Source organism: Gadus morhua, chromosome 8 (assembly GCF_902167405.1).
Source record: "Gadus morhua chromosome 8, gadMor3.0, whole genome shotgun sequence".
Classification (NCBI taxonomy): domain Eukaryota; kingdom Metazoa; phylum Chordata; class Actinopteri; order Gadiformes; family Gadidae; genus Gadus; species Gadus morhua.
This window is the reverse complement of record NC_044055.1, coordinates 28241944-28314032: the sequence shown is the minus strand read 5'-3', so window position 1 is coordinate 28314032 and position 72089 is coordinate 28241944. Positions and strand designations below refer to the sequence as shown.

At 46.9% G+C, this 72089-nt stretch overlaps 1 pseudogene; it reads left to right on the top strand.

Annotated features, from left to right (window-relative positions):
- The first annotated feature begins 32 nt into the window (after positions 1 to 32).
- On the top strand, positions 33 to 141 carry LOC115549698 (uncharacterized; annotated as a pseudogene).
- Positions 142 to 72089: the final 71948 nt, after the last annotated feature.

Sequence of the window (72089 nt, the reverse complement as noted above, 5' to 3'; positions counted from 1 at the left end):
GTATAAAAGTTAGTATGGACCAGTCAATAATTGCTTACGGCTATATCACCGTGAGCTCGCCTGATCTCGGAAGCTAAGCAGGGTCCGGCCTGGTTAGTACTTGGATGGGTGACCGCCTGGGAATACCAGGTGCTGGAAGCTTTATTCTTTTCAACTCGAGCTCATTGGCTGCAATGGCCTGCCGTGCCCTGATCTTTAGCGCCCACTGTTTGAGAATTTAAGCAACATACAGACACCGACAACATCTCTCCAAACTCTTTTTGTGAAACATTTTTGCGTTCAAATATGGAACTGTTACGTATTTTAAGAACATAAGCTGCCTCCACATAGCCTCTAGGAAGCAGACTCAAACACACAAGCTGTATTACCCTCACATAACCACTAGCAAGGGCGTCAGTGTGTTTTTAGAAGTGGTGGGGACAATAACCATAAGCTTGAGTGTGGTTTGAAAAGTGCTGGGTACCCGTATGTAAGCTATTCATCCATTCAACGCTGCATTACAATATGCTCTACAGTGTATTGTCAGGTGTTGAAAATCCTATTCGAACAATAAAAGTTGAAAACCACAGTTTGTGTTTTGGCTTGTTTTGCAAAACGGCGTTGGAAACTCCAGGGTATTGGCTCGGGATATGTAATACTAATACAAACAGGACAAAGAACATTGTTGGCAATTTAACACTTATCTTGACATCAACAAAGTTTACCAGACAAACAATGACAGACTGTAAAGGGGGTACGAAATGAAACGCGGTACTGAGCATCAGCCTTTTGAAGACGAGCAAGGGCTGCTGGTAGCATATGTTATGCTGCATTAAAAAAAGAAGAAAAAAATTAGCGCCCAGAGGAGAATTGCATCTGCCAAATCCTGACCACCAGTAAATTCTTGCGAAGGACCAATGTAGACTTCACTCGTTACAACATCATAAGCAAATTGCCCGCAAATAAAATCCCTTACAGTTTAGGATAATCACACAGGTTATGCGAGAACATGTCAGGATAGGCCTACCAAGCTCCAAGTCGTCACATATCTCAATCAGACAAAACAACTATAACCGCATTGGCATAGCAATCGCACCGTGTGTAGCTGCTACTAGCTGCAATCTATATATACAATGCATACTAGCTGGAGCACCAACCAGAATCAGATCACAATCGCTTAGGACCGTGGGTAACCTTTGGCCAGGTCATCACGAGCAAACAGAACTTAAGGTTAAGAAAGTAACCAAGGTTTTCTGATATGAGTGAGGTATCTCACTATGGGACACGCCCCTCGCGCTGTCCCCAAGAAGCAATTTTACACTACGCCAGTCGTGACGTCTGCCTGCAGAGGAGGGGCTCCCTCCTACTACATAAGTCCCGTCGTCACGTCATCTCTTCAGTCTATAGGCAAAACGCCTCTTCCTCGCTCCGGGCAAGGAGGGTGGTCTGGTGAGATACCTCACTCATATATCAGAAAACCTTGGTTAATTTCTTAACCTTAAGTTTTCTTTCAATATTCGCTCGGTATCTCACTATGGGATATAGTAACTCCCGTATTGCCAAAGAAGTACCAGGGCAAACCCATCAAACAGGCATGTTCACCGATCCAACGCTCAAGACTGTGAGACAGATTAGGCGCAGTAACATCCAACCTGCAGAATCTTGCGAAAGTGCGAGGCGTCGCCCAGCTGGCAGCCGCACATATCTCTTCCACTGAGACCCCCTATCGGCGCAGGCCGACATCATAGACTCGTAAAGCCTGCACCGGGCAGAGCGCATTCGGCCGCTCCTGCTCCTGGGAGGAGAAAGGAGGAGAATGGAAAGCCAACAGCTCAATAGGGCGGTATGACAACGCAGAGTCGAATACCTTGGGAAAAAACGCAGGATTTAGCTTTATAGAACCTTTGAGTTCCCCCGCAAAAACTGCATACATGTCGGGCTAACCGACAGCGCATGAATGTCACTAGTGCATTTAGCCGAGGCCAACGCGAGCAACAAAGCCGTCTTAAACGAGAGCGTCTTAAGCTCTACCTGTTGTAAGGGCTCAAACGGTGGGCGTGACAGTGCATCAAGCACCGTAGATAAATCCCACGGAGCAGCCAAGCTCCGCGACACCGGCCGAAGACGGCGTGCACCTTTCATAAACCGGCAAATGATAGGGTGCTGACCTGCCGATTTGTCCCCAAAACCTATGTGACAAGCCGATATAGCGGCCAAGTACACATTGACAGTGGAGAAAGCCCGGCTTTTATCCAGCAAGTCCTGTAGAAATGTCAGAATAACAGGCACGGGACTCTGGAAAGCTATTTCCAGAACGCACGCCATTTCCCGTCATATGCGTAACGTGTAGAGGAAGCCCTGGCGCCCTGGATAGTCGTAATGACATTCCATGGGGGTCCAGCCGTCGTTAGGTTCATCCTTTCACGGGCCAGGCCCATAGAGCCATGCGCTCCGGATGAGGATGGAAGATTTCCCCATGCGCTTGCGTCAGGAGGTCCCTGCGTAAAGGCAGAGGCCAAGACTGGCTCTACAGTAACTGGACTATTTCCGCCAACCAATATTTCCCCGGCCAACGGGGGGCTATAAGGATCAGCGCATGAACCTTCTCTCGCACCCTGGCGAGAGTAGGAATGATCAGTTCTAATGGGGGAAAAGCGTACAGGAGGACGCGCGGCCACTCGTATGCCAAAGCATACAGCCCCATCGGGGCGCTCCGACCGGTTAGGGAATAGAACAGAAGGCACTGAGTGCTCTCCTCTGATGCAAAGAGATCGACCTCTGCTCGACCGTATCTCTCCCATATCTGGTTCACGACCGCGATTAGGAGTTTCCAGTCCTTGTAACGAGGGTCGCCCCTGGACATTAAATCTGCTCCCCTGTTCCGCGCGCCCGGCACATGTGTTGCTCTCAGCGACAACAGGTGGGCGTTGCCCCACATGGTCAGTCTGTGTGCCAACGTGTGCATTTGAGGGGAGCGCAGCCCCCCCTGACGGTTTATATACGCCACCACCGTGGTGTTGTCCGTCCTGACTAGAACATGTTGCCCTTTCAGAAAGGGAAGACAATGTTTCAGCACCAGTGACACCGCCGGAAGTTCCAGGCAGTTTATGTGAACAAACTGCATATGTGAGCTCCACGGGCCATTTACTGATCTGCCCTCGTATACGGCTCCCCAGCCCGCCCGAGAGGCATCCGTCGAAAGGACCTTCCTCGCCAGGACAGTTCCCATGGTAACGCCTGTAGTCAGAAAGTACGCGCGTCCCCAAGGGCGCAGCGCCGAGATGCACGCCATGGCACGTCGGGTGATGCAACCCATCGCTGAACCGGCCTCATATGGAGGCGGCCAAGTGGGACTACTACCAGCGCCGACGCCATCAGACCCAATAGTCTGAGGCACGTTCTGAACTTCAACATCGTCCCCCTGCGAAAAAGTGCCAGACAAGCCTGAAAGGCTTCCACTCTCTCCGCGGATAGACGTGCTTTGAACGTTACTGAATCGAGGCACAAGCCTATAAACGTTATGCTTTGAGTAGGGACCAAAACACTCTTTTGCACGTTTATTGTGAAACCCAGGGACACTAGGTGCGATATGAGCACGCTGGTCTGCGCCTGAGCCTCCTGGGGCGACTGTGTGGCTAGAAGCCAGTCGTCTATGTATGTTGCGAAACGCATTCCCTTCAACCTGAGGGGCGCGATAACAGCCTCCGTGCATTTCACAAACACCCGTGGGCTTAACGAAAGGCCGAAAGGGAGAACCAAACACTCATACGTTACGCCCTGGAAGGCAAACCTGAGATATTTCCTGTGAGGGGGATATGGAAATAAGCGTCCTTCAGATCTATGCTTGTGAACCAGCCTCCCGGGGGCACGAAGCGTATGAGAGCGGCGTGCGTCAGCATCCTGAAACTGTACTGTCTCATGTATCTGTTCAGAGCACGTGAATCTAATATCGGCCGGAGGCCCCCTCCCTTCTTCACGACCAGAAAGTACCTCGAGTATTTCTCCGGTGGCACTATCTGAATTGCCCTTTTGTTTTTTTAGAGAGGTGATTTCCTCCTGTAAAACATGAGCTTTCTCTCCACGGGCCTGCGACTGCAGTATCCCGTTGAAACGGGGAGGAGTGGACGCAAATTGGAGCCTGTAGCCGGCGGTTACAGTTTTTATAACCCAATCCGACGCACCACATGCACGCCACTGTTGAGCCCGGCCAAACAGCGGCCCCAGTGTCACTGGTTCCGCTGTCGTGCCGGGCCGATCGGGCATGGTGGGCAGCGCACCGGTGCTCACACCCACCAGGCACCGTTTTATTACATTCTGTTCCTTTTTTATGTTATCATTTTTTTCATTTTCACAAGCAGCTGCGCCCTCGGCTCGGAGCCTGGATGCGCGCTGGCAAACATTTTTAATGAACAATGATTTGGGGAAGGGGGACACATGTGTATGGGCACTGGCGTGTGCTTATACACATGCATGTGTCTGCGAGACACAGCTGCAGCTCCACCGAGCTCTCTGCAGGTCCGATCCTTCTCTCCTTCGCGCCGTGAACTGTGAAGGCTGAACTGCCTTCTGCACGCCTTTTGCACGGCTTGGAACACGCCCTCTGTAACCCCTTCTTCGAACCGGGTTTGGAACAGAACATCTAGGGGGGACGGCGACAGCGTCTGGCCGGGCCTGCCGCACCCCCCTGGTCGCAGCACCTCAGGTAGCACGCTGTTTCTTCACGGCACCCTGAAAAGCCGAAGGGGCCGCACGGCCACCTGGCACCACCCCAGGCGCGGGTGGCTTCCTCGCCCACGCGCCACGGTGCTCCGACGGCTTGTTCTGGCCCCGGCCAGCCCCGTGGGTTGGGTGGGGCTGATGCTTCTGGATGCGGTAAGCCGGCGGAGGAGCCCGGGGCTGGGTGAACACCTGGCCGGGTGCGTTGGCGGAGAAAGGCGCTCTTCTGGGAAGACACAGTCGCAGCGCCTCACCCTCCCTCTTTATCTCCTCCCAGCGTTTCAACATGAACGCTGGGCTAAACAGGCCTTTCGTATCCACAGGCACGTCGAGGAGTTGGGTTTTTTCCCTCAGAGAGAGACTGGACAGGTTCAGCCACCTCGCTCTCTCCTGCGTAACCATCAGCGCCATGGCCCTCCCGGACGCTTGGACAGCGCTCCTGTGAAGGCAAAGGCACAGGTCCGTCACCACGCACAGTTCATCCCACAGGGCCGGGGTGGGTGACGATGACACGTCGACCTCCAGCTCAGCCTGGTAGGCCAGCAGCAGCGACGACGCGTTGAGCGCCCTCACCGTCGTGGCCATCGCCTTGTAGCCCTTCTTGGTCATCGACGACTGGAAGGAGTCGGCTCTAGACGGCAGTGTAGGGCTCGCCGAAGTCATGGCGGACTTCTGCGTGGGGTGGAGGTGCGACGCCAGCAGTGGTTCAACCGGAGGCAGGTGGGAGAACCCCTTTTCCTCCATACCGGCCCAATCCAACCCCGATCCACCCTGGACAGGGATCTTGGCCGAGAGAGGCTTGCTCCAAGACCGGGTCGCTTCATCCAGGCACTCGGGAAAAGCCGGAAGTAGCAGGCTGGTTGAGGCCTTCGCTTTTGGGAGCCGCTTGCCCTCGTAGCGAGATGTGGCGGTCTCCACCGGGGGCTCAGGCCACTCGATGATAAGCCTCGCAGCCGCCCTCTTGCAGGCCTCGTGGAGGTCCATGCTGACGGCCGGGTTCAGGGAGGCGGTGCCCGTACCGCCGATCACCATAGGCGACGCGGTGCAGGGGGAAAAATAATCATCATCCTCGTCTTCGTCAGAGCCGAGGCTAATAGATTCCCCCCCCAACTCGGAGTTACTGCCCTCAGCTTCGTCAGGCCCCACCAGCAGGCTAGCCTCGATAGCATCGGGTCGAGTCAACTCCAGCGGCTGGGAAGCGTCGGTGAGGTCCACCTCCGATCCCCAGCTGGTTCCCAGGGGAGCGGAGAGCCCCCGGGAACCTCCCGCCGATAGTGGGGGGTCGGTTACCCCCATTACCGGATCATCTGCGAAGAGCTTCGCCTGCTTATTCAGCCGGCGTTTGCGGGTTTTATTGGAAAACCGTGCGCAATGCTCGCAGGTGGCCGGGAATGCAAGGGCAGCCTTGGCATGTTCCAGCCCAAGGCAGCGAATGCAGGCGGTGTGGCTATCCGCTCCCGACATCTTGTTCCCGCACACGCAGAACTTTGTCGGAGGCTTCAACCTCTGACTGCATGGTCTCGCTTTCCGTTTATGCCGGCTGCTGTTTGGCGACAGGTCAGCTTGGGCACGGGGATTGTAGCTAGTGTGGGTGCTAGCATCTAGTATGGATACTAGCAGCTACTGTTTGGTGACAGTCTAGCTTCTTTTTAACCTCACAGAGGTAGCGATGTAGGCTAGCGTTCGGTGACCGAGGGGTTAGCTCGCTCTGTGAACAGTGTGCTAGTCCGTCTACGACTTCTGTCCGAGAGGTGCTTCTAGGAGCGAGAAGAGGTTAAAGACTGAAGAGATGACGTGACAACGGGACATATGTAGTAGGAGGGAGCCCCTCCTCTGCAGGCGGACGTCATGTCTGTTGGCCAGTCACGACTGGCGTAGTGTAAAATTGCTTCTGGGGGACAGCGCGAGGGGCATGTCCCATAGTGAGATACCGAGCGAATATTGAAAGAAAACCAGCAGCAAAGTTTACCTAAACCAATTTCTTACCTTATGTGGCCCTCCACATGCAGGCTAGATGATGTATCCATATCGTTATCCAGTGTCACAAACATGCTTTTTATAGGAAGCAAAAGGACTGGCTATTCTCTGAATAGAAATGTCAATTTTGGTTGTCTGTCTTGAAACTTCTCCAGTGCGTTCACACCAAACGCAACGGGGCGACAAGATCCCATACAAATTGAACGTGGAGACGCGTATCGGGCGAATTGTTTAGATTGGTCGTGCCACACTTCCGCCGTGCACAGGCGAGCGCGTTCACGAGGATTTGTGGTGCGACAAATTCGCTTGAGTTGAAATATTTCAACTTTGACACGAATTTCGCGTTCAACAGCGTGGCCACTGAGTGACATGTGTAACGTAACAGCCAATCAGCGTTCAACCGTCAAACTCAGTGCAGTGCCGTCCGGGGTGAACTGCAGCATGGAGGAGAAAGTGATTGTTGCCGTTTGGGACTCTCAGAGCTCTATATATATATAATAGTATATAATATAATATAATTGTATATATCAGGGGTTTTCAAAGTGTGAGAGAGTGAGCCCCCCCTCAGAGAAAAAAATTCAGCTGAGCCCCCCCCCCCCCCCAGCTGAGCCCCCCCCCCCCCCCAATTTTTTTTTTCTAAAGACCTGTGTTTTGAAAGCTATCTTAATTATTTTACACATTTGAAACATCTCTGATCATAATTTTAAAACATTTGACACATTTTTTAAACATTTGAAACATATTTTTTAAACATTTTAAACATATTTCTGAAACATTGCAACATCTTTGTGCGTATTTAAACACATTTCTTAACACAATTTAACAACTTTATCTAAGCATGTTTTAGCTTAACCTTTTTTAAATACATTTGAACATCTTAATCTGTGTAAACTGCCTGTTTACACAGATTCATTCAGGGTCCCCGACTCTGAATTTTCAGTCGAATCAGATCTGCTTTTTCAGTCCAGAGATTCGACTATTCGGCGGGGTTTGTTTACCGGCGTTGCTATGGTGACCTAAATTATTATAAGCAACTGAAAACGATGCCGGTTTGAAACTAAAACTGTGATTCTGAAAAAAGTATAAATGCTATCAAAATTCCGTTTGGACAGTATTAAAGATACAAGTGTGTAGATTTGTTCAATGGTTTGAACGATGGTAAACGGTTGAAAAATGAATGAGTTACGATGTCTAGAAGTACGTGTATCAAAATGGGCAGACGTCTTCAATGAAAACATCTGAAAACGAAGCGGTATGAAACTAAAACGGTGGTTCTGAAGAAATTTTAAATGATATCGAAATTCTGTTTCGATATTATTGATTATACAAGTGTGTAGATTTGTTAAATGGTTTGCACGAAGATAAACGGTCGAAAATTGATTTAGTTAGGTTACTTCTACAGTTGAAGTACGATTGATGATTTGAATCATCGACTTTCAGGTTTTTCTTCAGGTTTATTTTTTTCACACATCGCGCCCCCCCTGAAGAACTCTGGCGCCCCCCAGGGGGGGCGCGCCCCACAGTTTGAAAACCACTGGTATATATAATATCACGGCCAAAAGCTCTGTGCGCCTCCGGAAAAGCGTCTGCTAAATGCCCTTATTCGGATGGCCGTAGCGCGGGGAGCTCATAGGGATTGGGCTTCTCGGGAGTCGGGGTTTGTTTACCGGCGTTGCTATGGGTTCCGGTCTTGTGTGTTCCAACGGTTTATTAGGTAGGCCTATCTAATAAATGATGTCTTCGTGCGCGCCTATCGCATGATTTTAGACTCGACGATTTCGGTTGAGTATGTGGGGATTATTTCAGTCGCAATTGGTTTGCACATTTTTAAAAGTGGTGGGGACAAAATTCGTATTTCAAATCGTCCCCCGCGTAATCGACGCCTATGACCACTAGGAAGCAGGACCAAACATATAAGCCGTATATACTATACATAGCCACAAGGGGAGCAGGACCTTACTGAAGGCTGCAATAGCTGCTCCATCCACAGAAGGCAGCACCTCAGACAAGTGAGGAAGCCGAGGCGAATACGTCACACTGGCTCTGCCCACTTCACACAGGCCGCGTGGATTTGAACATAACAGTCTACAGGGAAGTAGAGAAGCGAGAAACTTCAGGCAGCTCGGACTCGTGGGTTAGGGTTTTGATCAGCTTGGAGTCGCTCAGCACGTGTTAGACACGCTTCCCCTCCTTTTGCTCCGTAGTTACCATACAGAAATACTTTAACAAATAAAGTAAGTTAAAAGCGATCCGGATTGGACTACTTTCTTTGAAGAATGCTGCAATTTGGTGACCCTGAACGTTCTTGGGAAGTGCCGGGACCGAGACTCTGGGACGCGCGGCCACCGAGACGCAAAACAAGCTCTTTGCAGGCCACACAAGTATTAGGTAAGCAGAACCCATTGTCTTAAAGATTGAATCTGCAATAGAATTAGTTATGAGAACATTTAGATGAAGAGCTTGTAGTGCCTCCGTCTGGTCTCCGTGGTTTCGGGCCTCGGGTTGAAAATCATAACAGCCGTGTACTTGGACGGCCGCGGACAACGCTAACAGATTTAATTGAATAATTATATTCAAGGCGCAAGGGGCCAGAAGTGTGTTTTTTATGGGACTGTAGATAGAAGGTATCCCTCCCATCTAGATCTAATGTTTGTACCGTTTGGAGACATATTACAGCGGTTTTTATTGTTAAATAGTGAGGGGACGAAGTGCTCACTATCGTGTTACAGCGGTTTTAATTGTTAAATAGTGGGGGGACGAAGTGTCCACTATTGAATTATTGCGGTTTAATTTTTAAATAGTGAGGGGACGAAGTGCTCACTAATGTATTGTTTATAACCGACTACTTGGGTTGATCGCCGTTACGGAGCGGTGCAAACTAGTCGGATAGTCTACTTACTCTATGAATTGGTTGCATATTCTCCCGGTGGCTTGGGCTTTGTTTGCCCTGGGGTTCGAATGGGATCGGTTCCCCTCGGCACGGTTGATGTGAACACCATTGTGCAATTTTTTCTAGAGTAATAACCCATCCGTAGAGGCGGCCTTAGGCAGTTTTAACCCAACTGCTTTGCATGCTTCACTAACCCGCCGTGGAAACAAACTTACCGGCGTCTCATACTTCCTACAGGGATCCAATACAGTGCGTTTGGCCGAATAATATCTAGGTCAATTTGCCGAATGCACGGCTTCAAGATCTCCCCGACTTTTCCTTGCTCGGTTGAGGACTGCGGTTTGGCAGTGGGAGAGTTCATCGGGCATAGTAGCATTAAGTCCGCTGCCCGGATGAACGGGGCAGTCGTGATTTTTGTTGACAGCGTGGCGAAAGCCAACAAAGTAGTGGAGACCGGCATTGTGGTTAATGATTCATTTGTATCAGTGTCTCCGCTAACTACACCTGTGGTAAGGGTCACTATTTCCAACATCTCCCCGTTTATCGGGGATGAGTTGTTGATCAGGGAGTTGTCGAGGCACGGGAAAGTCGTGTCCGATATAAGGAAGTTGCCGTCGGGTTTCAAGTCTCCCCTGATGAGGCATGTCGTGGGGTACAGACGGCAGGTGCATATGATTTTGAACAAAAAGGACGCAGAGCTGAATTTGGTTTTCAGCATTAAAGTTAATGATTTTGATTACGCAGTGTTTGTCAACTCTGGCACTCTGAAATGTTTTGGATGCAGCAGGGAGGGGCATCTCGTGAGAGCTTGCCCGGAGAAAACCCCTGCAACGCGAGCTGAGCCTGCGGAGGCGACAGCAGGGACCTCGGCCGGTGTTGAGACGGTGAAACAGAGGGTGGCAGATGTGGAGAACCTCATTCAGTGTGTTGCCGATTTTGAGGGGAAAAGGCTAGATGTTGAGGATGCAAAGCAGTGTGGTGAAAGTCCCATGAAAGCATCTAAAAGTGTTGAAAATAAAAAGCAGTGTGGAAAAAATCCAAAAGATGCAATTCTGGGTGTTGAAAATGGAAGGCAGGGACCTGCCTATTCAACACCAACACATCGCTGATTGTCACGTTTTCCCCCGTAAACAAACCAACGCGCAGCAGCCCCCGGCGATCATAATACGATTTGTGAGTAGAAAACACAAATCTGACTTACTGAAGCAAGGACGCAAGCTGAAGGGGACCGGCGTTTACCTTAACGAGCACCTTACGAAAAAAAAAAGTGGATATTGCCAGAGAAGCCCGCAGACTCAGGAAAGAAAATAAGATCAAGTCTAAGTGGACAAGGAATTGTAAAGTTTTCGTTAGACTTAATGGAGCCTCACCGGAGGAAGAAAAGTTGATTGTCATAAGGGAGATCAATGATCTGGAGCTGTATGATGAAACTTAAAGGACGGCTTGTCTGTCACTGCAGCTGGCCTATTACTGCGATCACCGTAAGGATCCATTATACGTTATTTAAATATGAACCGTGTCTTCACCGGTGTCTGGCAAAAAGTTATCCTTGTCTCTCAAGATACCCGCCCCACAGGTATGAATCTCTTCCTACTCTATGTCCTCTTCTGTCTCATTCCCTTTAGACGCCGCAACAGTCTCTCATACATTCAATCCATTTGAGCTCAATACGGACAATGATGGAATTTATGAGACTTTCTTTAATCCTGATATGATTTATAATGACACAAACTCTGCTAAACAGTCGTATGATTATTTCACTGAATCACAGCTCAATATTATGTTTCATGAGGGGGTCAAAAATGTATTTTCTACTTTTCATTTGAATATCCGCAGTCTGCCTAAAAACTATGATTGTTTGAAACTATATCTATCAACACTGTCACACTCATTTTCGGTTTTAGCTTTTTCTGAATCATGGTTAAATTATGATTTTGTGAGTCTTTATCCTTTGTCGAACTATAATTCGACTCACTCCTGCAGAAACAACAGAACAGGAGGAGGAGTTTCTTTGTTTGTCTCAAATGTTTATAATTTCATCACAAGAAAGGAAAAGAAAAGGAAAGAAAAAAATATTATGCAGTAAAATTCACCCAAGCTTCAAACGATATTAAGTCAACCTGGAACCTCATTAATCTTTTGTTGAATCGCAAGAAATCGGCAGCACCTGCAGAGATGCGTGGGAAAGAGTATCCTCTCTAAAATAGAGAGGATACGAAATAGCTGATGGCTTTAATACTTTTTTGTTAATGTTGGCTCGGATCTGGCATCAAGTATCTTGAATACAAATGACAACCCTTGTAACTTGATTAAGGGGCAATATTCTCCTCTCAATACCTTTGTACCTCCAACTTCACAGGAAGTTCATGATATCATAATGGAATTAAAGAATTCAGCCCCAGGTCATGATGGCATAAAGAGCATCTTGATCAAAGAAACCATTGATCATTTAATTCAACCGCTAATTCATATTCTTTCTTTATCACTCCAATCTGGAATTATTCCCCTCGATCTTAAAATTGCTAAAGCTATCCCTGTTTTCAAAACAGGTGATACTGATGATTTTGGAAACTATAGACCTATATCAATCCTGCCTTGCATCTCTAAATTATTGGAGAATTTAGTTTATGCAAGAATATCCAAGCACTTAACTGTAAACAAGATCCTATATGCTCACCAGTATGGATTCCGTAAAAACATTCAACAGAGCATGCATTACTCGAGCTAACTAACTTAATTTCATCCGCCATGGATACTAGTAAGTTTGCCATTGGGATCTTTTTAGACTTAAGCAAAGCATTCGATACCGTTAACCACAGTATTCTGATTTCCAAATTAAATAGATATGGAGTGGAGAATATTGCCCTGAACTGGTTTAAAAATTTAAAAACAGACAACAATATGTGTCGCTTAATGGCTATTCTTCTACCAAGTCAAGAATCATACATGGGGTGCCACAGGGTTCAATACTGGGCCCTTTATTATTTTTGATTCATATAAACGATTTAGCCATGCCTTGTAAACATCTTTTTCCTGTATTATTTGCTGATGACACTAATCTTATAGCAACTCATAATGACTTTAATTATTTGATTAACTGTGTATTGTGTAACTGAATTATTCTCAACTACCAAATGGTTTCAAATTAACAAATTAACACTTAACGTGAAGAAATGTAACTTTGTGATCTTTTGCAACATAAACAAGTCTTATCCCAAAGAACAAGCAAAAGTATTCATTAATGGATCAGAAATTATGCAAGTAAAAGCTTCCAAATTTTTGGGAATTTTAGTTGATGAAAGACTTGTCAAATCGTAAAGACTTGGTTTGCAAAAGGTCCACAAAGATGATGGGCATATTAAGAAAAGTGTGTCCTCTAATTCATCCTTCTGCTCATTTAACGTTATATTATAGCTTTTTGTTTCCTTATTTGAACTACTGTAATCTGGTCTGGGCGGCTTCATATCCCAACCATCTCAAAAAATGATGTATCATTCAGAAGCGATTCTTAAGATTCATCTCACATTCAAACAGATATGCTCCATCAGCACCACTTTTTATAAATTATTCTATTTTGGCAATTCACAAATTAAATATCTATCAGACATGTTTATTCATTCACACGTTTATTTACAGAAACCAAGATCTCCCTGAAAGATTTCAGTCTTTGTTTACTCACTCATTTAACGTACATTCACATCGCACTAGACACAGCAATAATAACAACCTATCTTTAACCTTTTCCTCCACATCACATCATCAATTTAGTATGTCGTATAGAGGCCCTGCATTATGGAATGTATTACCTCCCTTATTAAAGGTTGTATAGGTGATTTGCTTTTTTGGCCATTTTTGCAAAATTACTTGAAATCCTTATCATAACCCGCTTACAGCCACTGAGTTAGAAGTACTGACATGAAAATTAAACAAGTCAATCATCTGTGGAACGGGCAGGGCTCGAAAGACTCCAGCCAATCATTTCCATTGCCACCGAGTTGCATTGGACAGTAAGTACGTCAATTAAACGGTCGTACTGCACTCCCCCTCCCCCGCGCCCCGCGCGCGACCCCTTCGTGCAGTACTCGTGACCCAGAGCTCGTGACCCAGAGCAAGCTCCTGTTTGTTGTTATCCTGCGGTAGCTACTGGAACTAGTTAATCCACATTTGGACCTAGCAGTAGAAGACAATTTCCATGGCAGACAAGACGCCACCATCCCCACCACCACCACCACCACCAGCAAAGAGAAGGAAAACTCTTTTTCAGAGAGTAATTGATAATAAAAACGCTGAAAGAGAAAAACTGAAATCAAGAATAATCCTAGGCGCTGCTTTCGAACGTTGGCGGCAACTGAAGGACGAGAAGGGTCTAAAAATCGATGCTTGTGTGGCGGTTGACCTAGTTTCAAAGTTTATACCGTTTATACTCGGTAATACCGGTGTGGAGACGAGTGTATTACTCGGTGTGAAAATGTCCACACCGCGGCAACCCTAGTGAAAACCAGGACTTCCAATACAATTATATGAAACAAACATACATTTTCTAAAAATAGTAATGATTTATGTGACCGTTTAATGTTTATAACATCTGGTCCAACCATTGCAGCGAGAACGTATTCTCAGCAGGGGGTGCTGGGGAAAAAAAAACTCAGCCTGCACTAGACTCGCAACTCGTTACATTGATAAAAAAAAGATGTATAGCAGCGCAGCTCAATTACACCAGTGCATGCGCGGACAGTTGAAAATCGATCGTTCACATCCAGCTGCTCACAGAACAAGTTTAGCGCACCACCGCTACCCTCACACTTTTTCATATAACCTTTTTTCAGCACTAGGTCATATGAGCATTAAATAAATGCTGCGTCTCAAAATGCCTTGGACAGCAGCGAGGATGACTCGCTTTGCCACGGGCCGAAACAGTTCGGAGCGACCACAGCCAGAGCGAACACAGCGGGGCAGAGGAGTGTCAGGAATAGTCTTTGGTGTACACATCAGTACGGCCTATTTGCACTACTGTTTAGTGGCAATGCAGTGTTTTACTCGATGCCTTTTTATTTTCGTATATTATTTCAATGAATACAATTTATTTATTCATAAAAAACGGATCTGGTCTTCAAATCTTTTTTCCAAATATAGGTCGTCTTACAATGGGGTTTGTGTTTATATTCGGACCAATAGGTACAGCGGGCGCTCACATGACGTTAAGCATTTCCTGGTGCATAATGTGACGCTTCAGAACCTAAAATCCCGTTTCTCCCCGTTGACACGACAACACATAACCGGCGTTTTCAGAAATCTCCACTTTGGCCGGAGTTTTTAGAAATGATCGTTTTCTGTGATAAGACAGGGCCTCGGACAGGGGGTGTTGCAGCACCCCCAGCACTCCTACTTCCCGCGGTACTGGGTGCAACTTACAGCTGAATGTAGTGCCATGTTGTTAAACGAAAACCTACGCTAGCCTGGCTCGCTCTCGCGCATCTCTGTTCGCGCTCGTGCATGATTGCGCGTCCAGGTACTTGGAATGGGTGGAGTCAGAGTCAGCGTTGAAGGAGAGGGGGTAGGACCATTTGAGTTGTGTATTTTCAAAATCTGCTGGCGTTTCGCAAATCACCTACCCAACCTTTAAGATCCATATCATCCCACTCACTCTTCAAAAAGGGGCTTAAAAAACATCTTATCTTTTCATGAATCATCTATTACTGAATTTAGATTATTTTTGATTTATTTATGTACTTTGTCTCCTTATTTTCTAAAGTTTATTTGTTAGCCTTATAAATATTATTTGTTTGTGATTATTGACAGGGGTGGAACTCTTGTACAAGCCCACTGGGCTTCGTTCCCTCCTTGCACCATTATTGTGAATGTGTGCTAAATAAATAAACTAAACTAAACTAAAGGCAGAGCGAATGTATTGTTCAGAGGGAGGGGAATTATGCAGTCAAAGAGTCAGCAGAGACTGTTGAGGCTGGGCCCATCCCTGCTGCAGCAGAGGGATGCAGTGGCAGTGAGGAAGTGTTGATGGAGGAGGAAGATACTGTGTGTATACCTCCTCTCCTCAAGAGAAAACAGGGCAGTGAAACCTGTGGCCCCAAAGCCAAGAAAGCAGCGGCTAGTGGAGAGCAGGAGGAGCAGATAAAGTCAGTGTCTAGTGATGAGCAGGCAGAGGTACAGTCTAGTGAGGAGGAGATGGAGGACGGTACCACAGACAGTCAGCCCCTCACAGACTCAACGCTGCTTTCTGCTTCTCAGTTGGAAGAGTTGTACACCGTACATAGCATACAAATGTTCCTTCAAAAAACAAAAAATATGAAGAATGTCCCGAGTATTTTGCAGATAAGAGTATGCTGTTGCTTTCAGTCAAGGCTCAGATGAGCATCAGAGGGGAGGGAGGTTTCTCTGAGCAAGAAGTCTACAGATTAAAGAAGATTGCTCTGAGACTCAAACAAGAGCTACATGCTGAAGACTATGTGTAGAGCAGTTGGCCTCCTGTTTCTTCTCATCTGTGTGTCTCTCCTCACATCAAAAGCAATGACTTCTTTTAAGGTTTCCACTCTTAATTTAAATGGAGCTAGAGATGTGAGGAAGAGGGCTTGCCTGTTTGAAACTCTTAAACTTAAAAAAATTAATACAATGATGCTCCAGGAGACTCACAGTGATGTTTTTAATGAAACAGACTGGAGGAGGGAGTTTGAGGGCAAAGTCATTTTATGCTATTTTAGCAGCACGAGTGCAGGGGGTATACCACGAACCTCGCTGAACATACCCAGGCTTTCTTGGGAAAACCTGGCTCGACAGAGCCGCAACTCGCAATTAGAGTTAAACGGTACCACGATGCTCACTTTAGATTCAATTAGTCGAACCAGGTTTTCCGCTTTAGGTTCAGTGCGCGTTCACTTGAAAGGGGCGTTTTTTGCGTCATTTTTCTCACCTTTACGATAGCTCATGCAGTCAGTGGCGGGCCGTACTATTAGGCAAACCAGGCATTTGCCTGGAGCCCCGGGCCCCATAGAAAGTTTTTGGGGCCCCCAAATATTTTATTATTATTATTCATTTTTTTTACCTTTATTTTTCCCGATAAAACATTAAGAACAGTTTCTTATTTACAATATTGATCTGGTCAAGAGGGCCCCAATGCATATATTTTGTCCCCATATTTATTATTTTTATAAAAATCTCTTCACAATAGTAGCATTGGGATGTCTAATTATTACTCATGTTTTGACGATCTTTCCGTATGCACCCCCCTTCAGTCTGCACTACATGGACTATTCCATGTTACGCGCATCACGCTCATCATGCGTATGCGGAAATTATGTCAAATTCAAAACAGTAAGCGGTAAGAGAGAGAGAGAGAGAAATCGAGTGAGACATAAATCGAGTGAAACATGAAGCGATCGTACGAAAGCGGGTCACATGAAAAGAAAGAGCAAAGGCAGGACTTTCTTTCAAAGCTGCCAAAGCTATCCAGCTGTTTTACAGCCACCGCAGTGGCAGCGGGACCGTCGGCGGATCAAGAGCAGCCGTCAACGTCATTTGCTGTCACGTTACTGCTCCTTTCATTCCAAGTGGCTCTGGCTCAGCCAGCAGCGATGCTAATGACGTGTGTCAACAAACTGACGGAGATGATGCACAACTGGTAGTGAATATTTCTCACTCTCCTTCTTCCACTTTGGTTATTGAAATTTATGACAATAACGATAACAATGACTGCGAGACACATATTCCTGTGGATGACCCAGGACTCTGGCCCAAGCTGCTGTGTCTTGGGCAGGTGCACACATATTCTTGTGGAGGACCCAGCACTCTGGCCCAAGGGCCACAGATTCACAAAAGCATACTATTACATAGTAATGAAAAATGGTGAGAGGGTGAACAGGTCTTGGTTAGTCTACAGTGAAAGTGCAGACCGTGTTTTTTGCTTTTGTTGTTGCCTTTCTGGAAAACAAAAACAACTGAGTGAGGAAGGATTTAAAGACTAGAATAACCTTGCAATGCATCTAATCAACCATGAAAGGTCTGAAGAGCACAGGAAATATAGTGATAGCTGGACGCAGCTATCAGTGGGTTTCCAGTAGTGGTTTCCAGTAGCTCACAGCAGATAGCTGCTGTGAGCTACTGGAAACCCTCAGGTAAATGAGGGCTTATGGTTAACAGTCAGTGTAATGTGTCAACATAACTAATCTTATTGTTTTGTATGTTATTCTCAATTTGTAAATAGATAATTAACATTTGCATGAAAGAAGGATAGTGACTTTTGTTCATCCCTTGTATGGAGTATCTCATTATGCGATATAAGGTACTGAGACCGGTAGATGCAGGGGCCCCCAAATGACTGTTCGCCTGGAGCCCCCAAAGGGCTAAGTTCACCACTGCATGCAGTCTATATGCGTATAAGTGAAAAGATTCTGCATATTGTCTATAAAATAACTATGCCAAATGCAGAATTGTTCGCCATCAATCCAAATAGAATGATGATGATTTAAAAATGCATAAGCAACGTCCATCCTGCCTTATTCTATCATTTAGGGAATTCACTTTAAATACACCCTATTTAAGAAATGTACGGCATGTTTTCGACCGCTGAGAGGTAGCTGCTCTAGCGTAATGGATTGGTATAAGACCCGAACGCCAGCGACCGGGGTTCAATTTCGCCAGACTTTCATCATGCATTTTACCCCCATAGATGTGGTGCCAGCACGGCCTTGAAAATATGGGTTCAAGTTCGAAATAAGCACAAAAATATAATTCCATAAGCTTTAGTGAATAAGTATTCCATATGCATGAGAATTGGGACTTTTTAAAGGTTGGGTATGGAATTCGCTTTTTTGGCAATTTTTGCAAAATTACTTGAAATCCTTATCATAACCCACTTACAGCCACTGAGTTAGAAGTACTGACATGAAAATTAAACAAGTCAATCATCTGTGGAACGGGCAGGGCTCGAAAAACTCCAGCCAATTATTTCCAGAGCCACGAGTTGCATTGGACAGTAAGTACGTCAATCAAACGGTCGTACTGCAGTCCCCCTCCCCCGCGCGCGACCCCTTCGTGCACGTACTCAAACCTCGTGACCCAGAGCAAGCTTCTGTTTGTTGTTATCCTGCGGTAGCTACTGGAGCTAGCTATCTAGCAAATGACTCGCTCTCGCGCATCTGTGTTCGCTCGTGCATGATTGCGCGTCCATGTACTTGGAATGGGTGGAGTCAGAGTCAGCGTTGAAGGAGAGGGGGTAGGACCATTTGAGTTGTGTATTTTCAAAATCTGCTGGCATTTCACAAATCCCATACCCAACCTTTAAGCTGCGCAACAGTAAGCATTGTCTACATAAGGTCCAACAAGGACGATCAAATAACGAACACCCTCTGATGAGAATCTGTATCTCTCATGAAGAACCCCAATTTCGTTGTTTGCACAATGACAATAAAGTCTGAAATCTGAATATCGTCAGACAATGCCAGGGGATCGGTTCTGTCCCGTAAAACCCTCTGTCTCCGGAGAGACGCCTGTACGAGAAGTGCGCCGAGGTCCACGGGAAAACCCACAAATGGTGACGCCATTGTCAGAGGAGGGGCTAGGAAGCTGCGCACGCCGATTTAAGCAGCCGATCTCCGGCTAGACTAAGCCGAAAAACTGCTCCCGACCAGGTTTGGTTGCAAGCATAAGTCACCATGGTGATACAGCGACGCTAAAAGAGATCGACTTTCGTGGAACAACTAACCCAGGCTTTGAGCTCAACATTCCTCGCTAACCCTCTAAGCGAGCTTCGTGGTACAGGGCCCTGGAGTAGCTCTCCTGTTCTCCAGAGATTTTGTGCCCTTATCCCATGTGGTGGAAGAGCGGGTTAAGGGGAGACTGCAGGTAGTTAAGGCAAAATCTGAGCGTTTTAATATTGTATTTATTAATGTATATGCTCCAAATTCTGGCCCTGACAGAGTTCAGTTTTTAAATGAACTTAGTCTGGTTTTAAGTCAGTGTGTGCCAGAAGATTATTTGTTTTTGGGAGGGGACTTTAACTGCACAGCGGAGGATGAAGATAGGAATCATACGGAACCTCATGCACCTTCTCGGAAGGCAATGTTAACACTGATGGAAAACCACAGTATGAGTGACGTATGGAGGAAATTCCACCACAATGTAAAACAATATACTTGGGTCCACAGCAGGGAACTTGTTTTATCTCTAGCTAGGTTAGACAGGTTTTACTCTTTTACGCATCATTTTAGCATTTTTAAAGCGTGTAATATATGTCCAGTAGGCTTCTCTGACCATTCCATGGTCATATGTGAGGTTTTTATTGCAAATATGAGGAATAAGTCTGCATACTGGCATTTTAACACTGCTTTGCTTTTAGATGCGCATTTTAGAGAGGTTTTTATTTATTTTTGGAAAGGTTTTAGAGAGAGGAAGGGGGATTTTATGTGTTTAAAACAATGGTGGGATCAAGGCAAAATACAGACTAAGCAGTTTTGTCAGCAGTACACTCTCAATGTTTCTCGTGACATCACCAAGTCTATGAAAGATCTGGAGTTAGACATAGTAAGTAAAATGTATTTATAAGGCACATTTAAAAACAGTTTTCACTGGCCAAAGTGCCGTACATGGTGCAAAGAGGCATATAAAGGAACACATACCACATACATAGAAAAAAATAACATATAAAATAAACGACAAATCACAAAAGGGGAGGAAAGGAAAAAAAATAGGTTTATTACTTGAAGCTTCAGTAACAGTGACCTCTCCTGGTGAAGTGCCATGGCTGCAACTAAATTAGCCCGGCTAGATAGTGGTCATGAGGCTTTAAGACGGTGACATAAATCTAGTGTGCACCCCAAATCTCTCAAACAAACACACACACACACACACACACACACACACACACACACACACACACACACACACACACACACACACACACACACACGGATGTCATTCTTTTTACAAATAAAGATGAATGAATTTGTTTATTGTGTTATTGGGGAGAGAGTGCTTGGGGAAAATTAGGATATGCTTGGAAAATATGGCCCAAGTTGGGTGTAACCAGGGGATATGGCATAGGGAAACTCAAAGATTTTGATTTAGGAACATTATTTTTTCAACACTTTTTGGACTAAGCCTGTTTCTTTTCTTGCTCACAACTTCTCCACATGTGGAGAACACTCGTTCAGAAGGAACAGATGAGGCCGGCGTACATAAAAATTGTTGCGCCAGTTTGAAGAGATGAGGGTACACATTTTTGTGATTGATCCAGTACTCCAGTGGCTCCTCGGATCTTTCCAGCGGTGGATCGGTCATGTACCGTTGCACCTCCACTGTAGCATCCACTGTGGCATTTCTGGACATTCTTGCTTCAGAAGCATCTCTGTCAAGTGTTTCCCAAAGGTTAATATCTGAAAGAAAAACATTACAGTAATCAGTACTAGACGGTTTCATTTTTTATATCCCTTTTTACTTTTCACAACATTACCTGGAGTTGATGGAATTTCAACATTTGCTGGAGCTGGTTGAGATGATGTGGAGGTGGAGGGCTCTTCCTCATGAGTGACAGGTGGTGTGTTTCTTATTAATAATTGTGAACATTGAAAAGTGAGTCGTTTTACTGCTGCTTGCGCATTTGATTGATTGTAAAAAACCAATTGCTTTGAATCTAGGATCGAGCAGAGTGGAATGGGTCAGTGCGGTATGATTTTTCTCTATACTGTCAAATTTGTTTTGCATCATAATGATCATGTTCTCCCCCAGTTGTTTGGCTGTGGTGTGACTTGCTTTCCCCATTGAATCAAACAAGTAAAGCATGAGCATTTTGATCATTGGGATGATCTTTGACCCAGAGACTCTCTTCTCCTCAGAGAGTTATACCGTTGCCTGGTAGAAGGGGGCAAGCAATTTCAGGCATGCAGAGATGGTGTCATAGTCCTCAGAGGTCAGAGGTCTCACGTCAGTTCTAAGGGTTGCAAGAGCTGTCCCCACTGCCTGTCTCTCCTCAAAAAGGCGCTGAAGCATGTGAAAAGTGCTATTCCAACGGGTTTCCACCTCCTGAATAAGCTTATGTACTGGACTCTGCATCTGCTCCTGCACTCTGAGCTTCTCTTTTGCTGTGGTGCTGGTCTTAAAATATGTCACCACCTTCAGTGACCTTGATCTGATGTCTTCCAGGCCAGGAGTTGCATCTAGGTTCTTTTTTACAACTAAATTTAGAGCATGTGCAAAGCAAACCACATGGCGAATATTTACATTTCTCACAGAGGCAATCATATTGGCTCCAGCATCAGTTACAATGGAGGTGACTTTACCTTCAATGCCCCATTTCTCTATGAGCGACCTCTTTGCAGCTGAGATGTTATCAGCAGTATGAGACACAGGGAAAGGCAGCACTCCCAAAAGAACTGTGGCCAGCTTTGCAGAGTCATCCACATAATGGCAGGTGACTGCTAGATATGCGTCCATATTAATGGAGGTCCACATATCAGCAGTCAGGCTAACAGCTTCAACACTCTGCATGACAGCCCTGGCCTTGGTCTTCTCCTCATACTTCTGGACCACCATGTTCTTAAGAGCCTGTCTGGATGGCAGAGTGTAGGTAGGATCCAGCAAAGCCACAAAGTTCTTAAAACCGTTGTCGTCCACGATGGAAAAAGGCTGCAGGTCTTTTACAATCAAGTTTACAAGAGCCTCATCGATCTCTTGCTTCCGGTCCACTAAAACAAATAAAGACATAAAATTAACAAAATAAATTAAAGATTTATGTAAAATTGCAGGCCTATGATTCATGGAATAAAATAATATATTGCGATAGTGTGTCTAATAATAAAACACCTTACCATGACTTGTGTTCTCCTGATTTACAGCAGCTCTATGCTTTGCGGTGAAGTGCCTATTCATGGATGATGTATTTCCATGGTACTTCAGTTCAGCAGAACATACCAAGCACCGCACCTGCTAGATATTTTTTTCATTATTATTTGTAAATAAAAAGCATTGAGAGTCTTCAAAGCTATAGCTTAATGGCTACACTAATCATAGGCCTATAATTAGTTGGTTAGATACTTTTTTATTATAGGCTTACTGATAGTTAAAGTTCTATAAATCTACTTTTCCTAAATTAATCTAAATATTTAACAGCCAGCGCACATTATCAGGAGTGATCAGAATAAAGTGTTCCCACATGTCAGAACTACCTCTCTTCCTTGATGCTTCCATAATTAATGATAAAGCAATACGAACGTAATGACTGTCATAGCATGAGATCGGCTACTACGTACGAAGCAAACGCAATGTTGTGCATTCAAGCTTTTATGCTTTGAAGGCGCCACAATTCAGACTCGAAACGAGGCGGTGCAGTTCCGCGAACCACTCAGGTTGAATCATTCAGAGAAAGAAGCAGTTGCTGTTTCGGACGTCATATGTCACGTGATTTTTCTCTAACAAAGCAACCTTCGAAGCAGTGGTTTTATGGTTTGCGTAGTTATGGTATGAAGCACGTATCGGCGCTTCAGTGTCAGACTGCCACCACTACCTGTCACCCCTCTGTTTCAGCCTAGTGTGTGGAACGTGTAGAAGACCCAAGCTACCTGATCTAAGGGCCCTGGTTGCTGAGTGGTGGTTGATGAGCTCTGTGATGTAGGGCGGGGCCAGGCCATTTAGGGCTTTAAAAACCATAAGTACGGTTTTAAAATGAATTCTGTGCTGGATGGGCAACCAGTGGAGGGATGCTAGGATGGGGGTTATATGATCCCGCTTTCTGGATCCAGTCAGCAGTCTTGCTGCGGAGTTCTGGACCAACTGAAGGCGAGAGAGGAGTGATTGAGGGAGTCCTAGGTAAAGGGAGTTGCAGTAATCCAGCCGTGATGTGATGAGGCGTGTATTACTATTGCCAGATTGTGAAATGATAAATGGGGTTTCATCTTGGCAATGACTCTGAGCTGGTAAAAACTGCTCTTGACTACAGCAGCAATTTGCTCGTCAAAGCAGAAATTAGAATCAAAGATGACACCCAGGTTTCTGGAGTGGGATTTGACGTAGGGGGAGAGAATACCTAAGTCGGCCGTGCGAGGGGTTTTGGATTTGGAAGGGCCAAAAATAATGACTTCCGTTTTGTCATTATTAATTTGGAGGAAGTTACTACCCAACCAAACTTTTACCTCCTCAAGGCAGTCAAGGAGGGTCTGGAGCGAGTCTGCAGATTTGAGAGGGAGATATAATTGCGAGTCATCAGCATAAAAGTGAAATGCAATGTTATGCTTCCTGATTATATTCCCTGGAGGGAGAATGTATAGGCAGAAGAGGACAGGGCCTAAAATGGACCCCTGGGGAACCCCACAGGACACAGGGGCAGAGGGTGAGGAGAACTGTCCGATAGACACTGTGAAAGATCTATTGGTGAGATAGGAGGAAAACCATTGAAGAGCTGTGCTACTTATACCAACCCACTGCTCTAGGCGCGACAAGAGGGTGTTGTGGTCGACAGTGTCGAAGGCGGCACTGAGGTCTAGTAAGATCAAAATGGCATTTTCTCCAGAGTCTAGAGTGAGGAGCAGGTCATTTTTTACTTTCAACAAGGCTGTCTCAGTGCTGTGACGTGATCTAAAACCTGATTGGAAGGGTTCTAAAATCTCGGCCTGGTTTAAAAAGGGCAATAGTTGTGATAAAACCACCTTTTCCAGGATTTTTGAAATAAAAGGTAATTTAGAGATTGGACGGTAGTTTCTTGGACATTTTGCATCCAGGTTATGTTTTTTAAGCAGTGGCTGGACAACCGCCTGCTTAAAACTTGCTGGAACAAAACCCCTGGTCAGGCAAGAGTTGAGGATGACCTGAATACTTGGGCCGATGGAGTCAAAGACGTCTTTTATTATTTTGGAGGGGACAGCATCGTTAGGAGAAGTTGAGGGCTTCATGACCCTAACAATGTCCCTCAGTTCCTCTAGTGACACTGGTAGGAAATGGTCAAAAAGAGCTGAAGGCCTAACGCCTAAGTGATGCAGGGAGGTGACTGGTGATGAGGGGGTGAAAGACTGCCTAATGTGATTTATTTTGTCAATAAAACATTTCATAAATGTCGTGCAGATGTCAGTGGATGGCTCGACTTGTGAGGGGGCTTGTGGATTGATGATTGAGTTTAAAGTGCTAAAAAGGATTTTGGGACGATGATAATATTGGAATGGATTATACGCCGACCGCCTAGGTGTAGGAACCGGGGCCGACGTGCGATGCCGAGGCTGGTGCAAAGTTTGTAAACTTCAGTTGGCAGCCGACGGGACGAGGAGTTTAACTGAAGCAAGTCAGTAGTGGAGCTGCAGAGTTCTGCAGTAGTGGAGGCCCGTCTCACTGCTTTGTGTAGATTATAAGCTGCTGTCAAAAGTCCTGTCAAACCGGCTGAAGAAGGTGATGGACCAGCTCATTCACCGGTCTCAGACGTACTGTGTGCCCGGCAGGTCCATGATTGACAATGTGTCACTCATTAGGGATATTTTGGAAGACTCCGGTTCATTGGGCTTAGATGCTGGTCTAGTTTCTTTAGACCAGGGAAAAGCTTTTGATCTGGTTGAGCACCGCTACCTTTGGAAAGTTTGACAAAGGTACGGGCTCAGCCTGGGTCTGATAGCTAAAATAAAGGTCCTGTACGAGAACATTGAGTGTGCTGAAGATAAACGGTGGTCTATGCAAACCTTTTATGGTACAAAGAGGTATTCGACAAGGCTGCTCCATGTCTGGTATGTTGTACTCACTGTCTATAGAACCCATGTTGCACAATGTTCGTGGTTTTATTGATGGCCTGCTTGTACCTGATATTAGTTCAAATTTTATCTCATCAGCTTATGCTGATGACAACATAATTTTTATAAAAAATCAGGAGGACATTAATAGATTGGGCGAGATTGTTGAGACGTTTGGGAAGCTCTCAGCTGCCAAAGTGAACTGGGCCAAGAGTGAAGCGCTGGCAGTTGGGAGGTGGTCTGCGGGTCTGCCCCAGCTTCCGGGGGGGCTGAGCTGGAAGAGGGGGGGGTTTAAACACCTGGGGGTTCATCTAGGGGATGAATAGACAGAAAGAAAGAACTGGGAGGGTGTGCTGGAGAAGGTAGAGGGGAAGTTGGCTAAGTGGAGGTGGCTGCTTCCCCACATGTCCTACAGAGGAAGGGTCCTCATTATTAACAATCTGGTAGCGTCCACCTTGTGGCATAGACTGAAATGTTTAGAGCCCCCTGCTGGGCTCTTGCAAAAAGTGCAAGCGGTCATTTTTAACTTTTTCTGGGACAAGTTGCATTGGGTTCCTCAGTGTTTTATATCTTCCGAAAGAGGAGGGGGGGCAGGGGTTAGTTCACCTGGGCAGAGCGGCGGCTTTAAGGCTGCAGTTTATCCAGCGGTACCTCTTGGGGCTTGATGATGTCGTCTGGAGACAGGTAACAGGCATCATTTTAAGGAAGATAGGACCGCTAAGAGAGAGGCAGCCTTTGGGGACACTAAACGGGCATTAGCCGAGGCGACTATGCTGGCGCACCCTTTGCCTGCGGCGCTGATTGCCCTGACCACCGACGCTTCGGACTATGCTGTTGGTGCCGTGCATGAGCAGTTGGTGAATGGCGTCTGGCAGCCGCTGGCATTCTTCAGCCGGCAGCTCCGCCCCTGTGAACGGAAATATAGCACCTTTGATCGAGAGCTCCTCGGCCTTTACCTCGCCATTAGGCATTTCCGTTTCCTGTTGGAGGCTCGGCCATCCTCAGTTTTCGTGGACCACAAGCCATTGACGTTCGCGATGGCGAAGGTTTCGGAGCCGTGGTCTGCCCGTCAGCAACGCCAGCTGGCCTACATCTCGGAGTTCACAACGGACATCGCCATGCAGCGGGTAAGGACAATCACGTGGCTGATTGCCTCTCCCGGGCCATCGCAGGAGCTGTCCACCTGGGAATCGACTACACCAGCATGGCAGGTGATCAGGCCTCCGACCCGGAGGTCCAGGCTCTGAGGACAGCTGTCACGGAACTCCGTTTGGAGAACATCAAGTACGACAACGTTGGTGCCACGCTCCTGAGCGATGTCTCCACTGGACAGCCAAGGCCGGTCATGCCCGGTAGTTGGAGGCGTCAGGTTTTTGATGCCGTGCACGGCCTTGCCCATCCTGGGCGGAGGACATCGCAGCAGCTGGTGGCCGGGAAGTTTGTCTGGCATGGCCTTAAGAAGGACATTCGGGACTGGGCTCGGGCCTGCGTGGTTTGCCAGCGAGCCAAGGTGCATCGGCATGTGCCTGCTCCGCTGGCGCATTTTTCAGTGCCAGAGCGGCGGTTCGACCACGTGCATTTGGACCTGGTGGGGCCCCTGCCGCCCTCTCAAGGGTTCAGCTACCTCCTGACGATGGTGGACAGGACCACCCGCTGGCCGGAGGCTGTCCCGCTGGCATCCACTACGACCTCTGACGTGGCCCGGGCGTTCCTTATGCACCTGGGTCGCCCGGTTTGGCCCCCCTTCTGATGTCTCCTCTGACAGGGGACCTCAGTTCACTTCCGAGCTGTGGAATGCGGTCGCCGGGGGCCTGGGTGTGCGGCTCCATCGAACAACCGCTTATCACCCACAGGCTAATGGGTTGTGTGAGCGGTTTCATCGCTCCTTGAAAGCTGCACTCCGGACCAGCCTTACGGATGACGGTTGGGTCGATAGGCTCCCCTGGGTCATGTTGGGCCTCCGGACTGCCCCTAAGACCTGTGGGCTTCGTCAGCCGAGCTGGTTTACGGGCAGCCACTACGGGTTCCTGGGGATTTCATCCCCACCGCCACAGCTCCCTGGTCGGTGGCCCAGGAGTGGACCTCGCTGCCAACCTCGCAGCACGGCCTCCCGAAGGCTTGTGTGCCGCCCAGCCTGTGGACGGCGGAGTATGTGTTCATCCGCCATGATGCCCATCGGGGCCCTTTCCGACCTCCCTACGACGGTCCGTTTCGCATCCTGGAGGCCGGTGACAAGGCCTTCCTAGTAGACATTGGGGGCAGGCCTGACTACATTTCGGTCGATCGCCTCAAGCCGGCCCACCTGGATCTGGACCAGCCCGTGGGGTTGGCTCTGCCCCCGCAGCGGGGTCGTCCTCCGGTTTCCAAGCCACACCGCCTCATGACTCCTGCGCTGCCTGCTGTGGCCCCGTCGGCCCCCGCACCGGCTCTGCTGAGTCGTGAGTCGGGCGGGGGCTCAGGGCTCCTTCCCGTTGGCCTTGACTGTTCGGGAGAGTGAATTCTGGGGGGGCGTCTGTAGCGGTATCGTAATTCACTATGTGTATGATGTATGGTGCGTGCCCCCTTTAAGGGAAGGGGGCGTGAGACCCACCTGGGAGGTGCGACGCATGACTTAAGGAACGCACCTCTGGCTGTGCGTGGTTCTGTGTTTGGGGAAATAAATCCTTCTGATGGTATTTTCACCGGCAATCAAGTCTCCATCTTCATTTCATTTCGATCTCCTACACCGTCATAGACAGGACCACATTCCCGCCTCCACTCAGATAGCCAACCGCATTCTGACAATATATAATAACATAAAAATAAACAAGATAGCATAATGAATGCAATTGACTGCACTCCAACAAACATAAACATAACCAGCATAGATAATATACACAAAACTGATAGAAAATCATGTCACCGCATGTAAACCGCATGTAAACCGTCATAGAAAGGACCACATTCCCGCCTAGCAAACAAACAAACGGATACTCTGACGCACATATATAAAATAAACTCACAAAAAGTACATTTGCAAAGCGTTAGCTGTTATAACAGCGCTGTAGCATGTTCACATATAACATTTACATCGTCTACAAAACGATTTATATGCTCAAAATGTGACGACAAATACAACAACATACCTCCACTCAGATAGCCAACCGCATTCTGAGCTTGGCGCTGCATATACGTCACTACAACACAAACTTTTCTTAAAGCGACAGTACAGGTATAGAAAACACATTAACATAGGTGTTGGAACAGGTTACAAAAAGGTACCTTGAACATAGCTTAAACACATATTTGCTTCTCTTATTAATCAGAATTTGGTGACATTTCAACGAAACTAAAACATGTTGTTTCACCCTGGTTACACTAGCTGCTATTAAATGCTGGAACAAATTTCGACGGATAAATATGTTCAACTTAATGTTGAAATTACAGTTTAAACATGTTAAACTCAATGTTGAAATTACAGCCCGTCGCGATTCCCATTGAAACATATAGCGCGGGGATTAGCCTTGAAAACGAGAGCTGGTAAATCGTGAAAAAGTCATTACAATGTGAGAGGACGACTCGGTTATATGCTATAGACCCTAGTGTGTATGTGGTATGAAGGCTGGGACGAATTTCGAATTATAAATATGTAAAACTAATTGTTTGAAGTACGGAGCGTCGCGCTTCCCATTGAAACGTATGGCGCGGCGATTAACCTTGAAAACAATAGCTGGTAAATCGGGAAAAATGCATTAGAATGTGAGAGGACGACTCGGTTATATGCTATAGACCATAGAGTGTGTGTGGTATAAAGGCTGGGATTAATTTCGAATTATAAATATGTAAAACTTATTGTTGAAAGTACGGAGAGTCGTGCTTCCCATTCAAACGTATGGCGTGGCGATTAGCCTTCCAACCTATCTGTTATCTTTCCTGTAAGCATCCATGAACATAAAAGTCACTTTATGGGAGTAAACTGTAATGCTTGTTTAATGCAATGCTCGTTTAATGCTGTGTCGTGTCATTTGTTGTCATTGTAGATGTCTTTTGCAAATTAAAAAATGACGCCGTCGCATCAGTTGGTCCTGCGGGCCTCTGATGCGGCGGCGGCCTTCACCGCCGCCATGGGGCCACTGGGCTACCGCCAGGGCCAAGAAGCCGGAGGAGGTGGAGAAGGAGGCCCGATCCCGCGTCGTCTCCGAGGGTGGTGACCCTGGTAACCCCATGCTGGTGCTGGGCTGCCAAAGCATCCAGCTGGGCAAGTACCAGGGTCAAACGTTCAGATAGCTTCTGGATAACGACGCAGGCTACGCCTGTCACGTGGTCGCCAGTCACCAGCGGGAGCAGGAGACGAGTGCCTCGGACAGCCCGCTGATGGCCAACAAGGACAGCCTCGCCCACCCCGCTTTTGCAGAGCACCTCAAGTTCCGCCGGGCGCAGGAGGAGGCCCGGGCCCGTGCCACTCTGCCCGGGCGGGGGGGGGTGAGGCGCTTGTTGACTTTGGGCTGTTCAAGGAGGACACCATGAAGTACCTGTACGACTCCAAGGAGAAGGCGCATCAGACGTAAGTCATATTGTGGTGAAGGGCAGTGGAGACGGTGCTGTGACATGTTTATATGCGTGTTGATCTTCCATCATTGTCTTGCAGCTACGTCAAGTGGCTACGGCGGAAGACACCGCAGCCTGGGAGCGCCATGGACGTCGCCATAAAATACATTCTGGGCCGAGACAAGGAGCAGTCGGCGGAGGTGGCTGCTACACCCCCTCCGCCCGCCAGCAGCAGCACCAGCAGCGGCCCCAGCACCACCACCAGCAAGGCCGCTGCTTCCACCGTGCTGCCGCCCCGCAAGCCGACCGCTCCCAATTTCTCGGCCCTTGTGCGCGGGCGTCCGATGGGCCCAGGGGAGCTGCAGGCCCAGATCAGGAAACTGATGACCCCACCAGCACCGCCTGCAGTTCCAGGTAGGTACCTCTTTCTTTCTCTTTCACACAACAGAGCTTGAGTGTACACGATTTACTAACCGTAGACCTACCCCCCCCCCCCCCCCCCCCCCCCCCATAGCGGTGTCTTCCGTCAGAGACCAGCGCCCCTCGGTTCTGCCGCCCCCCACCACAGAGGTGACGGACGAGGAGCTGGTCCGGATGGTCACTGACGTTAAAATGGGTAACTGGCACCACACCGGACGTGTCGCACTGTAAAATTTGCCTTCGATATCTATTCTTGAGTGAGTATGTTTGTATTAACTGTAACATTTTCATTTGCCGGTCGCTAAAGCTGATGCCTGAAGGACAAAGGTAGGTTTATCAGGTGATGTAGCCGCCTTTGTAGGTGGTAGACGCGCCGTCCTCACTCACGTGTTGGTAATGTGGATTTCATTAAACTCCCAATGTAGCACACCTCTTAACAGTCGCCTTGTAGCACAACTCTTAACGGTCGCCTTGTAGCACTAAACCATTTTATCTAATCAATGGCATGCTGCACGTCATGAATGCTCAGATTCACTTAGTCTCGCTTGCCTGTGTGTTGCCCCGTCACTATCATTTTGCTGATTCCATTTGGTTTTGCGTGACCGTGTCTGAAGCTGGCGTACAGGTCCTTCAGGCCCTCCCGCTGGTGACGCCTCCGTCTCCACCTCCTCTGGCACCGTCCTCCACCCCTCCCCCCAACCACCACCACCCCCACCACAGGTTGCGGCTGCTCCGCCGACGGTCAGGCTTCCAGCTCGGGCTCCGGCGCAGACCAGGGAGGAGCCTCGTGGCGTCTCCGTGGAGGAGACGCCGTGCGGGGAGGCCACCTTGGCGCCGGAGCCCAAGAAGAAGAGGAGGAAGACGACGACGGGCGACCCGGAGCAGCCGGCAACGCCCACTCCTGCTCGGGCTGAGGTACAGACACACGCCCGTCGTACTCACAGACACACGACTCGGTGGAGACGACCGTCAGACTGCGTACGTAGCAGCGACTTGGCCTCCTCACGGTGTGTTTGTCTGTGTTGTCTTCATCCTCCTCACAGACCCGGTTGCCTGAGGGCTGGCGGACAGCCCTCACCGGGGAAGAGCAGGAGTGGATCGGCCGGGCGCTGTTCCAGCAGACCAGCGGGGGGTCCCCCAAGCTCACCACGGACCTCAAGCTGTGGTGGGACCCCCCCCAGCCCCGGCTGAACTATTCTCAGCCACCCGCCTCGGCGGCTGCCTTCTTCGCATGTCGGTTGTTCCTCTGGGCGCCCCTGCACATGTGGGGTCCCCGGCCGACATGCTGCCAGAAACATCTCACCAAGTGTGGGATGTACAAGACCATCTGGAAGGTCTTGGACATCGACGGCTGATACTTGATGGCCACCGAGTACCTTGAGTGCCGTCGGTGTGGGAGGAAGGTAGCCGCCTGGTCGCAGGAGGTCGTGAGGCAGCTGGGAGAGGGGCATCGCGCCCTCTTCCCGGCGATCCTCATCTACAGTAAGTAGCTGTCTGAAAACTGTCGGTGTGTCTGCATGTGGCTCTTCTGTAACACGTGCGCTCCCCTGTAGGCTCGCCTGTGACCGGCGGGTCATCATCAAGCTGCGTGAGCGTACTCTGGGGAACAGCGCCACGCAGCTGCAGAAAAAACTCTGTGAGGCACACACAGAGGCCTGGATGTGGCAGTCCATACACTACCTCAGCGGCATGGAGCCCTTCACGTCGACGGGTGTCGTGCACCAGTGCACCCCACCACCGAAACCCACGGCAGACGTGCCGCAGTATGGCTGGCTGTTAGTGGTGTACTGCCACGAATCCTGTCTCGTCTGGAGGACGTGAAGATTCAGATTCAGATTCAGAAGACTTTATTTGCCATGACATGTAAACACGTTTGGAATTTGTTTTGGTACAGTGGAGTTTACAACAGGACAGACAAGACAGGACAAGACATTGCAAATGTAAATAAATAATATAATAAATATAGAGTGCCAAAGTGCAGAGAGCTCACGTGATTGGGTACAACAGACCATTAGATCACTGGATCACTGAGTGGGGAGACTGGTCGGGGGGGGGGGGGGGGGGGGGGAGTGCATTTAGGAGTCGGATGGCCGTGGGGAAGAAGCTGTGCGAATGTCTAGTTTTTAGAGTCTTTAGTGACCGCAACCTCCTGCCTGAAGGGAGCGGAGCGAAGAGACCGTGGCCTGGGTGTGCTGGGTCCGCCATTATCTTCCTGGCCTTCCCCAGAGCCCTGCTGTTAAACAGGGCCCCAAGGGGGGGCAAGGGGCATCCAATCATCCAATCACCCTCTCCGCCGAGCGTATCACCCGCTGCAGCTTGGCCTTGTCCTTGGCCGCTGCAGCGGGGAACCAGGTGATGATGGCGGAGGTGACGATGGACTCGATGTGTGTATGTGTGTGTCTGTCGCCTCGCCTTCAAACAGGTGACCCGGAAGCTCGCCGGTGCCGCCGCCCATACCGCTGCCTGGGCGACCAACGTGGGCAGCGAGCACGGGCAGGTGCAAATGTCCGTGCTCACGGTCACCGAGGGGGGTGGCCAGTTGCCCATGGCCGCGGGGTTGACGGCACCTCGAGTGCATCCAGGACCCGCCGGGCGTGGAGCTATACACGGAGACAGGCAGGCTGACCAAGGGGGGGGATCAGCCTGCCGACGTACCGTTGTGCGTGCGGCTCCACGTCCCTGGAGTCTTTCCATCTCCACCTCAACCGCTTCATTCCAGGTAAACCACGGGTTTCACCGTCGTGTCTATCTTTCACTGCCGCCGCCCTCGTTGTCGTTCACGTTGTGCGCGCTGACTAAACCGCTAAACTCGTCCGTGTTCCTCCTCAGGAGAAAGTGCCAACTCTTGGCACTTCCAGGCTTTTCTCCTGGAGGGGTTGATGAGATGGAACGAGGACAGGGCGGCGTCTGCTGCTCCGCACCTACAGTGGCCCCCTGCAGCAATCCCTTGACCAGCTCAGCCAACGGGTGTTTGGCTGGAGTTTGGTCAGGGACTACACCAAGCCCAGGGAGTACACGGGTAAGAACGTTTGAGCCGCCGTCACCACGCTTTCACGTGTCCGCGCCGAGCGATGTTTGTACCGGATTGAGTGACGATGCCGTTGTGCTTCAGGGGAACTCATCGGCATCGAGTACCTGTACTCCCAGACGGGCAGAGTGCTGGAGGACGTCACCTTGGACCCTGACGTTCCGGACGCGGGTCCACCGCCTACCGAGGAGGACGACGAGCTCGCCGAAGGCCGGCAGGAGTTGGAGGACCTCACACTCCACGTGCCTGGCGAGTTCACCGCTCCTCGGACGGACCCGCGGTCAGGGCAACCAGCTGACGCACCCGCGCCCGAGCCATCCCGTCCGACCGATCCCCCCGAGCCCGCGCCCCGCTCCCCCGGCCGGTCCTCACCAGAGCCTCAGCAGGCCGCTGAGGTGAGTGCGACAGCGGTGCGACTCACTCGCTCTATCAAACGTAGCGCTCTGTGGCATCCGTCTGACTTGTTGTTTTCCGTAACCGCGTGTGTTCGCAGGAGTACCGAGGACCAGACGACCAGCCGGGGTACCTGGCCGTGGTCCGCTTGGCCACGGCCTTAGTGGGGCTGCGCCACGAACAGGCCCTGTCCGAGGGGAGGGTAGACGAGCTCATCGGGCTCTACGAGGCCCTGTCCCCGTTCGACAGGGCCCGAGTAGTTTACCCTCCCCGCTACCCGGACTTGGCAGCTCTGGGGGGACGATTCATGGCAGCGATGCCAGGTGCGGCTTGTTGTGGTAAAGCTTGGGGAGCTGAGGGCAACAAGGCCCACTTGCTCGATGGTGTCTTGGTTGGATCTACCCCGCTCAACCCCCAAGTGCTCTCCATTGGCCCCTCCCCCACCTTCTCCAGGACCAGTTGCCGCTGGATTTCTGGCTTCCTCCCCATCCACACCAGCTATCCATCCAGTCTACTACTCCTGCATGTCATGCAGTGCACTGGAGAAGAGAATGGAAGGGTTGGAGTTATTAGTAAGTCATCTGCAAGCCACGGTGTCCCTACAGCTTGATAGCAGCACTGGAACAGCACAGGCCACCTCTTCAGCCACCCCCAGCCCTGGAAACACACACAGCCATGACACGGAGACCCCGCCCACACCACAGTCACTTGTGACACTGAGCACACAGCCCGAACCCGCCATACCCTTTTCAATGCAATTGTTCTTGCAAGAGGACCTCCACAGTTTGTTCTATGACCAACACATGTCACCCACGTCCACAGACGCATTTAATGCACTTAACTGATCCAATTGGCTAACTTGTGTTCCATTGTTGTTTTGATGATATGTTCCATTGTTGTTATGTTAATATGTTCTATTATTGATATGTTAAAGGTTCCAATGTTACAGTATCAATAAATAAATGTTTTAATGCTGATCGTCTTATTGTCTTGTTTAGTGATGAAGTGACATTTTTAATTAGGAATAATTATGGTCAAATTAATCTAAACATATATTATAGATAGAATATACGTAAAACCCTGTTGATGTTGGTGTGTTTGTCACAATGTTTTGATTTTGACAAATTATAAATACTTGTAGTTTATTTATAATTCGTTTATAGTTTAGTTTATTTGTTTACTAAAGAATTAGTCTCACCATTGAACATGTGTTGATTTGGAAGTTGGATTTCTTGTCAGTGTAACCATTGAACATTAACACCAGTTAATTTCGGGTTAAAAAATGCATTGTTACTGAGATTTGTACAGAGTAAAATATTACCTTTTATTTTTTTGCAATGCCTTACATTACCGCAAAAAGTAATACATTACAGTAATCACATTACTTTTGTAAGGCATTACTCCCAACCAGGGCTCTACACTAACTTTTTTTTTCAGGAGCACTCGTGCCCCTAAGTTAAAAAATTTAGGAGCACATGGAGAAAAAATGGGGGCACAATAGGTTTTTGTTTAGAACATTTATTAGCGTGCCGGAATTGCACACACCAACAGCAACAACTTACTAAAGCAAAATCAAGACAAATAAATAGACAAGATTACATTTATGCTACACAAAACAGCACCAATTTCGGCTTCCACCATACCAGGGTTATTGGGCTGGGTGCGATTTATATAGAAATCGGGACAGCGAGAATGCCTAGTGGACTCGATGTGTTTCACCACAGCATCGCGTTTCAGATTAGGGTTCCCCGTTATAAACAGAGAGGAGCTTGCCATTGCCGATGGGGCTTCCTTACAAAATGTACAGAACATTTTCATGTTCTTAGCATCATAAACTAGCCACCCAAAATCCTTCAACCAGTCGGGGGTTGAATTTAGAGACTTTATCGACTACAGTAACAGCATTAACTTTCTCCACGCATTCTATTCATAATATTGTAATGACCACGGAAGAGGCAGTGAATAAAGTATTGATTAGACAGCGATTTAGATACCTAATAAACCGTTGGAACGCACAAGACTGGTAACCATAGCAACGTAGGTAAACAAACCCGCTAAACCCTCCCGTAGCGCCTCCCGCACTACGGCCACCCGGAGGCGCACAGAGCTTTTGGCCGTGAAATTATGTATACAATACAATTCTATTATATTCTATATAGAGCTTGGGGAGTCGCAAACGGCGACAATCACTTTCTCCTCCATTCTGCGGTTCACCCCGGACTGCACTGCAGGGAACGGTTGGCCGGTTGAAAACTGATTGGCTTTTACGTTACGCACGTCACTCAGTGGCCACGCTGTTGAACGCTGATTGGCTGTCATCCCGCGAATGTCACGGCAAAGTTTAAATATTTCAACTCGAGCAAAAGTGGCGTGCTGCAAATCCACCTGAAATCCACGTGAACGCGCTCGCCCGTGCCGGGCAAAAGTGTTGCGCTGCAAATGGAATCGTTGCTTTGTATGGAATCGTTTCGTCCCTTCGCGTTTGGTGTGAACACACAGTATAGGGCGCTGTGGAGAAGTCACTCGCACGCGTGCTCCTGTTTTGTTTTTGTCGTTCGCACGCCGAAATATTCACTCGCAAATGCGAGTGAAATGGGCGCACTGTAGAGCCCTGCTCCCAACACTGCTCATGAGTAGATCTTGATGGAACTTTACTTGACTGCTTTAAAGGTTGATGAATGTCCCTGCTGTCAGCGTCATGAGGTGATGAAGACTGTGGCACCTGTCCTTCATTCAATTGATGTTAGCAAGGCATCGAGTGTCCTTGGGGTTGACCTAATTGGTCCCCTTCCCACTACCGCAAAGGGCAAAAGGTAGTTTTTATGCATGGCTGATGTATGTGTAACCACAGTTAAAGATATTCATTGAAAATGAATTGGTCTAAAGGAAAACTAGTGACAGGGATGGAATGTCTATTAACGATTATTACTACATTCATAGCATGCATTTTATGTTGCAGATTTATTCTGACAGCAACCAACCTTTTTTCTAAGTGGGTTTGGGCAAAACCCCTGTGCACCAAAACAGCTGTTGAGGTGTCCAGAAATATTGTAAGAATTCTCCTCGACTTCGATCTTTTTGACAGACTTATAACGGACCAAGGACGGGAATTTGTGAACGTATATAATTGTAATTGATATAATTTACTTATGTGTTCATAGTACTGGTAGATAGTAGGTATTGTGGCAACCCAGCCCTTGCCAATCAACTTGATCCAGAGTACCTGAGGGCCAGTGAGAGAGAAGACCTTAGGCCCCGTTTACACAAAGGGAAAACGCAGATATTTCCACGCGGTTTGGCCTCTCATTTACACGAAAACGCTGTTTTTATCACAGAAAACGATCATTTCTAAAAACTCCGGCCAAAGCAGAGATTTCTGAAAATGCTGGTTATGTGTTGTCGTGTCAACGGGGAGAAACAGGGTTTTAGGTTCTGAAGCGTCACATTATGCGCCAGGAAATGCTTAACGTCATATGAGCGCCCTATGTTTACAGTTTGTTTGTTACAGGAAGACTCTCGTGTTATTCGTTGTTGTTGAATCTGAGGATTCTGATTGGCTTGCATGGCTTTATCATTCTCCCTACACTGCCGCCCATAGGTTTGGCATAGTTATAATGGTGCTCAACGGCGTATTTATGCATTTTGATGTAAACGACAACTTTTTTGAAAACGATGTTGTGAGCATAATGTTATTTTTGAAAACGGAGGGGGGGAAATATTGTTTTCTCTAAATACCCTGCTAAGTATAAACGTGGCCTGAAACAGCATGCTCGAAGGCGCATTCAGGGCTCTCTTGGCTTGGGTGTGAGGAGAGACCAGCCGTTGTGGCTGTGGTGGTTCCACCCAGCGGAACCAGGCAGTGGATCCCACCAATTATCTTTTTGTTCTTTTGAGTAAGAGATCCTTGTTTTGTATTATTAAAAGGGTCTTTGTGGCTTAAGAGCTAAAGAGAATCGTGTGCTTATTGAGGAGGCGGTCCAGTCCCCGAGCCGGGTTGTCACAGTATGCGTGAATGAATGAATCAGATCAGTTAAATAATATATCCAAATAAATTAATGTTTATCAATGCTTTCTTTGTCTTTTTTCCCCTGCATTATAGTAATCAACCATACTGTAAATGTGATGCGTAAATTAAGTTCTCAGACAATTTCACTTAGTTTTATAATAAAGACGATTCGATCAACCACAACAAAGCTTTTGTGACTTCCTGAAAGAGGCTCCATGCGAAGGAGACATGACCGCATTCATAACAGACAAAGTCAAATGAATAGGCCTACCTGTGGATTTAGCTGGTTTAGACGCAAAAGAGAATTTAATTTATTCAAAATAACAAAAAGAAAAAGTGACAGAGAAAAATATTCATTGACTAATAACCTTATGATTGCCTTTAAAATAAAATCACAGAACTTGAGCATAGAAGCCTTATAAAAATGTGTGATTTAGAAGAAAAGTGATCAGACGGACTTAGAGGCTTTTGCATCCAAACTCTTCATATATATGTGAGCAAACATTTTCTCTTTTAACCCTGAACAAAAGCTGATTGAGAAGCAAAATGACAGACAGCCATCTCTGTGATGTCCTTCGCATCTCAACCACCAAACTAACGCCGGACCTGCCAGCCATCCTTCAGTCCAAAGCGCAGCATCACTGTTCCCACTGAGCGTAACACTGCGTAACACTGCGTAACACAATGCATTATGCAATTTCATAATGTAATTTGTAAAAACGTTATTCAAAGTGTATTTTAATGTGCAAAGTGACAATGCAATCCTCAATTAAATTTGCAAAAGTTATAACAATAAAAATACAATAACATTTTGTCAAATTCTTTGAGTTCCTTTATTCAAATTGAAAAGCTATAGCGTCCCAGTGATTGCAATCCACTTCGCCACGCTCCGTGTTTTGCGATATTCAAATGACATTTCAATCCGCAAAACGGAATCCAAAACGGAATCCAAAACGGAATCCAAAGCGGAATCCAAAACGGAATCCAAAGAGGAATCCAAAAAGTCAATATGCAAAGTGGCAAACGTATCAGCCAATCAGCGTCTGGGCGGGAACTACGTCACTTTCTATTGTCTCCAAGGGTATCTCCACGGTAATAATAATAATAATAATTTAATTTAAAGGGCGCCTTTCAAGACACCCAAGGTCACCTTACAGAGCATAAAGTTATCATAAATCGTTTAAAACGACATTGTGGAAAAATAATAATAATAAATAAATAAATAAATAAAACAAAAACAAGACAAAACAAACAAAAGATCAAGACAGTGATCAGTTAGACGTTGTGTGCGAGTTTGAAAAGTATCGTACAGGCGTCTCTCCGGAGACAGAGGGTTTTTCGGGACAGAACTGATCCCTTGGCATTTTCTGACCAAATTCTTTATGAGAGATACAGATTCTCATCAGAGGGTATTCGTTATCTGATCGACCTTGTTGGACCGTATGTAGGCAATGCGACACAAAGAACCCGTGCACTTACTGTTGCGCAGTGTGTCTGTGTTTCCCTGCGATTTTTTGCCACGGGCACATATTTACATGCAGTTGGTGATGCAGAACGTATTGGCAAAAATACAGTGTGCCGTGCCATACACAAGGTTGTAGCTGCGCTCAATATTTTGCTCCATAGGTTTGTGGCGTTTCCCAGCTTCTTGCCAAGTCAAATTGTCAAGGAAGGATTTTACACACTTTCAGGTAAAATAAAAGCTCCTGAGTGGAGGTAGCGCGTCAGTCTTGAATTTCTGCGTGCGGGATATTCGTCTCCCAAGTGATGTGCATTTATGTGTAGCTTATTCACAAGGTTACGGAATAATGCCCAGTGTGTACACATTTGCATTTGTAACATTCTACATAATCCCTTTAGGATTCCCCAAACTGATTGGAGCAATTGACTGTACGCATGTCCCCATCACTGGACCTTTAGGGGAACATGAGGCTGACTTTGTGAACAGAAAGTCAACCCATAGCATGAATGTCCAGGTAAAGTAGGCCTATTGGGCTATAGACCTATCATATGCTGCCCTACAAAGCAAAAAGGCAGTAACTGCACAGAGCACTAAACTGAGAAAAATGACCTTAAAGTTATCTTGTTGTCCAGCCCAAGTAGTTGTAGGTAGGTACGTATTGGACATAAGGCAGTATTGTTACTCCATATAACCTTATTCTTTTCAGATATTAGTAATTTTATTATTTTTTGTATTTTACCCCCTTTTTACAGTTACTGTATTTTTGCTTTGTATTACTCCTACTTCCGAAGGTTACATACCAAGTAAGAAGGCAGTAACTTAATATTCTTCAAAAACCTTTTTTGTCATAGCTATGGTTTTGTTGTATTTGAGTTATATTGATTTGAACCATTTGTTTCCTGCAAGACAGGGATGCCACAGCTAATGTAATTAAACATTTTAAGGTGTTTATAGTTCACTCAGAAATTGTTTTGGTGTTCATCACATCTCAAAAGTATATCACATTTCCAAGCTGCATCAAGGGCTAAATGAGCAGTGTTCATATTTTTATATGACACAATTATGGGAGTGTAATTAGGGTGTATTCTTAGTTCATTTGTATTCATTAATCTTAAACACATCTGCATTATCTGCAATACATAATATGCACTGGAAAGTTAATCGTCAAAGTAGTTGTTCAAGTTGATTTACCATGTTAATGATTTTACACAATTGAGTATCTGTTTCACTGATCTAATACAGGGATTCACAAACTATTGGGGCAGGGGCCCAAATGGACATTGTTAAAATGTCATAGCCTATAAACATTCTTTTTCATAGACCCCCTGTCAATGCACCACAGACTCCAAGGGTTTCCCGGACCTTGAGAACCTAATACACAAAAGTGATTAATGAAGCGAATACTCAGGATACATTTAAAAAAATGATAATCATTTAATAATAATTGAATTCATAGATGGTGAAAACAACTCTCAAGAATCATACTGATTTCATATGGCATACATGCCATTTTTTCCAAGTATATAATTACATTAAACAATATTTATTAAACAATATTTGGAATATGAAACAATATTTTTTATATATCTTTGAGCAAGTTAATTTTATATGGTGTGGAAGATTAAAAAATTGCTGAATGAAGCATGAGTGATGCATGAATACATAGAAATTAGTAAATCAGCTTATTTGTTATTCATTTGATAAATAGTTATAATTATATATACAACTGTTAGAAATCAGGGGATAATGAAAGAACAACACACTCGGTACAAACAATACACAATACATTAATTTCATTACTCCTCCAGGACATCCTTCAGTACAGGCAGGGAATGCCAGAACCCCCTTCTGTTTGGGGGCATGAGTGGACAAAGTTTGTTAATTAAGTCCCTCTTTTTGATCTCGTCAACTCCCCTGTCCTGTGGTCGCAAGAGAGTGGGCATGGTTGGGATGAATTTTTTTAATAGGAAGTCCATTTCTGTGAATTCTGTCTCAACATGTGACCGCTTGTAAAAAAGATTCTTGGAGCCTCGCCACACTTGAATTTCTGCCATCTCCCCAAGCTTTGGTGCTTTTGCCTTCTTGACCTTGGTAGTGGAATGGCCATCTTTCCAATCCAGCACATTGGCATTCTGCATCAGGACAACATCCACTTTCTTTGAATTGGAGCTCGCCACAACATTCACAAAGTCCTCGAAGTCGTACACAACACCACCTGGACACTTCCTAATTTGCTGCTCGACACCATGGTGGAAACTGTCAGCGCTCATGAAAGTGTGCCCCGGCTCGAAGTATTTTAGGGTGATGTCTTCCAGTGAAGTTGTGCCACTGACTAGGGTGACGAGTGAGGAGAGCAAGCACCAATTCTTATTTTGCGCACTGCAGTTGTCCACCCAGAGAATTATGTGGCGTGCATCCCTCTCTTTCTCCAATGCTGCCATGTATGCAGATGTGATTTCTGCAGCGCTTCGCCCTGCTATTCCCTCATGCCACAAGACAGAGATGGTGTTCTTCTTGTTTTTCCCCTTCCCCACAGAGGCAAATGTCTCGTGGTATGCCACAACACGTCGCGTAAAAACACAAGATTTTACTCCAGGCATACGTGGCAGCATTATCACTTTTTGGAGGTCTGCACTCCGGACTGAGGTGCCGTCGGGCCAGCTGCTGGTCTTTGCATCCTCCTTGTACCTCAGCCGACTCTGCAGGGCAGACTGCTTGTGCTTTTGCCACCTTAGACACTCTGGGCAATCCACCATCTCCTCTGTGTGTGATTTTTCATGTTCAGCATGCTGCAAGCAAGTCTCACACTCCTCCTCTCCAAGTTTTGTGAAACTTATTTTTTTTTGCCTGACAGCCTTCCTGTACGCCTCATACGAACAGGTGTGCCCTTTCTCCACATAATCAGCATGCATCATTTTCATGGTGATGTCACTAGGAAGGTACCGTCGATGTGGGGCATGTTCACGCCTATAGTGGCTAACTGTAGGGTGGAACGACTCTATGTGGTCCAGTAATGACTTTGGATCGAGTTTGTTTGCAGCGGCCTGCCTTCCTCTCTGGTCCTGAGGTGGAGCGAGTGGCTTGCTGCTTGCATTGCCCATCATGGTCATCACCAGACTGTCATTTTTTGGGTGGTAGCCCAGCGTTGACAAGAAGAACATCTTGCAGACACGTCTTGGCTCTCCTCTCTGGTCTTGTAGCCTGTAGCTGAACGTCCGGCCACGTCGACTGCCTGCAGCACAAACTCTCTTCGTCTCCAGTGAGGTGACTGAGTGGAACATCCAGGTTCGCCGCTCTGTGTACGTCATGTCCCAAAACTGCCTCCATATCTCCTTCCGCCTGTCATCTGACATGTGGTCAGTGCACTTCCTATGACACTGGGAACCACATGGGCCCCTCATTGGTGGGCGTGGTTGCGGCCTTTCCTCCTCAGTTGGTTCCACTTCAGTCTGTGTCAGTTCCACTTCAGTCGGGGAATGGCTTGGGGTTGGTTCCAGTTCAGTCGGGGAGTGGCTTGGGGTTGGTTCCAATTCAGTCGGAGAATGGCTTGGGGTTGGTTCCTCTTCAGTCGGGGAATGGCTTTGGGTTGGTTCCAGTTCAGTCGGGGAATGGCTTGGGGTTGGTTCCAGTTCAGTCGGGGAATGGCTTGAAGTTGGTTCCAGTTCAGTCTGTGTCGGGGAAGAGTATGGGGTTGGGACGTAGTATGAGCCATCATCGGACAGGTCGAAGCTGGTGTCCAGGTCGAAGCTGGTGTCCAACAAAGTGTCTGGGATCACCCATGTTTCTTCCATGCAGTCTCGACTCCTCTTTGGTGGAATACCCTGTGCAGCTGGAATGAAAAATACTTAAAGTTATTGGTATGCATGCAAAGCAACAATGCATGTAACACTGGCCAAGATAATAAAGATAACTGTAGTTAGAACTGTAGTTACAACTAGTCCATTTTTGAGGAGTTAATAAAAAACATACTGTATTTCTATAAATGAAGAAAAAACATCAATAATCAGTCCATCTAATTTTATTTGAGCTTTGACTTTCTGTACTAATTAATGTACTAATTAATATGATATAATACAACATGGACCTATATGAAAGTGGATGTGCATATAGGGCCTACTTAGTATTAAGTTATTAATAGAGAGAGGCTCTCCTCTCTGGTCTTGTAGCCTGTAGCTGAACGTACGGCCACGTCGACTGCCTGCAGCACAAACTCTCTTCGTCTCCAGTGAGGTGACTGAGTGGAACATCCAGGTTCGCCGCTCTGTGTACGTCATGTCCCAAAACTGCCTCCATATCTCCTTCCGCCTGTCATCTGACATGTGGTCAGTGCACTTCCTATGACACTGGGAACCACATGGGCCCCTCATTGGTGGGCGTGGTTGCGGCCTTTCCTCCTCAGTTGGTTCCACTTCAGTCTGTGTCAGTTCCACTTCAGTCGGGGAATGGCTTGGGGTTGGTTCCAGTTCAGTCGGGGAGTGGCTTGGGGTTGGTTCCAATTCAGTCGGAGAATGGCTTGGGGTTGGTTCCTCTTCAGTCCGGGAATGGCTTGGGGTTGGTTCCAGTTCAGTCGGGGAATGGCTTGGGGTTGGTTCCAGTTCAGTCGGGGAATGGCTTGAAGTTGGTTCCAGTTCAGTCTGTGTCGGGGAAGAGTATGGGGTTGGGACGTAGTATGAGCCATCATCGGACAGGTCGAAGCTGGTGTCCAGGTCGAAGCTGGTGTCCAACAAAGTGTCTGGGATCACCCATGTTTCTTCCATGCAGTCTCGACTCCTCTTTGGTGGAATACCTTGTGCAGCTGGAATGAAAAATACTTAAAGTTATTGGTATGCATGCAAAGCAACAATGCATGTAACACTGGCCAAGATAATAAAGATAACTGTAGTTACAACTGTAGTTACAACTAGTCCATTTTTGAGGAGTTAATAAAAAACATACTGTATTTCTATAAATGAAGAAAAAACATCAATAATCAGTCCATCTAATTTTATTTGAGCTTTGACTTTCTGTACTAATTAATGTACTAATTAATATGATATAATACAACATGGACCTATATGAAAGTGGATGTGCATATAGGGCCTACTTAGTATTAAGTTATTAATAGAGAGAGGCTCTCCTCTCTGGTCTTGTAGCCTGTAGCTGAACGTACGGCCACGTCGACTGCCTGCAGCACAAACTCTCTTCGTCTCCAGTGAGGTGACTGAGTGGAACATCCAGGTTCGCCGCTCTGTGTACGTCATGTCCCAAAACTGCCTCCATATCTCCTTCCGCCTGTCATCTGACATGTGGTCAGTGCACTTCCTATGACACTGGGAACCACATGGGCCCCTCATTGGTGGGCGTGGTTGCGGCCTTTCCTGCTCAGTTGGTTCCACTTCAGTCTGTGTCAGTTCCACTTCAGTCGGGGAATGGCTTGGGGTTGGTTCCAGTTCAGTCGGGGAGTGGCTTGGGGTTGGTTCCAATTCAGTCGGAGAATGGCTTGGGGTTGGTTCCTCTTCAGTCGGGGAATGGCTTGGGGTTGGTTCCAGTTCAGTCGGGGAATGGCTTGGGGTTGGTTCCAGTTCAGTCGGGGAATGGCTTGAAGTTGGTTCCAGTTCAGTCTGTGTCGGGGAAGAGTATGGGGTTGGGACGTAGTATGAGCCATCATCGGACAGGTCGAAGCTGGTGTCCAGGTCGAAGCTGGTGTCCAACAAAGTGTCTGGGATCACCCATGTTTCTTCCATGCAGTCTCGACTCCTCTTTGGTGGAATACCCTGTGCAGCTGGAATGAAAAATACTTAAAGTTATTGGTATGCATGCAAAGCAACAATGCATGTAAAACTGGCCAAGATAATAAAGATAACTGTAGTTACAACTGTAGTTACAACTAGTCCATTTTTGAGGAGTTAATAAAAAACATACTGTATTTCTATAAATGAAGAAAAAACATCAATAATCAGTCCATCTAATTTTATTTGAGCTTTGACTTTCTGTACTAATTAATGTACTAATTAATATGATATAATACAACATGGACCTATATGAAAGTGGATGTGCATATAGGGCCTACTTAGTATTAAGTTATTTTATTAAAAAGAACCCTCCGTACATGAATTAGGCCTATGACTAAAATACTGCTTTCATTAGGCCAACACAATAATAAATAAATACCTGTAAGAAATAACAAATACATTTGCATCCTTTAAACATGTGTGTTGAAGGAGTTGAAAAAGTTATTGGTTACGTTTTGTGTGGCTCACTAACTATACATATCATTCTACTTGGCTGCTTGGCTAACCACAGTCTAAACTGATCCGTGAAACTGTTCCATGAGTGAATTTGCTTGTATTGTAAATTAAGACGTTTTCTTAGATACTGGGTTTGTTTCAAACAGCCTGGTTTTCTATGGCAAAGTGAGGCCATATTCATCTGAACGCATATGGAAAGGCAACATCTACCATTTCGTCTCTGATTATTAGCATTAGTCCTCCCTTTTCAATTATGATTAATGTGGACTGCAAATTGTGTCCCGGCATATTTCCGTGTTAGATGGTGTAACCGAGAGAGTCGGTTACACCATAGTCTGGCGAGTCAGGCTATGCCATGGATGCCTAAACAGTTTGTCTGCCGATCATAGCACAGAACATGACTGAGGAGGAAATAAAAGAGAGCTCTGGCATAGGCTAGCTTAATATTAGCTTGCTAGCCTAGCTACATAGTCTAATGACCGCAGTGTATTCTGAAGTTTGAACTCTCGTGACAGCACTTGTTTGTTATAGTTTTACACCATTTAGTTGTATTATAAATAGCGATGGTCTATTCAAGAACATTACACCGATCAAACAGATGATATAAAGTTAAGGAGGATAAACTAGTTTAGAGGGGGCGGCTTGGAGAGTGGGAGGGGGCAAGTAATATCGCCTGACAGAAATCAGCGATCTGACAGGATTTTTTGTGATACGTTTAATCAGTCATAATCATACGTTGTTGTTACTTACCATACTCGGGATACTTTCTCTTTAATGCCAGTTCCACCATCTTTCTCCCCCTGGATTGGGCCATCGTAATGGAGCAGTTTTCACAAAAAATTTCTCTCTGGTAAATTCACAGCGTCGAAAGATTCCCGCGAGCATCTGAAATCTGGACATTTCGATGTTCTCTATGGCAACAGTAACTTCGCTGTGGCAACAGTGTTATTATTACGTGAAGCGATACAACGCAGAATGACAGTAACTGACACGCTACAAGGCAAGAATACAGTAATGGCGTTTACTGCCTTTTTGCTTTGCTTTACTAGCAGTTTTTGTAGTTACTGTACAAACACCCAACAATTTTCTCCAAAACGACATACATTTGAGATGAGATGTTTTGTTACATGACAAAGAATGCTTTGAATGTTACAAAAAACACAATAACTCATTTTCACCAAAAAATGCAGTTACTGCCCTTTTGCTTTGTAGGGCAGTATGGGTAGTGAAATTGCATGCAGGTAGCCTACTAAAACTTATATGCTTCATAATGGCCCAACTATTGTAACAGAAATGCCGTTTTCAGATGACTTGTGACCATCAAGTCATGGTTACCAGTGTGGATGCGAAATGGCCTGGCTCGGTCCATGACTCCCGTATTTTTCGGGAGTCAAGTCTTTGCCGACAGTTTCAGGAAGGTGTGGCGCAATACACAAGATCACTAACTGTAAATGTTGATTAAGGCACTGATCACATTTTTCTTTCGGATAGGCCGTTATGATGGAATCCTTGTTGGGGACAGAGGGTATGCCTGCATGCCGTTCTTAATGACACCATACGGCGACCCACAGAGTGAATCGGAGGCACGGTTCAACAGGGCCTTAAGCACATGCCGGGTGAGGATCGAAATGACCTTTGGAATTATCAAGGCCTGCTGGAACTGCCTCCGCAGTTTGAGGGTCAAGCCGGAGAGAGAAAGCCAAATTATCACGGCATGTGTGGTGCTCCACAATATAGCAACAATTCGCAAAGAGAGAGCCCCACATGTGCCATTGGTGGCAGATGATGTGGTGGACCCCATCAAGGTGGATCCTCCCACAGGAACGGCGGTCAGACGGGCCATCACTAACCAGTTTTTTGGTTAGTTTTTTTGTTTTGTTTCGTTTCCCTCTTGGAAGGATGCGTTTGTTTTTTTGTTTTTTTTAGGGCTGGGCAAGTCAACGCGTTAATTACGCGATTTATTTAACGGAATTATTCCAAATGGACGCACGTTCTCTTTTGGAGCCTTTTTTTTTTTCCCCATTTAGATTTTCCAAGGTCTTGCCCACAGAATGTCAACATATCAGAAATGATTTTCGTTTAGTTTCACTTACTATACATTCAATTACACTTGCAGGGTCCTGCCTGTTTACAATTCCCTAATCTGTGGTGTTCCGTAAATGTCATATTCAACCCACACACTGGGTGAAACTCTCTCGATCACTTGGTCTAGTTTTTGCTTATTAAGTAGGCTACATTTGGTATGAATGTTAATGTGTCATTCCATTTGATAATCTCATAACTTCATTGTGACTTTTGTTCAATAAATACAATGGACGGAAAAACATTTGCTCTTGTTCAATTATTTTATTTATTAGCCATCGCATCGCCATGCAGTTGCTGTGAAAGTAGGAAAAAGAACATTATTTCGGTAGTCAGTCGAGCTTCACCAAAGAAAATCTAAAAATAGCCTACCCTCTCGAGGAGCTGGATCTCTATCTTCAATTTTTTTTTCACCAAGACTTTGATGTCGTTGTCCAGCTCCAAGTTGCGCTTGTACAGCGCCCTTATAGTGTCTGTTCCAATCTAAAGGAATTATGGGTTACAATCGTAATTCAGTTACCATGGTCAAAGCCTTGTGGCGCACCTTACAAAAGGAATAACCTAAATAAAAACCTTGTCTGTCCCTCGAGAAGGCCTTGAGAAGGTTGAGGTGGAGGTGGAGGTGGATGGCTCATCCAATGCCCTCTATAGAATAAATGAGTCATGTGAAACAGTTACAGCACTGCTCGGTTGAGTTTCCCCATTGCGATGGCTCTTTAGAAAGTTCAAAGATGGCCCCACGTTCAACATACCGGTATTTATGGAGAAAATGTTGGGCCGGTCGTCATTGCTCCCGTCGGCGTAACGTTAAACCAATGAACACTCGGCTTTTACATTACGTCAAACTCCCTCAGGCTTTACCTTCACATCTCGCACCTAAATAACTAAATAAATGCCAATTAAACAGGCGCATTGTGTTCAGCCCTCCCCCTGCTTTAATTTTCGGCCAATAGTAACTCTGTTAACATTGCGTCAACCTGTCAACGCATGCTCGAGTCTGCCCTGCGTTCACACCAAAAGATGCAAAAAGATGCCTCGCAGCACGATCCCATTCAAAGTGAATGTAGAGACGCGTTGTGGGTTTGCTGCCGGAACACTTGCTGCCGAGAAAACCGGCAGCAAAATTTGATTTGCGGCGCGGCAAGATTTGATTTGCAGCGCAGCACGCCCGTGCCCGCGTTCACGTATTTTGCGGCACGTCAAATGCTGCTTGAGTTGAAATATTTCAACTTTTCGGCAGCAAACGCGTGATGACAGCGAATCAGCGTTCAACAGCGTTGCCAAAGCTGTGTTTTGCGTCCCCTTCAAAGCTTCATCCATATATGCATGGCGAGCAGGCGATTTGTTACGATGGACCATTGGTAACAGTAGGTAACGTGTTTACGTGGGTGAATAATTTAACTGTTTTGCACCACTTTACTATCTCTCTTGTAAACCAATCCTTGCAGACATTTGGAAATAAACATGTCCTCTGCCGTAGTCCCATGTCCATTGTGACAACATTGGGCAATGTTTCCGTGTCCTGTGTTTGCTGGTTTTGTTTGGGGTGGGTATTGTGTGTGTGTGTGTGTGTGTGTGTGTGTGTGTGTGTGTGTGTGTGTGTGTGTGTGTGTGTGTGTGTGTGTGTGTGAAATTTTTATACACACATTTATAAAAAAGTAAAATCTATTTACATATTGTAAAGTTATTCCAAAATACAATAAAATGCTTATTTAACACTATTGTGGTATTAGCACTGAATGATTGAAGCATAAAAGAGTTCAAAAGCATCTAACAGAAAAAATAGACATGAGCCCATATGATTACATTTGCGTTGCGGTTATGAGGGGGTCCTTGAAATAATTTCTGCCCTATGGGGGGGTCCCCGGCCCCATATAGCTTGAGAACCCCTGCCTTACATAACCGCTATGTCAGTGACTCAATTAGGCCTAGGCATTTTTTAATCTACAAATTCATATTATAGCTGTGAGAATTGTTATGAAAAATCACCTCCATTGTCGCCCTGGAGTCACAGGCCGACAGTGTTTCCTGCAAGAATCAGTGACACCTATTATAGGACATTCTTTCAAAAAAATTAAACATTTAGAAGAATACCTGACACTGCTTTGATAGTTATATACCTCTGATTGGAGATTAATTGTCGGCGGCTTCTCCAAAACAATGTTTGTACCTTCAACTAAAAATGACACGATTAATTTACACTCAATCATTTCACATTTGATTAGCAAGACAATTATTTATGTCCATTGCCAATACATGAATACATACTCGTTACAAACGCGTTCGATGTCGAGGCAGTGGGGTCAGACGACATCCCCCCATCCACTCCTACCATCATTGGCCGACCTTTGTTGTTGGCGAGAGCCAACTCCTCCGAGATGGTGAAGGGCGGTGGATTGGTCCCCCACCCAGTCCTATTCATTTTTGTTTTCTTTTTATTTGCTACAGGTAATCAACATGAGATTAAAGGTTGGAGCCTAGGCAGGGCTCCAGAGTGCTCCTAATTTGGGCGCACATGCGCCTAGAATTCGGGGTAGTGCGACCAAATATTTTATTTGGGCGCACCGATGCGACTGAAAATATATCTGGTATAATTATCATTATTTTATTTTTTTACAGAGCAGTCTATTCATAATATTGTAATAACCACGGAAGAGGCAGTGAATGAAGTATAGATTAGACAGCGATTTATTAGATACCTAATAAACCGTTGGAACACGCAAGACGGTAACAATAGCAACGCCGGTAAACAAACCCGCGAAGCCCAATCCAGGGGCCTGTACTACGAAGCTCGATTAGAGGGTTAGCGAGGTATGTTGAGCTGAAAGCCTGGGTTAGCTGTACCATGAAAGTCGATCTCTTTAAGCGTCGCTGTATCACCATTGGTGACTTACGCTCGCAACCAAACCTGGTCGGGAGCAGCTTTTCAGCGAGTCTACCCGGAGATCGGCTACTTATATCGGCGTGCGCAGCTTCCTAGCCCCTCCTCCGATAATGGCGTCACCATTTGTGGGTGTTCCCATGGACCACGGCGCACTTATCGTACAGGCGTCTCTCCGGAGACAGAGGGTTTTTCGGGACAGAACCGATCCCTTGGGATTGTCTGACGATAATCTTTATGAGAGATACAGATTCTGCATTTATTTAAGGCATTTATTTAATGGTCAAAATATTATTAATCAATGGCGTAAATATCGACGGTGCAACCGGTGCAGTTGCCCGGTTGCCCCGTCAACAACTCAGCGCAAGGCAGGCACGGTCCAACGCCCCCCCCCCCCCCCCCCCCCGTCAACAACTCAAAACTTGGGTGCACCATAAATACGTGCTGGTGCACCCAAATTAAAACTTTAGGCGCACCAGTGCACCCAAGGAAAAAGTTAGTCTGGAGCCCTGCTAGGCCAATGCAAATCATAGCCTAGATTCACCTGAAATTATTAAAATGGATGCTTACAACTTACCACATTGAATTATGTTTTTATATTTATTTTTCACTTGCCCATGTTCGTAGGTGCGTGCTGGCACCACATCTATGGGGGTAAAAGGCATGATGATAGGCCTACATGATATTTTTTAGACAATATGCAGAATCTTTTCGCTTACGAATTAACACGGTCGGCTATTTTTTGCCAGCACGCAACCCTAGCCCTATTATGGGCAACCGTGTTCCCCTTGGCTGTAATTTGTTGTTTAAATTCCTCATACGAATTCATAATTATGCATTGCTCGTCTTGAGTGAAACACACCGCTCTTGCTCGATCCATTTTGCAGAAGTGAGTCAAATGACGCGATAAACGCCCCTTTTATGTGAACGTGCATTGAACCTAAAGTGGAAAACCTGGTTCAACTAATTTAATCTAAAGTGAGCTTCGTGGTACCACTTAACTCTGATTGCGAGTTGCGGCTCTGTCGAGCCAGGTTTTCCTAAGAAAGCCTGGGTATGTTCAGCAAGCTTCGTGGTATAGGGCACAGGTGAGTTGTGACTTGAAGGTTGTAATGGTGTCTGACTGTTTTATGTGTGGGGGGAGGGAGTTCCAGAGCCTGGGTGCTGAACAGCTGAATGACTGGGCACCCATTCGTAATGAGTCGTGATGTGGGGATACATAGTAGTCCAGCAGAGGTTGAGCGGAGGGAGCGGGAGGGAGTGTATTCTTGGAGGAGGTCGCAGAGGTAACTGGGGGCTAGGTTGTCGAGAGGAGTGGGTGAGGAGTGGGTGGAGACGGTGGGTCTCCCGACCCTATGTTTCGCACCCAGTGCCTGTAGCACTTGGGAAATCTTTGTGTTTACCACACTGGCGTCAAAACGTACCAGTGAGGATAAGTCATCTATCCTATCTCCCAGAACACGCACTCTATCTACTGCATCTGTGTCTTCAACACGATTGTTCTCCACATCATCGGCCAAACTTCGGAGCGTATCAATAATCTCCATTGGGGACCATGGACCCGACACATACGAACTAGAAGTGAACAAGGAAATTACGAGCAAGTGACGTAGTTCCCGCCCAGACGCTGATTGGCTGATACGTTTGCCACTTTGCATTTTGACTTTTTGGATTCCTCTTTGGATTCCGTTGTGGATTCCGTTTTGCCAAATCTTTTGCAAAGCGTTCGTTTTGCGGATTGAAATGTCATTTGAATATCGCAACACACGGAGCGTGGCGAAGTGGATTGCAATCACGGGGACGCTATAGCTTTTCAATTTGTATAAAGGAACTCAAAGAATTTGACAAAATGTTATTCTATTTGTATTGTTACAACTTTTGCAAATTTAATGGAGGATTGCATTGTCACTTTGCATGTTAAAATACACTTTGAATAACGTATTTACAAATTACATTATAAAATTGCATAATGAATTGTCAAATGCATAATGTAATTCCAAATTGCATTGCCATTTGAATTTTGCTACATATATGCTTCCATACACTGACGGCAGAGTCAACCATGCAAAGCGACAGCCAGCTCGTCAGGAGCAGTTAGGGTTAAGTGTCTTGCTCAGGGACACATCAACACTCAGCTAGGAGGAGCTGGGGATCAAACTAGCAACCTTTTGGTTACAAGACAACTGCTCTACCTATGTAAATACTGTTGAAAGAGAATTATTTACTTCTCCCATGTAAATACTGTTGAAAGAGAATTATTTACTTCTCCCCTTTTCATGGTGTTACAGAGACAGACAGAAAAGCCCTGATTTAACTGGTTAAAAATAATAAATACGTCATCTATAAACAAAGATATAAATGCATCAAGTTATTGTGGTTTCATATGGTTCAAAATGTGTTATTTTTGCCAAGTGGCCCGGCCCTTCGTAAATTTTTCTGTATTGTTAAGTATTTTAAGAAGCTGCATTACCCTCACATAGCCACAAGGGGAGCAAGACCTTATTGAAGGCTGCTCCCTCCACAGAAGGCAGCACCTTTACGCCTCGTGCCCACTGCACCGTCAGTCAACGGACGTGGGAAGGCGTGGCTGACGGATGGGGGAGTAGTCTTTGCAGAGGCATCCGTCAGCCAATCAAATCACTTCGCCGGGTTCTTCCCGCTTCTTCCTGCTTGTTGCGAGGCAAGATGACCCGCTTTCTCGCTTTCCAGTATCGTCAGAGCCCGAGTCGCGTCACAGCTTAAATTTGCATACGCGATCTGATTGGATGACGGAACCGTCGCTGCCGAAAAAGTTGAAAATTTTTCAACTTTCTGACGGTGGCGAACGCTCCAACTGAACGGACGGATCCACAATGCATTGCGTGTCCGTCCCCATTCAAAGTCAATGGGCAACGGTCAACTGACGGAGGTAGTGGGCACGGGGCGTTAGATAGGTGAAGAAGCCGAAGCCATTACGTCACCCCGGCCACGCCCACTGCATAGGCCACGCCCACTTGACGTCCTCTATTGGAGGACGTCAAGTGAAGACGACAGAGATCAATAGTTAGACGGCAGAGAGCCACCGGGCTTAGGCCCGGGGGCTTGAAGTAGATCACGGTATTTTCCTCTCCACGCGTTAGATACAATTCCCTCCCTTAAGCTTCATAGTTACCATACCGAAACATGCCTACTTTATAACAAATGAAGTGAGTTAAAAGCAACCCGGGATTGGACGACTTTCTTCAAGAATGCTGCAGTATGTGGCCCTCAGTGAAAAAAGTTGGGACACCCCTGCCTTAACCCATAAGGCGAAGCCTAGACGGCGTAGCCTACATGAAATAGAACGATAGTTATGTTATTATAATTCTAGTTCTATGATTGTGGGTGTAGCTGTCTAGTTTCCCACCTGCTGTACCCCTACAGATGCTGAAAGAATAGCGTGGAGGATGAGCTGCGGTACGCGCCGCCTTAAATACACGGTGCCGCGGGAAATGTGGGCGGTGCCAACGTTGATTGGTGCATAGTTGAAATGTTCAGTGCGCGCGAGCACGCGCAATGGACAAGCGCATAGAGCTCGTAAGTCACCATTGCGCATGGGACCTATGAGACCGAAAGAGATGAATGGGAGTCAATGGAGAGAAAGTAATTATTTTCTGATCCCAGTCTTTATATGCCCCGGATTACACATATGTTGTTTAACTGATAATTTTTCATGCAAATGTGACGGACGGGATTATTGCCGCCGCCTTGTAGGGGTAACGCAGTTCTTAACCTGGAGAGGACTGGGTGGGCCAGGATCTAGGTCCCCCACACCCAATGCCTTTGGCTTCAATGTTCAGGTGAGTGAACAGGTTGTGCGTAGTTTAGCTGTCTAGATCCACAGTAAAGTGTGTGCAGTGTTTGCGACCTGACACCACCCCCCTACTTTACTAAGATTTGGCTAAACAGGTGAAGCGCCCCTACCCCCAAGTAAGTAATACAATACAAAATAAAATAAATAAAATAGAGAATGTTTGTCCTTTACCTCTGGTGTTTACTCAACATGAAACACTGACATCTCAGAGAAATGGTTCAAAAGACACCTACCAATGTTCAACACAGCATTCATCCGCTCCAATCAACAATAACATTTAAACAGGGAAAACACCAATCACATTTAACGTTCGATCACAAATCACATTACACACATATTATAACACTCGGACAGAAAGACACTCTTTTTCGTCCTTCCTGAACAGGGGTATGTGCATCGAATGCACAGCGGTGCAATGTCCCTTCCAGTGCAGTGCGTGTGTGTGTGTGTGTGTGGGGGCGTATGCGTGTGTGTGCGTGTGTGTGTGTACCGGCGCAGCGTTAGTTCGTTCATTCACAGTTCTGTTCGGGCTGCGCACGGTGTGTCATCTGTTTCAGTGTAAATGGTTATGTGGGGTGCATAGGTTACCAATACCACAGCAGAGATCGCACTTCGGGATGTGTGATGGCTGGCAGGGCAAACCTCTCCCGAAACGTCCACGGACCTTGGCAGCTCTAGGCAACCGCGTAGGACAGCGCCCTTCCTCGCAACAATCACCTGGAGGGCCTCTCCCCGTCGTTTTCACTGGCGTCCAGACTCAGCGAACAACGAACGCCCAAAACCGCCGCACCACTCTCAGCGACCGACCCGACGCAAAACCGCACCAAACCCAACCTAGTAATAAACTGAACTTACAAAAACAAAATGAACAAAACCAGCGTGTTTGCACAATTTCGGGGTCTTTCACACTCCTGCGCCCCTCTTTCCGCGCCTTTTTCCTCTCCCCTCCCCTTTTCTGTGCCCGTCATTCGTCTTAAAGGCGCAGTCTATTTGTACCCGTTACACAAAGAAAACTATAATTTAGCGGGTAGGAGTTTGATACGGTTAGTTTTTGCGTGGGGCGCTTTGTGGACTACAACTCCCGCAGCTCTCGACGCGTATGATATACGTCACCACCACTCGCAAACAGATCCCGCAGTCGGAACATGGCTGTGTCTTTGGTGCACTTTACCACCTTCTTTCAAGGAGAGCACAAAAGCCTTGATTGAGGTGAAAACTGTAATGTTTAGTTGGGTTCCTTAATAAACACACCGTAAAAAGCTTGAAGAGAAGGGCTTTATATTCATGAAGCATACATGAGGTAACATTAACTCACCTTGTCGCATTCTTAACTCGGAACTGACATGAACATGCAGCGCGCCAGCCCAACTGCGCATGCTCTGCGTGACAGTCTAATAACTGATGTTGATATCATTACATCTCCCTTTCTTAAAATAAGAATGTAAAACATTCATATAGACAACACATACTTCTTTTTTCAATACTTATCTTTAACTCTTATGAACTGTAATTATTAACTACAACAGATACTTATTTAAACTTTTTCAACTGCAGTGTAAGAACATTAGAATATTCCATGGAAAGTATAAACACATAACTTTACAACAATACTCATGATCCCCTAAAACTGTTCAATAAGCCTCTGTGGTGGCTTCACAGCCCTGGAACTTCTTCCGAAGGGCAAGTCTTGCACAGGAACTTGCGCCTCAGGTGATGCGCATTCCGAGTGTACAGGTTCTTTTCCAGCAACTGATTGTCCAGTTTGTTCAGCAGCGGCATCAGCTCTTTGATCTGCTGTGGCTGGTCCCATAATGTCTCGCCGGTTCCGTCTCAGCACTGCTCCCTCCTCTGTTATAATGGTGTACGACCTTGGATGCACTTCATTTATAACAGTTGCTTTCTGTGACCATGTATTTGTTTTAGCTTTGAGCCTCAGATAATCACCAGTATGCAGTTCAGGTAGGTTCCTTGTTCCTTTATCATAGTATTTCTGTTTTGCTTTTTGCTGCTCCTTGAACTTCTGTATTTCCCCCCCCCTCCTTTGTTTTCAGCAGGTTTTCCTGAATGGGCAGGTTGGATCTAAGGCGACGTCCCATTAGGAGTTGTGCTGGTGAAATACTGCACTCTAGTGGCGTTGTGCGGTACACAAGCAGGCTTTGGTAAAAGTCAGCTCCACTGTCTTTTGCTTTACACAGCAACCTCTTCACAGTCTGGACCGACTTTTCGGCCAAATCATTAGACTGCGGGTAGTGAGGACTTGACGTTGTGTGCACAAAGCTCCATTCTTCTGCAAAGTGTGCAAAACTGGTGCTAAAAAATTGCGGCCCATTGTCTGTGAAGACCTCGCTTGGCACACCATGTCTGGAGAATATGACCGTCATAGACGTTATAACAGCCTCTGCTGTTGTAGCTTGCATTCTACAGACCTCTGGATACAGGGAAAAATGTCACCAAAATGTAGTCTTTCCCTGCCGAAACAAATACCTTTTCATATGGTCCATCAGGCACTGTGTGCGGCTTAAGTGGCTCAGCTCTATTGCTTGTGTGATATCTCAAACATGTTGTGCAGTTTGCCACCTAATTTGCCACATGACTCGGGATGACTATCTTGCTTCCTTTATACATGACGTCTCCCACCACCGACAGTTCTGCCCTGCAGTTCCAGTATTCTGTGATTTCAGGTGAAACACTCTGCTTAACATTGGGCCAGCCCTCAGTGATGAATTTACACTGGCCTTTTAGTGTTTCATCTCGGGTTGTCTCTGTTCTTATGAGCTCCATCTTCGCGTCTGCTACTGGCAGTGCTTTTGTGATCATGATCACATAAACATCCACGTCATCACTCATCTTAGTGTGCGCCGGCTCCTGTGGGTCAACTGCTCTTGACAATGTGTCCGCTGTGTACATCAGCTTGCCCGGAGTATACATTACATTCAGCAAGTAGCGTTGCAGCCGGATCACTCATCCTCTGTATTCTCAGTGGGCAGTCATTGAGCGGCTTTTGAAACAACGCGATCAGCGGCTTGTGGTCAGTTTCAACGCTTATGTTCTGTCCTGAAACAAACTGGTGAAATCTTTCACAGGCATATGTTATGCTGAGCAGTTCTTTCTCAATTTGTGCATATCGTGTCTCTGCGTCTGTCATTGAGCGCGATGCATATGCGATTGGTTGCCAGTCATCATATTTTTGTAAAAGAACAGCTCCGAGCCCACTCTGTGAAGCATCTGATGAGATTTTTATGGGCTTCACTGGATCATAAAACCTCAGAACTGGTTCTAATGTGAGCTGTGTCTTCAGTTCTTTCCATGACTTTTCATGTTCATGACTCCATTCCCATTCTGTCTTCTTTTCAGTCAGCTGTCTCAGAGGTGCCATGCGTTCAGAGAGATTGGGTATGAATTTCCCCATGTAGTTTTTCATGCCATTAAATCTCCGTCTGTCCTTCTTACATTGTGGCTTTGGCATGTTCTCTATTGCAGGCACTTTCCTGGGATCTGGTCTGATGCCCTCGCTGCTCAGGATGTCCCCCACAAATGTTAGTTCTTTCACCCCAAGCTGGCATTTCTCTTTATTCAGATTTAAGTTTGCTGTTTTTGTTGCCTTGAGAACTTGCTTTAGCCTCTCATCGTGTTCAGATTTTGTACTACCCCTTACTATGATGTCATCCATGGATGTGTCCACTCCTTCCAGATGTTCATAGATCATGTGTATCGTCTTATGATACACCTCAGGTGCTGAAGCTATGCCAAATGGTAACCGAAGAAACTTGTATCTACCGAATGGGCTGTTGAATGTACACAGTTTTGAACTTTCGTTGTCCAGCTTCATCTGCCAAAATCCGGATGATGCATCTAGCTTGCTGAAGTACTTTGCATTTGCAAACTGTGACATTATTTCTTCTCTTGTGGAAAGTTTGAAGTGTTCCTCTTTTTATTGCTCTGTTCAAGTTTCTGGGATCCATACACACTAGGCTTACCATTTTTCTTCTCTACAATAACAAGCGAACTCACCCAGTCAGTTGGCTCATCAATCTTTTCGATCACGTTGAGGCTTTCCATCCTGTCCAACTCGGTTTTCAGTGGCTTTTGAAGAGCAAATGGCACTTTTCAACATGGGTTAATAACTGGTGGCACATTTTTATCCACTCTGATTGTATGTTCTCCAGGAAGCCATCCAAGACCCGGAAACAGGTCACTGTACTCTTCCATCAGTTCATCATAGACTGTTTCTCAATCACTTTCCACCACAAGCACCTAAACCTAATATGGCCTGCACATCTCTGTGCACCACGACGAATGCGAGTGTGTGTTCCTTTCACAGGTATTGCTGCTCCTGAATATCCACGTACTTTCACTTTTGTTGCATGCACTTTAGGTCTGGGTCTGATGTAGAGCTGAAACGATTCATCGATTGATTCGAATAATTCGATTACAAAAAAGGATCGATTAATATTTCTTGCCTCGATTCATTGTTTATTTAATTTTACAGCTGAGGTCCCATTTTTCCGCACAGACCATTTTTAGTGTGACACAACCGACGCATACACCACCCACAGAACGGACAGACGCAGCATGTTTTGAATTGTTTAGGGGCTTGCTAAAATGGAAGACATGAGTGAGGAGAGCCAAACGGGCAAGAGAAAGCGACAGCGAATGTCCAAGGTGTGGGATCATTTCACCTTGAGAATTAATGAGAAGACCGTGCTGTGTTTCCACTGCAAGACCGAGCTGGCGTACCACAGCAGCACGACTTCCATGCTGCAGCATCATGAAAGAAAACATCCATTCTACTCGGCAGACCGCCGACCCGAGACAAGGTAATTTTAAAATCAATGCTGCTATAGTTTACACTACATAAGTCCAGATGGAGGCTAAGTTGTTGTTTATTATGACTAACGTTATAAGTATAGCTAGTTAATTAAATGTGGCGGCTAATAATTATGCCCCCAAGACTAACCCTGCGTTCACACCAAAAGATGCAAAAAGTTGCCACGCAGCATGATCCCATTCAAAGTGAATGTAGAGACGCGTTGCTGCTTTGCTGCCGCAGCACTTGCTGCCGAGAAAACCGGCAGCAAAATTTGATTTGCGGGGCGGCAAAATTTGATTTGCGGCGCGGCAAAATCTGATTTGCAGCGCAGCACGCCCGTGCCCGCTGCCTGGCACGGGCGGCGGGCGCGTTCACGTATTTTGCGGCGCGTCAAATGCTGCTCGAGTTGAAATATTTCAACTTTTCGGCAGCAAACGCGTGATGACAGCCAATCAGCGTTCAACGGCGTTGCCACTGAGTGACATGCCGTAACAGCCAATCAGTGTTACTCCCTTGGAGTGACCTAGAGTTCACTACCTTTACATTTATTTAGTAACTCGAAAAACCCCACAAATCAGCATTTTGTAGTGTAGTTGTGTTTACAGGTAAACTAAACCATGAGTAAGCTAAAGGGCTAGAATAAAAAACCCAAACAAAACCCAGTTGGGTGCCAGGCAGCACCAGCCTTCCAGGCTCCGAATGGTCTCATGAACCCATAAACGAAGGGCATTCCGACGTCTCTCCCTCTTCCACAACAGGTAAAGACATGCAATGCTCGTAATGTCGGCCGTGGTTGTGAATGAATTCAAAAGCATCGCGGGCAAAACTTGCCGTGCCACGAAACTTCCCGCGCTGCAAAACTGCGGCGCAGCAAAACTTTTGCTGCGCGTCAGTATCGTTGCTGCGCGTCAAAACCTTTGCTGCGCCGCAAAACTTCGGCGACAACGCGTTTGGGCAGCAAATGCATCTTTTGGTGTGAACGCAGGGTAACGTCACGTCTTTATTTTCAAAAAGTCAGCGCTGTTCAAGAAATAAATACACGATAGCTTAAGCTGAACCATAGCTGGTCACTTCTAGTAGACAATACGGTGTTTTGAAGCAGACGTGTGTGTCTTGATTGATGGATACAATATCTAAATAGCAGTTTAATGTGAATGAATTTACTCTATTATCATATTGATCCATAGTCATTTTAATATTTTATTTTTATTTTTCAGTAATCCATCACAGTCTCGGATTGACACATTTATGCTGAAAACCCCATCATGTACCCCTGGGCGTGCAGCTGAGTTGACAGACAGCATTTTAAACATGATTGTCGCTGACATGCGGCCGCTGAGCATGGTGGCAGATAGTGGCTTTAAAGCAATGATTTCCACTTTCCATCCAAAATACGAGCTTCCATCTAGAACCTTCTTCACAACACAGATGGAGAAGAAGTATGAAGGCATCAAATGCAAGGTGATGCAAGCCCTGCAAGAGACCAGCAGTGTTGCACTCACAACTGATATTTGGACCAGTGTTGCAACAGAGGCTTATATGGGGGTGACATGCCACTATCTTGGGAAGAACTGGGAAATGGTGTCCCACAGCTTGACAACAATGCCACTCGATGAGAGACACACAGCTGCAAATATTGCAGTGTGGATTGAGGAGGTAATTGCTAAATTTGAGATCCCACCAGAGAAAATCAAGGCCGTCGTCCATGACAACGGTTCTAATGTTGTAGCAGCAACGATTTTGCAAGAAAGGCATGGATGGGCCTCAGTGCGATGTGCAGGACACACCCTCAACTTGGTCGTGCAAAGCTCTCTGAAGATCAACCAGGCTATCATCAAGTGTGTGGCTGCTGCAAGAAGCCTTGTTGAACACTTTAAAGGGGACTTATTATACCACCAGGTGTGAGTGTGATTAGCCTTACAAGCCGTTTCGAAAATCGGCCTAATATGACATCACTAGTGGGTGTGTCCACCTAGATCTGCGCTGGATAGATGAGCAATGTTTACTTCAGTCCACTGGGTAGGCTGGTAGATGGATCTATCCAGCACAGATCTAGGTGGACACACCCACTAGTGATGTCATATTAGGCCGATTTTCGAAACGGCTTGTAAGGCTAATCACACTCACACCTGGTGGTATAATAAGTCCCCTTTAAGAAGAGTGAACTGGCATGCACCAAATTGAAGGCTAAGCAGAAGCAAATGGGTACCAAGGAGAACATCCTGGTGCAGGATGTCTGTACACGTTGGAACAGCACCTACGCCATGCTGTCCTCTGAACCAGCTGTGACCCAGAGAGGGAAACACTACCTCGATCTCAAGCCTGAACAGTGGAACCTGATTGAGGAGCTGAACCAGGTCCTTCAGCCCTTTGAATCGGCAACGGTGTTCCTGAGTGGACAACAATATGTCACACTCTCTGCACTTCCACATCTTGTGCACAAACTTAAGAAGAACATACAGAGTTCAGAAATTGAGGTTGACTGCTGATGAAGTCTTCAAGGTCCAAAGCACAGTACAAACCATGGCACTTGCTGCCAAACAGCATGCACAGCCGAACACTGTTGAAATTGGAGCATCTACCACAGCACAGGACTCCCCACCAGAAGCACCTGCCAAGAGGGCCACATCATTCCTTGACTCAGACTCCACCAGTGATGATGAACAAGATGAGGAGCAGCAGTCCAATGAAGCTGTACAGAAGGAGGCATGTTTTATTTATTTTTTTCCCATTTTGATTCAATAACAATTTCCACAAGCATTTTACACATAATTATAAATGTTCTACAGAAACTGGAAATTACTTTTCTAAAACAATATTACAATATGTAATAAATAATAGTCTTTTGTCTTGAATATTCTACAGGTCTTGATGTATTTTGGAGAACATCCCCTGTCCAAGAAGGAGAATCCACTGACATGGTGGAAAAAGAATGCAGCACACTATCCAACACTGGCAAAGCTGGCAAAGTCCCTGCTGTGTATACCCGCCACATCCACGCCATCAGAGCGTCTTTTTTCAGCAGCGGGTAACATCGCCTCAAAGAAGGGGGCAAGCCTCAGTCCTGAGCATGTTGATATGCTTACAATTCCTTCACTGCAATCACATGCTTCTTTAAAGACTTGTGTGTACACAGCAAGAGACATAAGGAGGTGTAGCCATGTTATTCTTCACACAGGGTTCCTACAGGTTTCTTCAAGTCAAATTCAAGTCTTTTTAAGACCCTTTTAATTCAAGACTTTTTCAAGTCTTTTTAAGGTATTATTTCCAAATTCATAAATTCAATGCTTTTAAGACTTTTTAAGACCCCGCGGGAACCCTGTTCACAGCTACACATTTTTGCCTCCTAAATGCCAAAAAAAAATGTAAAAGATGGTGGTTATGGCTGTTGTTATGTCTGAAATGTAGATTTTCAGATGTGAAGTTGCACAAATTTAAGAAAGTTTTTATGTTTTTTATTACGTATTTTTATTTTATGTATAACTTATTTTTGATACTAGGAACAGACTTAATAATTTTATTTATCTTTCTTTACATCTCAGGATTTGTTTTTAAAGCCAGAATGTGTGAAACTATGCATGGGCTTGTTCCAAGTTTCCAAGCTTATGTTGTTCCTGAATTGCAAAAGTTAAAAACTTTAAAAAAGGAAACAAATTGTTCATTATTAATTGACATGTGTTATTTTCTTATTGTCACGGGGTAGAATGTCGAGCGGTCTTAGGATCAGCACAAAAAGGCAGTGGTGAAGCAAAAATTACTTTTATTTCCATGTTCTTCTCACATAACACAGCATATACAGAGAGCACATGGCCTAGCTTCCGCCTTCTAGCTCCCCCCCTCGGGACTGACACGCCTCCCTTATATCAGCTGACCCGAGATTGGTACATACCAATCCCTCAAATATCGGCGGGGGTGTTTACACATCAATCAACTAAATATGCATCAAAACTGGTCAAAACAAACGTATCTTCAACGAATGAAACTACATCACCTTAGTTATTATTCGTGCGTGCATACCCGCCACTACTTACAAAGTATATGTTCAAACAAATTGATTTTGATTTTGCGGAGACGCAACGGTGTCTCTCGCGCATGCCCCGCACCATATAGCTGTCCCCAGTCGGGCGCGCGCTTCCTAGAAGCCGGATGGATCGCACAGCTGACAACGGTGGTGAGCAGTTTTTTTTTTTACCACTCAAAAAGCGAACTCGCCCCACAATCGCATAATTCAACAAACCCCAAACAATATGCAGACAATATGCAGAAACTAGATTACTGGTGATTACTCTTGCATGTCAGATAAATGCCCCGGTGCGGCCTCAATACGGACGCCGAGGACGCGCCAATAGCCGCGTCATCACACTCATGTTTATTTATAATTACTTTTCAATTAAGCAATGTATGTTTTATCCGATTACTCGATTAATCGATGGAATAGCTGCAGCCCTAGTCTGATGTTGTTGAACGTTGCCTCTGACATCACATTTGCCTGTGCTCCAGTGTCTAGTTTCAATGCAATGTGTGTTTCATTTACTTTCAGTGTTATCATCAAATCCTTTTTATCTGTGTTCTGTTCTGTCACTACATCCACATAAAACTCATCAGAGTCACCCTCATCCACTGCATGAACTTTGCTCTGTTGGTTTTGACATTGCTGTGCATAGTGGTTCTTTTTGCTACAGTTGTGACATACTTTACCATATGCGGGGCATCTTCTGCATGCCGCATGCCACATCGATCACGTCCTTCCCTGTGCGTCTCTGCGCACCGGTGCATTTACGTCGGGAGCGGTGCCCTTCTTCTTGACTGCTCTGTTTGCATCTCTTTTTACAGCATCCACGTTGCAGCTTTCACTAAACAGCTCTTTTGCTTGTGTTCTCACCGTTTCTGCTTCTCTACACATTCCTAGTGTTTTTCCTAGGTCCAAATCTTGTTCCCTTAACAGCCTCTCTTTCAGACTATTATCTGTAATCCCGCACACAAGTCTGTCCTTTATCAACGAGTCAGTCAGCTCTCCGAGTTCACACGTCTTGCTTCGGTTCCTCAGGTCCGTTACATATTGATCAACAGTTTCCCCCGTTTTCTGCACACGCGTGAAAAACCTGTGTCTCGAATGTCGTGACGTTTCAAACTTCAAGTATTTTATCCAATTCCATTTTGTCCGCGTCGTCTTGGAACTGAAAGTTATTATATACCTCCAGCGCTTCTTCACCCACAACATGCAAGAAAACTGACGCCTTCATCTTAGCGCTCTTCTCATCCGCCCCGATCGCCGTAAGGTACAACATAAAGCGTTGTTTAAATCTCCTCCAATTCTCAGCCACATTACCCGTCAACTGAAGGTTGGGTGGTGGTTATAATGCTTGCATCTTTGCGTCGGTATGTCCTCTTTCTCTCCCGGAAAGTAAATAGGCTACCGATGTCCCCTCCATGGGTCATTAGCGTAGCTCTTAGCTGCTCACCGGGCCGAAGCCTTTCCAACTTTCTCCCATTTCCAAAAAAAAATTGAATAATCCTTACTCTCCAAGTCCACCTTCTGACACCATGTAATGTTGAGTTGGGTTCCTTAATAAACACACCGTAAACAGCTTGAAGAGAAGGGCTTTATATTCATGACGCATACATGAGGTAACATTAACTCGCCTTGTCGCATTCTTAACTCGGAACTGACATGAACATGCAGCGCGCCAGTCCAACTGCGCATGCTCTGCTTGACGGTCTAATAACTGATGTTGATTACAAAAACCACTACAAATCTGGACACGTGGAGAGTTTTAGCTATGCCAGTGGGGAGATGATCGGCGTTGTCCACGCCAGTCGAAGACAAAGGCTTTACAAGGTTTCGGTGAGTATTATGACTCTACTAGCACTAGTTAGGTTATTGCTAGTACTGTAGTAAAGCTCCCGAGTATTAACCACAAGGTTAATAACCATTCTCTTATCTCGAGTATTTCTAATTGGTATTCCCTGCACAACACGCAAGTCAACAATAACACATTCTGCATTATCCAAGAATGTAACTAGTCAGCTAACTGCTGCAGTGGCTAAAAGTGCTGTTGTGTCTGTGCTGTTATGTTAGCTACTACTAGCTACTAGCTATATACTTCCGTGCAGTAGTAGTAGTAGAAGTAGACACTTCAACAAGCTATGAACGGTCTACTCCCGCTGATATTGTCTATCATCTGTCATGTTTTCAATAGCTTTTAAACACAAATTGCATGTCGCGATCCATCTAACCGTGGGATTAATATTCTCCCCACCTCCTGTTTTAAAAGATCTCCCTGCTTGATGATGGCAGCATACTACGGTCATCCTGTGAGTGCCCGGTGGGGGATTTTAAATGCAGTCATGCTGCAGCACTGGCTATTTTTGGCATGCGGGAGGTCAGCGTGACAGACGTGGAGTGTCGGTGGAAGAGACCTGCCTCCAGCAAAGTGTCGATGCCGGTGTCGGAGCTGTATCCCCAGGTGGAGGAGACCTACGACGCTCTTGCCAGGGACGTCACTGAGGAGGACATGGACTGGTTCAGGTCGGAGCATTGTGGGACGCAGTGCGGGATGACATGCCTGTTGTCACCAGAGCCACAGCCCCAGCCCCAGCATCAGGCTCTCAAAGCTGCAAACATGTCGCTTTTCGGCGACAATCGCCGTTTTCTTGGTGAATTTGGTCATTCACGTAAATCGTGGGGGGGGGGGGTCCAGAATTGCGAAAAATTATTGGATCATTCTTATAATTGACATTTCTCTGGGCCAATCGGAATCTCAGCACTTGCTTCAGAATATTTCTTATAATTGACATTTCTCTGGGCCAATCGGAATCTTGAAGCACACAGCGCCAACTGAGCTCGCCATTGGATGAGACGGTCGTCTGGCTACCGCGCATGCGCATCCGCATGCATGCGCATGCGGCCAAACAACGCAAGAGAGCTTGTGAAACACACGTCCAGAGGGGTGTTCCACGAACGGAGGTTTAACAAACACTGAGTTAACGCTGAACTCTAGGTTGATTTACCCTGTGCCGACTAACCCAGAGTTTTCTGTTCCACAGCAGCGGTTATGCATTAGTTCAATCAACTCGGGGTTGATTAACACAGGGTTGTGCACGTCCACGCCAAACCTTAAAAGACGTGATGTATGGATCATGGAAACCCTGATCGAAATGGCGAAACGGGCCGCTTATTTCAATGAAATGGAACTTCAGGTTCCCCTGGAGAGCTATGACGAGGAGAAGGACATTATCACAAGAAAAGGGAACGCTAAAGCCTCTGCAACCCGGAGAACCAAAGCCTGGCAGTGGATCTGTCAGGATCCTCGCATGGACTGTTGTTTTTGTCTCCCCCTACCTGTTGGAGTGTGATAGTTCGGGGCTTTGTTTATGTTTGGAGCCATGTGTCCGGGGTGACACCCATGTCCTTATTTGGGCGACTTCCTGTCTTTTGTTTGTGCCCTCCATTTTCTCTGTCCACCTGTCCCTCATCTTGCGTTGATTGGTGGAGTATTTAAACGCTGCCCTTTCTGCTCACTTTGTCACATCGTCACGTTAGGTACTGTTTGCTACCCGACTGCCACGTGAGTGCGACTAGCGTGAAGCTCTTAAAGAGAAACTATTGTTTACTGTTCTTCCCGGTTTTGAACCCTGCCTGTTTTGGACTAAGCCTTCTGCCTATCGGTTTTGGATCTCTTGCCTGTACCTGGCCGCCAGTATCTGTCTGCCTGCCTGCCTGTTTACGAACCCTGCCTGTACCTGGATTCTGATTTGCCCGCTGGACTGTATGGAAATAAACCCTTTTTTGATCTGCTATTGATTCCCGTTCTGTGTCGTGACAGTACGATCTGACCAAGATGGAATCAGCAGATCTGGATCAGGTGAAAGCTGTGCTGGAGAGGCAAGGAGCGCTTCTCGGTCAACATCAAGCCCAGCTTCAGACAGTTGAAGATTCTCTGGGGGCCATCGCGACCAGCATCACAGACTTGGCGGCCCAGCTGCAGCAGGTCCAATTGGCCCTGGTGCGGCCACCCCAGCCTCAACTGGCGACACCGCCCGACCCCCCCGTTCCACCTGGTAACCTGTTCCGAGAGCCCCGTCTGCCAGCTCCTGCACTTTATGCCGGGGAACCTGGAACCTGCAGATCGTTCCTTGCACAATGTTCGCTGGTGTTCCAGCTGCAGCCCGCCACCTTTCCGTCGGATCAGTCCCGGGTTGCTTATGTCATTACCCTCTTGGCGGGCCGTGCAAGAGAGTGGGGAACTGCGGTTTGGGACTCCAACTCCCCAGTCTGTCTCAGCTATCAGTCATTCATAGATGAGATGAAGAAGGTCTTTGATCGCTCGGTGCACGGGAGAGAGGCCGCCCGAGTGATGTTGCAGATCCGTCAAGGCAAGAGGTCTGCTTCTGACTATGCAATAGACTTCCGCACCCTCGCCGCCACCAGTGGATGGAATTCAGATGCCCAGTATGATGCCTTCCTCTATGGACTCTCTGAGGCCATCAAGGATGAGGTCGCCACCCGTGAGCTGCCTTCCACCTTTGATGACCTCGTTGAGCTTGCCATCCGAGTGGACAAACGCCTGAAGCAGCGCGCCGGGGAGCGAGAGTTCCGCCCTCCTCCGAGGTCACCCGCCTCGGAGGCCCCTCTCCCGTTCCTGCCTGCGCCAGCTTACCCCAGCCTACCAGAGCCCATGCAAGTGGACCGTACCCATCTGTCCCCAGCCGAGAGACAGAGAAGAAGGGACACCAATTCGTGCATGTATTGTGGTAAACCGGGTCATTACTCCGCCCAATGCCCGGCAAAAGGCAACGCTCACCCGTAGAAGGGGGATTACTGGTGAGCGTCACCCCTCTTCATCCCTCTGCTACCACCCGTACCCTTGTCCCTGCCACGCTCGTTACAGGAGCTCATTCCCACCTCGTGTCTGCACTTATTGACTCGGGAGCGGATGGCAACTTCATGGACACCTCCCTGGTCTCTGAGCTACACCTCGTCCCAGCCCAGCTGAAGTCCCCTCTGGAGGCAAGAGCACTAACCGGAGCAAGGTTCTCCCGGATAACCCATGTCACGCCCCCGGTGAGTCTACTCATTTCTGGCAATCATCAAGAGGACCTAGTTTTCCATATGTTAGACTCACCAACTGCTCCCATCGTCCTCGGCCGGCCCTGGCTGGTAAAGCACAATCCACACATTGATTGGGCTAATAACACCATCCTTGGCTGGGGCACATTCTGTCTGAATAACTGCCTTAAGAGTGCCCTTACCCCCCCGCCTGCAGTCTCACCAGCCACAGATGATTCCATGGTTCTGTCTGAAGTACCACCTGAGTACCTGGATCTCAAGGCTGTGTTCAGTAAAGCCCGTGCAACCTCCCTGCCACCGCACCGACCCTATGACCTGGCCATCGAGCTTCTACCTAGTACGTCACCTCCTAGGGGCCGTCTCTATTCCTTGTCTTCTCCCGAGACCGCAGCTATGAACAAATACATCTGTGAATCACTAGCTGCCGGTATTATCCGCCCCTCTTCCTCGCCTGCTGGTGCCGGGTTTTTCTTCGTAGGGAAGAAGGACGGCACCCTGCGTCCTTGTATAGACTATAGGGGCCTAAACAACATCACTGTGAAGAACCGCTACCCTCTGCCTTTGATGTCCTCAGCTTTTGAGTTGTTGCGGGGGGCCAAGATTTTCACCAAGTTGGATCTCCGCAGTGCTTACCATCTGGTCCGAGTAAGGGAGGGGGATGAATGGAAGACTGCATTTAATACTCCTTCAGGTCACTATGAGTATTTAGTCATGCCTTTTGGTCTCACCAACTGCCCAGCTGTGTTCCAGGGTATGATTAATGATGTCCTGAGGGATATGCTTAACAAGTTTGTTTTTGTTTACATAGACGACATTTTGATTTTTTCTCCGTCGGTTTCCCAGCACTCCCAACATGTCCGTAGTGTCCTGCAGCGCCTTTTGGAGAACCAACTGTTCGTTAAAGCGGAGAAATGTGAATTTCACAAAGAGACTGTTTCCTTCCTGGGGTATGTCATCACAGCTGGAGGGGTCCAGATGGATGGCCCGAAGGTAAAAGCAGTCACCGACTGGGAACGTCCAACATCTAGGCGGGAACTACAAAGATTCCTGGGATTTGCTAACTTCTACCGGCGGTTCATCCGCAACTACGGTTCTCTGGCTGCTCCCCTAACCGCTCTAACCTCCTCCAGGGTGAAGTTCACTTGGTCACCAGCTGCCGAGGCGGCGTTCAACGACCTGAAGAGTCGTTTCACATCGGCCCCGATCTTGAGCCAACCCGACCCTGACCGTCAGTTTATCGTTGAGGTGGATGCCTCAGATGTTGGGGTGGGGGCCATTCTTTCTCAGAAGTCTGGGGCAGATCAGAAGGTCCACCCCTGTGCATTCTACTCCCACAAACTCACTCCCACTGAGCGCAATTATGACATTGGCGACAGAGAGCTGTTGGCAGTAAAATTGGCCCTAGAGGAGTGGCGTCATTGGCTGGAGGGAGCTAAGGAGCCATTTTTAGTTTGGACGGATCATAAGAATCTGGAGTATCTACGTTCGGCTAAACGCTTAAATCCCAGGCAATCTCGTTGGTCTCTGTTTTTCACCCGTTTTGACTTTTGTCTGTCCTTCCGACCAGGATCCAAGAATGGTAAACCGGATGCCCTGTCTCGTCAGTTCCCAGATTCGGATCCTGCTCCTGCACCTAGCACCGTCCTGTCCCCACAGTGCCTCATAGGAGCTGCTAGATGGGATATTGAGACCATTGTCCGCACAGCCCTGTCTGGTGAGTCCGGCCCCAGCACTTGCCCTCCTAACTGTCTTTTCGTACCACAATCCGTCCGCTCCCAGGTCCTGCAATGGGGTCACTCATCCAAGCTGGCCTGTCATCCGGGTGTCAGACGTACCACTGCGTTAATCAAGCAACGCTTCTGGTGGCCTGCTATGGAGCGGTGTGTGCGTGAGTTTGTGGAAGCCTGTTCTGTATGTGCCCAGAATAAACCATCAAACCTTCCACCTGCTGGCTTTCTACAACCCCTACCAGTACCCAGGAGACCCTGGTCCCACATTGCCCTGGACTTTGTCACTGGTTTGCCACCTTCTCACGGTAACACTACAATCCTCACTGTCGTTGATCGCTTTTCCAAATCTGTGCACTTGGTCCCCTTACCCAAGCTACCCTCTGCCAAGGAGACAGCGGACTTACTCGTGCAGCATGTCTTCAGGCTACACGGGCTCCCAGTGGATGTGGTCTCAGACAGAGGTCCCCAGTTCACCTCTAATTTTTGGCGTGCTTTTTGCAACCTTCTCGGTGCGAAGGTCAGTCTGTCCTCAGGCTTTCATCCCCAGTCAAATGGCCAGTCGGAGCGAGCCAACCAGCAGATGGAGACAGCGTTGCGGTGCCTGACGTCACAGGACCCTACAGCCTGGAGTCTTCAGCTGCCATGGGTGGAGTACTCCATGAACTCCTTGCCATCTGCGTCTACTGGTCTGTCTCCGTTCCAGTGCTGCCTCGGCTACCAGCCTCCATTGTTCCCGACCCAGGAGGAGGAGGTTGGGGTTCCCTCAGCACAGACATTCATCCGACGCTGTCGCAGAACGTGGAGGCGGACCCGGGCCGCCATTCTTCGCTCACAGACCAGAATGAAGAGTCAGGCTGACCGTCGCCGCATCAAAGCTCCCCACTACACCCAGGGGCAGCGGGTGTGGCTTTCCACGCGTGACCTTCCTCTGAAGGTGACTTCCCCAAAATTGAATCCACGCTTCATCGGCCCCTACGCCATCTCCCAGGTGGTCAACCCCTCTGCGGTTCGCTTGAACCTCCCTCCTGCCCTCCGCCGCATCCACCCCACCTTCCATGTGTCCCGTGTCAAGCCCTTCCGGTGTTGCCGTCCGGGTTCCAACTCCGGCCCCAAACCCCCACCACCCCCCAGACTCGTTGATGGGTCTGAGGTTTACACAGTTCGCCGCCTGCTCGACGTCCGCCGTCGGGGTCGGGGCCACCAGTACCTGGTGGACTGGGAGGGCTACGGCCCCGAGGAGAGGAGCTGGGTCCCTGCCCGGAACATTGTTGACCCCTCGCTCATCAAGGACTTTCACCGTCAGCATCCCGCTCCTACCTCGGTCAACGCCAGGAGGCGTTGGTAGAGGGGGGGGTACTGTCAGGATCCTCGCATGGACTGTTGTTTTTGTCTCCCCCTATCTGTTGGAGTGTGATAGTTCGGGGCTTTGTTTATGTTTGGAGCCATGTGTTGGTCATGTGTCCGGGGTGACACCCATGTCCTTATTTGGGCGACTTCCTGTCTTTTGTTTGTGCCCTCCATTTTCTCTGTCCACCTGTCCCTCATCTTGCGTTGATTGGTGGAGTATTTTAACGCTGCCCTTTCTGCTCACTTTGTCAGATCGTCACGTTAGGTACTGTTTGCTACCCGACTGCCACGTGAGTGCGACTAGCGTGAAGCTCTTAAAGAGAAACTATTGTTTACTGTTCTTCCCGGTTTTGAACCCTGCCTGTTTTGGACTAAGCCTTCTGCCTATCGGTTTTGGATCTCTTGCCTGTACCTGGCCGCCAGTATCTGTCTGCCTGCCTGCCTGTTTACGAACCCTGCCTGTACCTGGATTCTGATTTGCCCGCTGGACTGTATGGAAATAAACCCTTTTTTGATCTGCTATTGATTCCCGTTCTGTGTCGTGACAGGATCGCTGACCGCGTAAATGCGTTAGTTACACGTCAAAAGCATGATCCTTAATATTTGAGCCATGAATATATAAATATCCCAGTTAAGCATTCTTAAAGATCCTACCACATAAGACCTTTCTTCTAAAAATATATGTACTCCGATGGCTTCCAAGCAGTCAGCGGATCAAGTATAAAAATGAAGTATAAAAAACATACAAACTGGTAAGCTTTTCCCACCATCGTATTGGTATAAATTTAAATAAGCCATTTTTTTAAGCCAATCGTGAAAAAGGCAGACAGTCGGCAGACTGGATCTGGCCCTTAAATTGTCTTGACCCCGGTGGAGGAGCTGTTAATAAACATAAATTCAGGGCGCCCTGGCATGGAGGGGGTACCTGGAGGTACCTACCTCCTCAGAGAGTCAGGGGCCATACCCCACTGGTTGAATGTAGGTTTTTGTGTTTTCTTGTAT